Raw genomic sequence first — 56,554 nt, forward strand, 5'->3', positions numbered from 1 at the left:
TGAAATAAATCAGTAGGGTCGATTAAATAAAGTGAAACATTTTCGGAAAAAGTTTATTTTCATTGCTCAGCTGGGACATTTGGGATTTAGGTTTTCGAATAAATTAGAATCAGAAAAATAAAAGAGGAAACATTTTAAAATGTATGTTGTGAACTTTGATCATTAAACAAAAACGTGACAATAATATATTAAAATTGTTAAGTGTTTGGTCATGAACTACGCTATGAGGTAAAATATATTATATTATATTTATCTTCTGAACTCATTATAAGGTAATATAATATGTACAAAATAATATATATACAATGTGACTTTTAGTAGGTATATCATTATAATTTTTATTGGAATTTCATTAGAAGTTTTCATACACTAGTAAATTTAATGATAATTAATAACACTATAGCCAAAGCGTAATATTTTAATACTATTGAAGTGTGTAAAATATAATATATTATAACAATAATATTGTTTATTAATTATTTAATAACATACGAATGCAGCACAAGAAAAATTGAAGTAGATTAGGTCGATTCAAACAACGCATCAGTTAATAAAACATTCGTACGAGCTGGTTGTAGGTACAATTGATTTAAACTCTGTCGAATATTCGACGATACAGGAGTGAAAATGATTAACGGTGTACATAATATAAGGTTTTATAAAATTGGATTCATTACGATAGGAATGGAGGACATCGTTATAACGACTGCATAGGTACACGTCTTTGACTGCGACTTGCGAGTAGAAATATAACGAATTTATTATACTGCACAATATAATGTTATAATGTTATACTTTTTTATCTTAATATTAAATTCGTCATTTTTTGGTCGTCTAAACCACAACGAAGCGATATCAAACTGTTAATAAACAGACATGTTATTATTTACTTCACACCAAAGGATTTCAAATTATTCGTATAACGCGCGCGCCAAAAATTCGTTTGCCGACACGGCGCGTATAGATATAGGTATATACCAGAACCGTGGTCCGTTTGCCGCCGACACTTCAACGGGGTCAACGGGGTGTCCTGAGCGTATTAGTCCTGCACAGTGTGATCCCTTTGTTCGTCCGACTTATCCCGGTAAAAATATTTAGGACGCACAAATGATATCTGCCGCTCGTAATTTCCACAGACATTTCGTACCTACACACTTTTGTTAGTATATAAATGGCGTTCCAAACGCGCGCGACGTACAACACATAATGAGATCCCCAGACTCTTTTGATTTTCGGTTTCTCGACAGCCTTAATTATTGTTACCGCGGGGCGAGGGAAAAAATCAAAATAAATACCATGACCGTAACCCACATAATATAATATAATATAATATATATATAAATATAATATCTAGTGCAATGTTTTTCGAGTACACGCATAATAATATAAAACACACGCGTATAATATGTAAGTGTATCGTGTGTCGGTATAGGTAGGTATAAATAATATATATATATATATATGTATACTTACTATGTGGGCCTAAAGGAATAATATAATAAACCGTTCTGCCAGTTAACGTGGCTACCGTGGCGTATTATGTTTGCGCCGCGTTCGACTGTATAATATATAATAATATTATGTGTACGAAAGTGTTAACAAGGAGCACCTGTCCTTGCTGTAGCACGGACCATGAAAATCCCTCGGGATATTTGATCGTTGAAACGGTCGAGGGTATTGACTATATGCGTTTAATAATATTATTATTATGCCTATGTGTGTGTGCAGTGCGCTCCATTAAAAATCATTTATTATATTGTTCATGTAACGAGTACGCAAATTACATTAAGAACGTTTTTGTTTCAGCCCCAGAGCCGTTATGACTGCTCGTAATCTCCAGACGCGCCTTATTATACCTTATGGCGTTCACATAATATTATAATATTATATAGTATCGGCTCTATATATACAGTCTACATATACCTACTTTAATATTATCCTTATATATGCATAAATAAATAGGAGTCACGAAACTGCTGGAATTTCCTATAATGTTATGCTTTTTATCCGTCATCCCTTATACATAATGATTTAGATTCATAACGGAGCGAGGCAGCTATTGGTGTTTTTTTTTCTCCCAGAATTCTTGGTCAAGGTTCATCATATTATTTTCTTCGTTCTTTGATCAACGCGTTCATTGTGTGCCGATGAATATAAATATATATTATCTACGTAGGTAGGTACATATATATATGTGTGTACGCAATCACTATCATTGATTACAGTCATAATATATCAACCCTGTCGGAAGGGGTTTACTTTGCCTTCAACCCCTATTTGTGTGCATGTGTGACTTGCATTTTCACGTTCTATAGTGTAGTTTGTTATTACATGACCCACATATTATTATATTGTGTACGGATTGCCGGGACGCAATAATATAATGAAGAAGCGCGCCCGTGATTCGGTTTCTTTTTTTACTGATGAAGACGTCAACAATGACAAAAATATATCGAGAAATAAGAATTACTACTGGCGATCATTAGTTCCAAACACAATATTATATTAGTAACGTGTTATCGATACGAGATTAACATCAAAACAAAATCCGTCACGACCTACGCTGGTGTCTATATTATATAAGGGTGGAATACTTCACAGTGTGAAATCGAAAAACACCGATGCGATGCCCGCGATAGCGACTCGACGAGTATCTCGGTAATCTTAATTTGTCAGACATAATATGAATTTATTTTGTACAGGTGTTATTACTTAGATACAGATAGACGCCATTGCGTCAATAAGCACAGTATATATTATATAATTATACGTCTTATATTATTATGGTTTTCTTTAGTCATCCGATATAACCGATAACTGTGTCTGAGTATACATTTTTAATATAATCATATTATTATGGAGATGAACCAATGAAATAGATAATGAACCGTTCTCCGTCATGACGATATGTGACTCTTAGTAAAAAATGTGAACCAACTGCTCTGATTACCGAATTATTCGATGAAAATTAAAGCTAATTTATTTATTAATTCTTTACATATTATGTACCTGCAGTAGATAATAGTTTATGCATTAAGACCTATATACCTCCATGAATATAAGTACTACAGAATCTCAGTAAATTTAATTGATTTACTAATGATCGTAAGTCGTTAAACCACGGTGTAAATATTAAAATAATTTATTAACTCGCATAGAATCGCGATACCATACAAATTATACTTTATAATACCATACTAAAATATATATGATATAATGAAAATACAATATAATAAAATCCAAAGGCATCATAATAATTGTGTTAAACATTTGTTATTGTAGGTAGCTTAAGTTTCATATATGTTACAAAAAGTCTTTATCCTTCTTTCTTGTGATTAATTTTATATAATATATAAAAAAAAATTGTATCCAAGTATCTAACTAATCTGATGAAATTATGTTCATTAGCTACCTGTAATAGTTCTTATAGATGGCGATAAAAAAAAATGTAATTATTATTATTGTGATAATCTCGGTTAGACATCCGGATACATTAGTCATATGACCTACCGCAATGCCAAAGCTATTACATATCACACCCCCAACATTTAGACCGTAATAACATAAGAGTGTTTTAGACAATATGATATTTAACGCCTTTTTCGTCCTCTCCAAAATACAATAGTAGTATAATATCAGAAGCAATGATTTTTCTCTCACTGTTTCTGTTATTCATTTCCGAAACCGAATTCAAAAACAATTATACCGAAGGATATAATATAATGTCATATACGCCAGTTTGACGGTAGGTAGTAATAATAATAAAAAAAATAAATACAATTTAAACAAACAGTTATTGTAAATTACAATAAAAACGTCAAAAACCTACCCTTTTGTGTCATCTGTATTTCGACGACAAAACCACCCGCGGCCAGGTAAATCGGTTTATTGCGTCAATGGGGGTTTTATTAAATAATAAAATATGTATAAATGTTTAATAATATTTACCGTTAATCAAAATTGTTTCCATTTGATAATGCTAGTTTATGTTAACAATACTATGCAATTTTGAAAGTAATCAGTGGTGACAGCCATAAATATAAAATACGCCTACTTCCTGCTGGCGTATATTTTTTTCTTCCGAATTTTCATAAGAAATATAAAAGTCTGTACAATATTCTGTGTATTAACAATCATATTTTGTGTGAAGACGATTTTTTTTAGTAATTTTTTTTTTCAAGTAAACATTTTTACAGTGTTTGTCAACAACTAAAACACCGATTAATAGTTTTACTATTGTATAGCGACTATAATAGGTATACTCGTACAGTTATAGACAGGTTCCGATAACAAAACAAATAGACGAATAAGAATTGTATATAGGATAATTTGTTTTGGTAATGTCACATTGGAAATACATTTGAATAAGCAAAAGTCGAAAATGTGTAAAATCATTTCTTTGTAAGGACAAAATCAATTACCTACTACCTATAGTTATACATATTATAAAATAAATTATAAATTACTATTAGGTATGCAGTCAGTTTTTCTACAGACGACGAACGAAGTACGCGTTTTTATTGAACCAAGTGAATTTATTGCTACATAGGATATTTTATATATTCTAAAATAGAGCCCATTTCTAAAAATATTGAAAACATTTTAGCAATTTTCCTATATCCAAGTCTTATTTTGCAGTTTCTGCAGGGTAATCTAACTAAGATCAGTCATTAAGTGGGGTGTGGATTCTTGAGGATGAGATGCCTATTGTGACATAAACATAAATACAATAATTTTAACAGAATAGTCTATATAGGTAGGTAGGTTATATACAGTGTGTCCCGTTTTAAATGTACCACTAAATATCTCAGCCCAATAATCTTAGATTGAAATACGGTTTGCTGTAATAGCTAAGGGGTACTGAAGTACACATTTAAGGGCAAATTTCAAATGTTTAACTCTTGTAGTATGCGCATGCGCAATACAAATTTTTTTTTTTAACTGCAACACCTATTATTTTCACCGGATATGGATAGACTATTTTATTCTAAGTAATTTTGATCCATTGACCATAGTTCTAAACCTAAAATTGAATGAGTTACAGCTTTTAGAAATTTTAAAATAATTACATTTTTTCGATTTTACCTAAAACATTACACGCTTGAATTTCATACAAAAGTAAATCATTTTTGAACTAAAATGAAATGCATTTAAATAATTTAATACCAAATAACCTAAAAAAAAATGTATAGCTAATTTAAATTGTAATTAATTTAAAAATAAATTTACCAACTAAATTGAGAATGACGTTGTAATTTGCGTTATTATTGTGCGATAAAAGTTATTGAATTATTTCCAGTTTTATTATTAGTACTTTGATAATAGTACATTATTTCTAATTTTATTCTTAGTACTATTATCAAAGATAACATCGCACAATAATAACGCAAATTACAACGTCATTCTCAATTTAGTTGGTAAATTTATTTTTAAATTAATTACAATTTAAATTAGCTATACATTTTTTTTAGGTTATTTGGTATTAAATTATTTAAATGCATTTCATTTTAGTTCAAAAATGATTTACTTTTGTATGAAATTCAAGCGTGTAATGTTTTAGGTAACATCGAAAAAATTTAATTATTTTAAAATTTCCAAAAGCTGTAACTCATTCAATTTTAGGTTTAGAACTAGGGTCAATGGATCAAAATTACTTAGAATAAAATAATCTATCCATATCCGGTGAAAAAAATAGGTGTTGCAATTTTAAAAAAAAAATTGTATTGCGCATGCGCATACTACAAGAGTTAAAAATTTGAAATTTGCCCTTGAATGTGTACTTCAGTACACCTTAGCTATTGCAGCAAACCGTATTTCATTCAAAGATTATCGGGCTGAGATATTTAGTGGTACATTTAAATCGGGACACACTGTATACTATCGAGTCAAACCATCGATATTCCCCGGAAAAATACGAAGGAAAGTAAAAAAAAGATACGTAGGTATATAGGGGAAAAACATTATTTTTTATACTTTGACCTTCCGGGTAAACAACAAACACCGGTGTTTAGACGTAAATTAAGAATGGGTATAGGTAGAAAAATAACGGACACGGCTGACCGATCGCTTTTTTTCTCCCGCGATGAATAGATCGCAAAGTGCGACGCATTCAATACATCATCCGCGTCGTGGTCCGTAAGTCCCATACATAGGTACGTCTTACACATAATATATAATAATATAATATAGTATAATAATACAACGTATATATAACACGGAGACGCGGTAAGAGAATGGAAGAGAAAAAACAAACGGCGGCGCATGCAAGGGGTGTCTTTGATAATTATTGTCCTTTTTCATCAAACCACCGGCCGAATAACAATTTATATTATTTACTCCGCCGCGGTCACCGCTCTCACCATCCCCTAAAGACGCGCGTACGCTGCAGGTACATATTATTATTGTATACAACACGTCTTATACCTATGTATATAATATGAAATGCGTATATGCACGGGGGCGTCATATGGCGCGTTAAACCCTTTTGGGAGCACACATGTGCCCTTATTCTTACACCGCGCCGCCGTCTCGCGAGTAGATTATACGTACATAATATATAATATGTGTCTACCCCGCACTAATACTACTACATGAAGACAGGAAGACTATTACTATATGTGTAAAGGTACATACATCTCTTACTACTACTACTAATACTTATATATAATAATTTTTTCACAATTCTCTCTTTCCACACTCACACACACACACACACGTATATATGTGTTTATGCGTTTTTTTGTTTTACCCCCTCGAGTTCGCTCCAAATTGTTCCGGTCCAAAGGATGCGCGCGCTAGCCAACTGTCCCGCCGCTGCAACGCTACAGGTACACACGTCGTCGTGGTCGTCGTAAATATAAATAATATACACACACACAAGCGTGAGCGGTAAGTATATTATATGTGGTGAAAAAAAAATAAAACGAAAAATTTAAGGACCGCGTCGTAGAAATTCGGCAGGACGCGCGCGTTGGTAGCGCCGCGCGGCGCACGTGTGCCCGTCACTGCACGCGCGCACCCGCCAATCACGCATCGACGACTCTAGCACACACACACATACGCGCGTCATTGCGCGGCGTCGGGCGCGTGTGCCCCCGTTGTGCGCCCGGCAGACCGCGTCCCGTAATGATATTATACACACACCCACACTAATTTATACTAACCTGTATACGTATATTGTTTTCACGATCATTATTACAATAATAATAATAATAATAATAATATAAAATTTAATATTATTATTGTGTAACAACGGTTGTGCGCACGCGCGGGTACTCACCGCGCACTCGTATATCATTATAATAATATGTTGTGTTGGTATAGAAATGGTAATCGTCTGATTATTAATTGACGGCGGCCGGGCAATTACACGCTCTGTATAATATCATATCGTATTGTATAATTGTGCGTATTGGCGCGATCGATTTGTTTTGTTTCGTTTTGGTTTTTCGAAAATCCATTTGTCTCCCCGCGACGGGTCTCGTTGTTCGATTTACGAACCAGGTCGGTCGAGCGCCCCTATTTGCCCTCCGCCGCCGCTCGCAGCGAGCCCTGCGATCGGTCTCCACGCGGTGGGTTCGTCTCGTCTGGACTATAGGGATGATGACCCGCGGCCGAGTTGAAGCGCACTGCGAACGATATTAAAATAGGGGTAGGTACCTATATATTAATGTAGGTACAACAAAGGTGACGTCGCGGCTCCGAGCTCAATCAGTTTTCGACAATAATAATGATTTGTAGTATAATAATAATATAAAAATATTTAATATAATTACAACATTATAATATACAAAGATAATCGCTCGCGTAATCGTACCTACATAATATTATACTACCCATATAAAATTATGTAATTTGTAATTTTGAACACAATACTGCAGCTGACTGTATTATAATATTATATATTTAATCAATGATAATACTTGAATATTTATATAATAATGGTAAATTTTATATTATATTTGACTATTTAAAATTTATTTCTTTGAATATTTTAGTGACAACGTATATTTTGCATTTAAATATGTGCCTACTTTTCCAATATTCTAGTTAGGTTATCTATGTCACTACTGTAAAATATTATGTTATCATATCTTTCATATTCATAATTTGTTATTTTACTTCAGTACCTCCTTCACTCTTTGTTGTAGACACTATATGTATAATTGTCACGATCACCGGACTCATGCGCACATCGCACATGGCTGCGACAGTGATATGTTCAAGCCGTTTATTGAAAACTTCTGAAAACTCGCAAAACACACATGCCTATTAATAATATAGTATCCTATCGCCTAATCGTCTGTGTCGACCACTCTCCGTTGATCGTTGGATCGATATATTATATAACCGACGATTAGAGAGGTTTCGTGAATGTTTCGGAGCAATCACGTAAGTATAATGCAACAAAAAAGGGTTTTTCGGAAGAAAAAAAACCTGTATAGTTTGCTGCTGCAAGTTCCTTTTTTTTTCGCGAATCGGTAGCGCAGATCTTTGACGATCGACCAATGAGACACGTTCCGAACAACCATAAATCGTCTCGTCGCACACAGACCCTGCTAGTGCTAGACATGTTTAGTATAATAAATAGGTATAATAGCTGTGCCTCTCGGGTAAGGTACCTGGAGTTAACCATACCTATATTATATTATATGGATGAGATTTTTTTTGTTGCGATTTTAGTGTCTTATTTTGCCCTGGCATGCAATGATTTACGGGTACGGGTTTTTAATTAAAACTAGGAATGAACCGATATAGTGTGATATGGCACATGGGCATGTCCGCTGTACGGAATTATAGACGTCATTATACAGGGTGTTCCACAAATAATTAACTGACTTTGGTCGTTTACATTTCCAAATCGGAAAAAAAGCTTGAAAATTATTTTCCGAATCTTGTCTTGAACGTTCATAAAAATGGCAACATAATTTGAGGCTAGAGATGGCTCTTGTAGTGTCTGATGATTTAAAATTGCCTTATTTAACTATAACTTTGTTCCAATTCCATACCATGGTGACTAGCCTGTAATAATGTCACGACAGATAATGATGTACTATAGTGAGTTTGGCAGGAATTCGAATACCGTATTGATATCGTTTGTCTTTGGTTGTGTGGTAGTGGGATTTAGGGGAATTAGCGCCCCCCCCCCTCACTAAATAATAATAATTTTTTTTTTGTTATTGATTGCGGCTTATTTTATGTAAGAACATTTTAGCCCCTGCCCTTAAAATTCAATAAAATCCGCGCTTGTGGGTGTATGGCACAAGAAACTTTGTGAGAGAGTATTCTGATATATATTCGATTTTATAATATCTCTTACCAATACAAATTTATAAATATTCAAAATCAGTTGGTTCTTTGTGGAACACCCTGTATTATTACACGCACTTCAGTCGTATCTTAGCATAATAATATAGTGGTCACCTATAATACCCTACGCGTTGTGCGTTATGGATATACTATCTGCAGTATATAATATATAGGTATAAATTATTTAATAGTATACACCGAAGATTCAAAAGGTCGGATAGGTTGCAAGAACGTACTATATTATAGTCCGTCGTCGTTTTTATGCGTTGACGATAAATGCCTCTAAAAACGTCATTACGATGATATTGGTCTTATATTATATTATACCATAGTATAATATCATAATATAACGACCTCGAGCTTCTTTTGGCATATAGGTGCCGCGCCTGACACATTGGGGAGGTGTACTCTCAAATTATGTATTTTGTTTTCCACAAAGACCACGCGACGTCTTAAATAGGGAAACGTTCTGAGAAAAACGAATTATCATTCATAATATCCGAAACATAATATATACGTATAATATTCATAACACGTGCACGAGGTTAGGTTCTGTCAAATCTTCCGCGATGAAATGGAAATGGCCCGGTGTTAATAATATTATACCATTATTGCCGTGCTGTTAACCACGATTTAATTATGCTTCGCATTTGTATATTACTTTTTTTACGTCTTTCCGATACGCGGAACTCGGGTGGATAGAGAATTAGTCAAACTTTAACGGCCTTATATAACCGTATAGTGAGGTGGTAAATATAATATTATAGGTCATAGATTTATGTACTATAATGTATTATAATATTATTATGTATACTGCAAAGGTGGTCAAAAAAATTTAATTTAGTCACGCCAGGTCAATTAACCTATAGTCAACACTCAACAAATAATATAATATATTTTTCCTCTATATTATTTTATTATTTAAAATGTAGTATTGACAAAAATGTCAATTTTACTTTGATTAAGAGTTTTGGACCTTAGGATAATTGATTGAGTTTTTATTGGTATTTATATTGTATTGGTTAATATTTTAAAAATATATCATTAAACATGGTAGACCTAACAATATTTATCTGGATAAGTTTTAAATATATTCTGATAATGTGTTTAAAAAATATAAATGTTTTCGAATTACTGTGTGGGTATACTGGTACATGCTTTTATATTATAACCTAATCTTACGATTAACGTCTGTGCGTCGTATTGAAAACGGTAGGTAGGTACCTATAAAAAAATTCGTTTGGCGACGATGACTTTATTATAATATAATTTATTTTATTATCTATACTATACAGATATAGGTAGTGGCGCGTCTACCCGTCTTCATAAAATTGTTTATATAGTAATAACATAATATTATATTATGTTATATAGGCACACATGCGTGTATCATGGTGGTTTCGGGCGAATTTACGACCACGGTAACCGTAACGCACGTCGGACGACCGAGTGCCGCCCACGGGGTCGAAAAATAGAAATCATCGGTAAATTATTATATACGACCGACCGACCGACCGGCCAGGTATCGGGTTTTCTTGTGTATATAATTTGTATGATTATTATTGTTATATTGCCGTTCCCGCGGTCCTATAATAACACCTCCCCCCCGTCATAGCCCCTCGACGATTGCATTTATAATGTGCACTATGCACTATCACATCGATCGTTTGCAACCGCGTTTTCGATCTAACGCGCCGCCGCGTAAATTATTACATTTCGGTATTTTGCGTAAGGTATAATACGTATATTATGTACATCATAATATTATTATTATGCTGCCGTGGGTACAGATCGCGCGCCGCCTAAATTTACGACGTTTTAATGAGTTAAAATATTAGCGAGTTATTATATTATATATAATAATATATTATCGGGATTTTTTTTTTCGATCGTACTCGTATACAACATATCACTATATATATAAATAAATAAATAATCTGAGTAATTAATAAATAAAAGGTATTTATAATAGCTCGGCAATTAAATAACAATCATCCGCACGTAGGTAGGTATACCCTTTGCAGGAGATAATATCATCATTTTCACCGGTCCACGACCCGTTAATTGATTTATTTTTTAATTTTCTTTAATTACCACCCCGGCAATGTGATATATTGTATAATACATCGAAATGATAATGTACGAATAATATAAGGTTGTTCCTGAGCCACAGAAGGACGACGTCGTGGTGTAGACTGTAGAGTATTATACTTTTCATTTAATAGACATTGCGTGGTTAGTGGGTTTCAAAGAATTCTGTTGAGATCATCGCCGTTACGTGTTTATACACAGCCACAGAGGGAATACGTGTAAGTACCTACCCAGTATACCTAAAATGTACATTTTATATTGTTTATATCAGGGCCGTCCTTAGGATTTGCGAGGCCCAGGGCAAAAACCAATTTTACAAACGTGAGGCCCCGAAATTTAAGCAAAAAGCGCGAGGCCCAGGACGCTACTCGCCTTCCCCCCCCTCCCCCTAAGGAGGACTCTGGTTTATATTGTAGGAAAAACATTACAGTTTGTACTTTTTCATATAAACTCGGACTTGCTCATATCTCCAAGGAGTGCACGAAATCATCAGAAGTTGTATATTATTGTATGCCACGTGGCTCTTAATTTTTAACCAAAAAATATATGAGCACCTTATATCTCTTTTTAAATATAGGTATATAATATAGCCTTCGTATTTCATTGGTATCTTTTGCAGGATTTATACCTGTTTTAGGTAATAGTATATATTAAATAGGTTTTTTTTTTTTACTTAAAAACTTACCTAAGCAAATACTTAACAAGTACTTACATAAAATTATTAAAAATGTTTGACTTGTTTTTTTTATCAGAAATATGTATTTAAGTATTATTATATAGGTAGAATTTATGTATAGTAATTACTCGGACTAAATAAATAAAATTATTTTTGTAAACACATGATCTTATATAGTGTTGACATAACATTAAAATTAGAATACTTACTATGCAAACATTAAACAGTGAATGTTCCATTATTTATTTGTTAAGAATTAGGTATATGGTTGATTTTGACATTTTAATTTATTTGTACGTGTAGTTAACATAATATTATACTCTTTCCCCCTTAATTTTATAAACCATGATGTTACCTAAATTATTTCATATTATCCTCAAATTCGGTCTTACATTAATTTAGGTATAGGTACCTTTTTTAATTGAACTATTATCAACTATTAAACATAATAAAATATTGTGTTGGAATGATGTATTTGAATGCCATAGTAAAAATTTAATAGCATTATAAACATTATAATCTGATATACAGTTTTTATTTTATTTTTTTTTAATGTGGCTCACAATTTCTATAATGCATACCTACAACTTATCTGTTAGTATAGTTTTGGATTTATTTATACTTACAACAACATGAATCAGACCTAGGTACCTATACTATTAATATTTATTTAATAATAATAAAGGTACCTACTAGTTAGTACCTATAATATTATATAATCTTCCTCTAACTATCTATCCAATTCTTTCCATTTCTTCTTGAAGAATAAGTAAAAATAAATAAATTCTCCATTATCCGTATTAAATATTATGACTCGTCTTTGAGGCCCCATATTTTTCTGTTTACTCAAAACATCAAACATTCATCTGCCCATTATTTAAACCTTTTTTTTTGTTGCTATTTTATGATATGAAAACATATTACTGTTCAATATTGCAATATTGTAAATAGTATTGTTATCTTCATATTATGAAAAAATGTTATCATTCCTTTGGCTGAGTAATTGGCCGTAAGCCGTAATATTAATAAATATAAATAAAATATAATATGCAATAATTGCTCCTAAGACCCTGTGTCCACTTGTGTTCAAGTGGACACATTTTTGGCTGAGCAATAAAATATATATAATATTATGCACTTTTAAACATTTAAATTACGTAATTAATATGGGCTATAGGTTTTTTAAAGTACCTATTATATTTGTTACGGTCTACAGAAAAAGAAAACTATAGTCTTAAAATAAATCGATACATCGTATTTCAACAGTGAGTAATGTATACATAAAACGTTGTTGATAATAATATTATAATAAACAGTAAAAACACATTTTTTTTATCCCGTTAAATTAATACAAATCATATTTGTTTACATTTCGTTAACATTTACCTGCAGCACAACCGACAAAAATTATACGGCTGATTAAGCATTATTGTCTATTCGGTCTTGACGTCTAGCCGTTAATATACACGACGCGTTACGACCCCGAGGGGATTTTATTCGAGGTAAATTCGCTTTCGGTAACGTAATACAGTCTGTTAGTTGCACATTATTTATACTTAATGGTACTCATACACGGATAACGTTGGGTGGCTTCTTTTTCCTCTGACCATCACGCACGCGGCACACCCCAAAACGAAACAAAAAAACCGTAAAAAAAAAAATGTAACCCGCGTGTGTTATATTATATTATAATAATACGCGTACACAATATCATAGGGGTTTTTTACTTTTAAATATTAATTTATTTTAAGACAAAAGGGTCCGATAAAATATGAGTGTATGTTTACACACCGATATACGGAAAACAGTTATATTGTTCGCGCGGATGATCGACGTGAAAATTGGTACACCGCGCCCGACGATTAGCCGTGTCCACGCGTGACGGCCACTAGAGATTCGGAAAAGAATCGTAAAAAATATATATAAAAGGTACTTAAATGGGGAGGTAAAAAGGGATCTCGATAACGCTTCGGTTATTATTTTTAACGACCCTCTTGTTATGCGCGCGTATTATTATTATTATTATAATATTATACTGAAGTGCGCGCGCCGCGAAAATGCTGCGGTGTTTACATTATAATATTATGGTCCGTCGCATAGGTACCTATATAGTATGTTATTATAATAACGTATAACGGTCACATCAATATTTAAAAACCGCGCGTGTGTACCGTGTACGTGAACACTCGAAACTATCAAAAACAAAAACCCGTAGCGAAAATAAAAAAATGAAAATAAAAATTGAAAATAATAATAATAATATATATAATAACTTAATCGAATCCGTTTATCGACCGGCAGCATTATTCCCCGCCCTATGGGGGTAAGGCACCAAAAAAAAAACCCATTTAAGTACAATAATTCATCTGCAAGATCTCAACATTATCATCATTATTGTTATTATTATTATTACCTATAAAATTGGGTTATATTGGTTTTCCATCTTCACGTAAAACAAACAGTGGTTATAATAATATGATGGTGCTCGGCTGCAGGTAAGAAAATTATCCTCTTGCCGGCGACATTACAGGCCTAAGGCCCGGCGGACGGTGCCGCATAATAATGGTGTGTGCACAAGCCGAATCCAATCGAAAACAAATTGGGAGCCTGCAAACGTCGTAATAACGTCTTTGCCAAAAATATCATTGTAGGCCGGTGCATATTATAAAGTATAAACAATAAAATATAATATAAAATAACAACTGTTAGACATGCGATTCTAAGTACACGTCATGATTTGTTGATTGCTGTATATTTTTCGTACATTATACTATGTGAATTATTTAAGGGTAGGTTTATTTATTATTTCGAATATAGAATTTGACAGTAGCGTTGCCAGTAAGGAGGGGACACATGAGGAGTGACGGTGTTGAAATCCTCCATGAAATTTCAAGAAAATGTAACCACGCGAACGTATTTTATAACTATGTGATGAAATTGTAATTCGTACGATACGAAGATTGTTGCAAAAGTCTAAAATAATATATAGGTATCCTGCAGCCGCCCAAGGCATACCAAGCTTATGGGTATGTTAGTTAAGCTTACCTTTTATATCAGATTATTAGCCTCCCTCCAAGAAAATCCTTGCTACGCAACTGCGATATGATACAAATAGGTAACTATCTATAACAATTTATTAAGATATAATAGTATAGTATATACGATATTTTGATGCATAATTTTTCAAACTCCACGAATTCGGCTCTGTTTTAAACGTCAAATCCTGAAAGCATATTAGGTATATGACTGTTGTAAGCCATCGCGAGGGATGTCGACCTAATGCGTCCTGCAAGCTCATGCTGCAGCAGTACCTATTTCCGGACAAAAACCCGAACACCATTAACCGGGATACCAATAATGAAGTGATTAAATCGTTAAAAATCGGAACACACTATATATATAATGTAATATAGTTCAGCCTATATCATATATTTTATCGGTAAGGTAACCTAGGTACACGCATACGGGGGGTGTGCAACCGCGGTAGGCGTGACGAAAACGGGTGGAAGCGCATCATATCCTGTTTGTTCATACGTATCGCAGCTTTGGATTTTTTTACTATTATTATCATCATCGCCGTCGCCACCGTACGACTATATAATATTATTATCGGGGGTACCTACCTTTTCTTCCGCCGGTGACGCCTACGACGCGTTCGCCGTTGCGGTGTCGAGAAAATTAGATCGAAAATGTGTGTAATTATAACCTACACTATGTAGGCTGTCCCGGCCGTTCGTCGTTTATCTCGATCGTCACCGCGCGTTATGCTGTTATTATTATTACACACCCGAATGATGATCTCGGCGGCTATAATATTATGATAGAAGTGTGTACCGTATATAATAATATCGTTACACGTTCGCTGTGCCATATTATACGCCTATATATATACACGATGATGTTTGTCTAGACGTCGTTTTGCCGGAAGATCGAAATGTTGCAATTATTATTACAGTTGTATATAGAATACGGTACGCGTATTCCGTCGCGCGTAAATATTATTTAGGTATTATGATGCGAAAAAAAAATTACGTTAACCGCAAAACAACGGCGGCGGCTGTGCGTTCGATTCGATTTCGAATTGGATTTTTTTCCACCCTGAGTGCAAACATCAAATTATATTGACAAATATAATGGGTATATCGATTGTATGGGTACTCGATTAGTATAATAATACGCACATGTTATTGTTATTATGCTTACCTGCTGACGACGGCGAATGAAAAAAAAAAATTGTTTCCGTAAATAATTCTCATCATGATATTTTGGTTTCAACCATCAAACCAATATATTATGTTAATGAACAGTGATAATATTTTATTATATATTTAGTATATTACTGTTTATAAAGTTATTATACCCACCTACATTATTACGTTAGTTATTGGTGAAAAATTAAATTAAAAATTGTATATTTTTTTTAATTAAACAATACATTAATTTTCTGATAATGTTTCATACATGTTATTACACTTATTAGGTATTTCTCTATTGTTAAACTCAGCTTTTCTTACACAGGCACACAGCTATTTTATATTTTACTTTTACTCGTTAATTTATTACTTATTATATTTATTAAAAATAATGTGTATATTGTGTAATCACTAGCTGGTTTAGAATTGTATTATGATGTATACTCTCAGAGTAGGTTTATGTATTATTAAAATTATTTTTATATTTTTATGATAATTTTGTGTAAGTATTGTGTATATAAATTATAAAGTACAGATTACTAAAAAGTAAGTCAAAATTATTTAGATTCAATAAACACTACAGAATTTCCACAGATATTTTCGATTTTATTTCAATAAGTAACAATGTTTATACCTATAAACTTATTATTATTATACCCAAATAATAAACAACTTGTGTGTATAGGTTTTATACATTGGGTATAGCGAAGACGCGACATTTTTATTATGTTAAATCATTTAAGATTGTAAGACTTATTACTTTCTAACTGAATACAGACGACCTATATACCAAATTATTTAATGTACAATAACATATTATATTATGTACCTATATAATATGTACGACATTGTATGTATAGGTACATTTTTTTTGTTTTTTTTTTGCAGACTTCGAAACGCAGACAGACAACGGCACGGACTATGTGTGCAATGGGTGGTAAGTCTTTTTTGTAAAATAATACTTGGCTACCGTCTAATAAAGAAGAACTTTATACGAGAATATTAACCTTGAAAAAAAAAACTTAAGATATAGGTTAGTAATGATGTGTGGCCGGCTAGCGTTCGCATTAGACGAAAAGGTATTAGATTACAAATTACCCTTTATTATTTTTAATTTTTTTTTATATCGTGGATTTTTCACCGTCTATATAAAACTATCGTTTTATATATTATTATATTGTTTTGTACGTTCTAGACGCGTGTAGACCAATCGCACAAATAACAATTTATTATTAAGCAGCTTAAACGGCACGATTCACGTCCATTAGCGAAAAACGTCTTAATAGAGTTTTAAACGTAATACGATCCTAAGTCTTAATAATATGATTAATCGATTAAAAATAGCGAAGGTTCGAATCATGATTTAAAAGACGAACATGTTAACATAATGACGATAATCCTGGTCATGTTTAAGTCTATATTTCAACGTCTGGAACTGTATTTATCTTATACAATATCATGCAATATCAAATGATCATATTATGATGGTCAAATATTATGTCAGGTATTTTACATTATGTCGATCCTATCATAGACAAACTCAAGTTATCTAACTTTTTGATTAATTTCTGTATATTATAAGACATTTAAAACGTCTTATTTTATAAATGAATTTAATATTTAACTATTGATTACATAATATACGATTGTTCGGTTGAATATGAGAAGGCGATAAAAAAAAAATAAGAAATAATTGAATAAAAAACGCTTGCCAAGTCAGGGATCTGCATGTAAAATCTCTTGATTTTTAATTTTTAGAAATGTATTAACTGATATCACACCCAAGCGGTATAACAATTTGAATCCAGAAAAATGTCTGTTTGAACAGCCCCACAAAAAATCAATTTTATTTTCATTTAGTGAGATAGATCTCCGAAACCGTACAGCGGATTTTATTGTTTGGGGTTTTGTTAGATTCACATTGGTTAGGAGAACTGCAGTGAAGATTTTCAGAACTTTATCTTTAATAGTTAATTCACTACAGAACATAAAAAAAAAGTTAAAACAAATGTTATTGGGCGTTTTTTGATGTTTTTCAGCTTTATAGATTTGTAGTGAATTAACGATTGGAGATTAAGTTCTGAAAATCTTCATTGCACTTTTCCTAGACAATGTGAATCTAACAAGACCAAACAACAAAATCCGTTCTCCAGTTTCGGAAATCTATCTCGCTAAATGAAAATCTAGCGAAAAATAACTTTTTTTAAAAATCAAGAAAGTAATAATAATTGTTAGAAGTACAATATTAATCAGTTGGCATTAGGAGTAATACCTACCCAAAAGACATCTCCAGCGCAAGTGCTTCTTTAAGTTTTTAAGATTTTATCATTTTTATACACTGCATTTTATTTTCATAATATTTCATGAAAATGCGTACAGTATAAATATTATTAAGTAGGTACCCACCTACTATCAGTTCAAATATTTATCTTTATTTTTTATTGTAACAAATATAGCATTTCTATAATATCACACAATATAATATTATACATTTGTAGACTAGTAGACTATAGGGAGTTGTATATACGCGGTACGGCGTAGCCACGTAGGAGGTACGCTTAATTTTTTTAATTTTAAATGAAGATATTTTTGAATCCAAGCTGAGCATCAAAGCTTTTACCAAAATGTACTTGAAATACGTACCTATTAAACATCACGTAAGTAAATAAAAAATAGTATATGTACATTTATATAATATAATAATGTGTATGAATAACTAATAGTAATAATAATATTATAATATAATCATAATAAATATTCGATGGACAGGGAAGACATGCGATCGTATTATATTCACATATGTTTCGGGGGTAAAAGTAAACGCTATATACATATTATATTATTATAGGTGAATATAATAATATGTATTATTATTAACGTCGACATAATACAATAACTATATAATATGTACATAATACTTATATATTATATATATAAAATAATACCTACTGCAGGTAATGCATACCTATATAATACGCGTTCGCCGCTCGAAAAATATTCGTTTATACATTTTTATTTTTCTTCGTTTTTTTTTTCATCCCCGTGAATGGAGTAATAAAATAACATTTATACTGGAGGGTTGTGTGCTTCGGGCGGCGTGAGAATGCGCATATACATATAATATACACGCGAGGCTGTATATATGCATATTATATATGTATATATATTATATTATTATATTATACGTATATACCTCTTCGCGCGCCAGGTACACGGTATAATCGCGAGTTATTATTGTGACGAGGGATCTTTGAGAGTAATATTTTAATATTCGTTTATAATAATACGTATATATACATATTATATACGCATATCATATATTGTTCTGTTGGCTCTTTAACGCGCGCGGCGTCCAATACAATAACAATGACATCGATGATTTATTTGAAGAAATACGGTTGATTTTGATCCCTCGTCGTCGTGACGGGTGTTACATCCGTCGTATAAAAATATTGTAAATTAAATTTCAGAAAAAAAAAAAACAAAACACCGTATTTAATTATTTTGTTGTTTCGCCTGATGTGACGGTATTTGAAGATACGGTCCATGGTCCATAAAGTGTAGGTACCACTATAATACCTTGTGTGTATAATGTATATATTATATTAGTTATTTACATTTTACAATGGCCATTAGAATCTCCCGAGGAATATTAATATTTTAGTCATCACAAATCAAGCATAATAATATAATATAATAAATATTAATAATATATTGTAACCATTTACTGTAAACCATATTTAAACATTTTTCGTTACCGATTTTAATCTATCTCTATAAAGTTATATTTTTACAATGTAAAAATAATTATAATATTTCATCATCTACCTGTCCTATCAAATATATGTATTATACAATGCAATTTTGAACTCCTAGGCCACCACATGATTTTCCTCAGTGTTCATATAATCATACTATGTTTAAGAAACTAAATAAAAATAAACACAGGAACGCGTATGTGTAATTTTATATCCAATGATTGCGCCCATTAATTTAGAGGCACACGCTAAAACCTATACGTTCTGCACGGTTCCTACTTATCTAAAACACATGTAAAAAAACAACAGCGTGACTGTAGGTAAAAAATAATAGGTATATACTATATACTATATATATGTACCTGCCTACGCCGCGACGACGTACGCACGCTTTGGCCAAATATATAATGTGCAATAAGCAGTCGATAATTATCTAGCAACAGTTGCGGTTTTATTTCGAGAATTGAATTTTTTTTACATAAAACTTAATAATCTAATATGGTATAATAGCGGAAACGCAAGCGGACCAATCATTTATACATAATAATAACCGCAGCGCATTGTTTTCGGTGTCTCTTTTTTATTTTTTTACCGTAGGTCACGTGAACGCGGAGACCTCACAGGGAGCAAAACGCATCCGTATCGATGCACCGACGTGTACCTGCATCAATGCATCAGTGCATATACACATTATACATACATATATACACACGACCGTATCGCCAAATCGTTTGTCGTTTGTCTTTCTACCGCGTGTTACCTGCTACACGGCTACACTTTGGAAAATATTATTCAGTTTCGATTCAGATAACTGTATTACAATATTGGAACACGATACTAGAACGATCGGGATTCAGGTGTTCGATCGATTAAAAATAAAAGTATACCGCTATAGCTTGGTTTATTAACCACGAATATGCATAATATATTATAAACGGTAAACCCTGCAGTGCGATTATAAATTCGACCATAATTATTGAAAGTAGAGTTCACATTTTTATTCTTTCTGTTTTTAAATGTTATAGTAATCTAATAATAAAAAATAATCATTATCAAAACTTTTCTTTTCTACATATAGGTGTATTAATTAAATTTAAATTATATCACTATTTTTGTGTTTTTGATTGTTTTCTTTGCAATTTTTGACATTTTACACCACACGATATTACATATTTTGTCACTTGTAGCATATTAATTAGGTAGGTATAAATTATTATTATATACATCATGTAATTTTAAAATTATGGGTGATAAACACGTTGCCACCAAAAGTGTATCTTTTTTCCTCTATCCACCAATAACTGTTTCTACCAAACAACCGACCGACCTATTCCTATTTTCAGCAAAATTGCAATTTTCTAAGAACTAATATTTTATTATATAACAAAGTTAATAATGTAATATGAATTTAAAATTATTTTTTTACTTGTTACATTGATAATTTCATATTATTTGTAAACATGTTATTCTTTCATTTTGGATGGTAAGAACAAAGGATATCACAATTTAAAACATAATTTATTGTTTATTCTACCAAACCTTTTGGTAAACTTGGTAAACATTTTTGATGTTAAAATACATTTGATCTGTATATTATTATATATTATAATGTGTTGTACTTTCCTAAATGATTTGCCGATAAAGTTTTTGGTTTTTTTCCATTGACCTTTTTGGAGTCGAAATTATTATAAATATGTGGTTTTTGGATGCAACCGATAGAGCCGACCCGATAGATATATTAGTCTCACTGCTCACTGCTCAAAAGAGGCAATCGCGATGTTTACACGTATCACAAAGACTGCTGCCATAATATATACCTTATCGGAATGTGTTGATTCATTTTTTGTTTCAAACACCTCAAGTGCCCACTGCATTATTAAGTCTAACTTATATACTTAATACTGCACTTTGTTAGTGTAAGTGGCATCTGCGGGAATTCTGATTCATAATATCTAGTTAATATATTATATTGTACGTAGCCAATAGCCATGTATACAGTTAGAAGTCCTATAGGTATTAGGAGAACATGATTCAAACATCTGTCAAGTAAGTTCGCATGCTCTGATATATTAATCTTTCATTTAGGTATTATTGCTGCATTAAAATCATCGGTGACTATTCTAACGATTTTCAAGTTCACAACCTCGAAGCGCACAGAACATCTGGAGTCAGCTTAACTAAAATAGGTTCTCAATTATTGTTGTATATTAATATTATAATAATGTGTAGAATTACGTCTTATGAGTTATAATAGCTAGATATTTCCTTAGAATTGCTCTATTACAATAATTATTTGTACCTACCTATCATAAATGATTCGAAAATCGAAAAAGGTTTGTTTTTCAAATTTTTGATAATATACAATATCCAATATATTATATTGTGTTTATAATATTTTTATCTTATATTTAGCGTCATCGCTACGTTTCTATCACTATAGTTGTCAAATATACCGAGACAAATTAAATTTATTCTTAGATGATGTAGACAGATGGTAATGATGGTATTAGAAATTTAGAAAATATATATAGTAGTAAGTGAGAAATTTCTTTATTTACCTAGAAATATTATGAATGTTTTGATATTATTTTTTATTACTTAATAGTTATCGTGTTGCTGAATATCTGCCTATTTTGGCTGTTGGTTGATGCGGTTGTATACTTATATCTATTTTAATGATCTACAGTGGCGTTCTCAAAAATTTTCTTTTTTTTGGGGGGGGGGATAATTTCTAGAAACATGTGTAGGGCACCAAAAAACAGGTGCGTAAAAAACGGTCAACCCCATGATTAACCCCCAATATTTATTATGGATTAAATTAATTCTATACACATGGCAAATTGGCACTGGCAATAAAACTTTTATCGATGTAATACAATTTTTGGTCATTCCAATAATTTGATTGGTAGGTACTTAATCGTAAAACGATGGCAATCGTAACCACAAATAAAAATAATAACCTCTAACAAACATAAAAAAATATTTTTCTTAAGAACTCTTGAATACAATAAATACATAATATTTTTTGGTATGTCCATAAATAATATCATATTCTTTACATTTTAATTTATATAATTTACAATTCAATTTTATATTTATATATTATCTATTTATTACAAAGAAAATACAATAATTTTTGAAAGTGTCGAAAGTTCCGGCTACTTATTTTGTTTCTATTTGGATCCAGAAAAAAATATAAATTATTATGATGTAGCCTTTTTTAATAACATTGCTAAAAACGTAATTTTTGTTTAGTTTTTCTGGATACAAATGGGAACAAAATAAGTACGCAGAACTTCCGACATTTTCAAAAATTATATTTTCTTTGTTATAAATTATTATACATTGTTATAGTAATTAAAATTATAGTATAACTACCTAGGTATAGTATAGTACCTAGTACCTATATACCCTACTTATATACATTTATTTGAGAATTGTTATACAACCAAGTATTTTCTGATTTTCAGAAATGGTTCAAGTGCATCTGAACCAATTATTACTGAACCTGAGTGAGTACCCCGAGGAATATAAATATATAATACACATACTTATTGAGTCCTTAAAATAGACGACACTGCTGGGACTATTTTTCATATTTTGATAGTATATTTAATATTTTAATCATTCAATCAACAATTTCATGTGATCAACAAATTGTTTTGTTAAATTATGTATCACAATAGAGTCAGAATTGTATATCTACAAGACACCTGTTTATTTACTGCGTCGTAGAACGGCTTGCCCCTTAAAACTTGACCACTACGCAACTTATTGTACTGATTATTTTTTTGTTAATACCTATAATATATACTGTATACATGGTTAAAATAATATACAGGTTATTGCATAATTATTATACACTCGGATTGTTATCGTCAGAAACAAAGGGATATCGCAAGTATCATGCCATAAACGCAAAATATTGTGCATACAATCTAGCCGACAAAGATCGCCTTATGTTATCTATTATTATGATCAATACTAAATAAAAAATAATAATATGCTAATAGTAATGATTTTTATTAAAACTATTATATATTAAACATAAACGAATTTCATAATAATATTATGTTACCCATGAAACACAACAATAGTAGTTGGTACGTAATAAGAATTATTGAAAAATTTAAAATAAATAGTAGGTAGTTATACTTTTTCCACTCATATCTCATTGTTTCAATAGTATCTAGGTAACTTTTGCATTGACTTTTCTGTGTACTAATTTCAAAGTCCTGTCTTAATATTATTATTATTTTATTATGTATATAATTATATAACACTAATTAGGTTCAACACACCAAATCTAAAACCATTTTAAAATTATAAACTATTTTCAATTTATTCAAATTATTACTTTAATAGTTTTTATTACCTACCTACTAAAGACATTTATTACTCTAGAAATTAAAAAAAATCAGAAACATACCTGTTTGGGCTGTATGGCAATCAGTACAAACTGTTAAAATTGTAGAAAATAACTAAGGCCGTCGACGAATTTCAAATTAATGAAATAAAATATGTATAATACTAGGTTAATAATATTATCATTGATAATTAATAATCCATGTAATTTATAAATAACTTTATTATAAACAGAAGCCTAAACTAACCGTGTACCCGCATACGGCTTTGTCATGTCTAGTAATCACTAGATTCTAAATAAAAATTATTTGTTTTTCAACGAATATACGTAATAGTATAATAATATTATGATCAAACCTAGTACACCAAAAGTTGCATTACCAGAAACTAAAACTAACCAGCGACATTAATTGTTGTTTGTCGTTTATGTAATTTTCTCTTTTCGATTATTCAATTAAAATAATTTAAAAACAATTATTATTTATTGTTTAAATACGGAATTTAACTAAAACTACAGGTAGGGGCCTCTGGTCTTTTAATTTTTAAGAGGGTCTACCGGGATTTTCCCGATGTCCCGGTGGGCAAGTACGCGCCTGGCCCACGATTGGTTCATTACATTTTTAGTGAACCATTAAATTTAATAAATTATTTATGCAATCCCAATAAACAAGTATTAGTTAATAGTTTCTATAAATATACTATCGATAACACATTGTTGTTATTACCTATACTATGGTTATTACACAGATATCTATACTAACTATCTATACTAGTAGACCTAAAACTCTGTACTATATGGATTTAACCAAAAACTGCAACTCGAAAAGAAAAATAATAATTTAAAATTGAAAAAGGTTATAGATCAATACCAAAAGTTCTATCAAATATTAATTATTACCTACCACTTATTAAAAATAATTTTTTTGTTTATCAAATAGGTAGCTATTTAATAAAATGAGAGATGCTGTTAGGAAATCGTACTCTTATGATAAATGTAAATACATATTATTATTATATTATCAATTGATTCTTAAAATTGATTAAAAAAAAATAAGGTAACGAGTAATTTAACTAAATAAAAATTACTTAAATTATGAAATATGAATAAATTACTTACGATAAAATGTAAATATGTAATTACGATCATCATTAAATCATTACCATCAAATTAGGCACGTAAAAAGTAATTCCTTTAAAGTATTCACTAAAATTTAAGTTAAGTTACTTAAAACACTAAGTATACGTTTAATAAATTTAGACATAGATAATCGTATAATTATGTAATATATATTTTCAATTTCTTAAGTAAGTATCTAAGTATCTTCATGACTTCATTGAATAAACAACATACAACAATACTATTCGAGATCAACGCCATCTAACGATTATTGCATGGTTTTAGTATTTTTTATTATTATTATTAAAATAATTGTCACAGATATTATTATCTTTAGTACCTTATACCGTTGTAATGTTGTAAACCGTGCTTTGACCATTCGCAACACTGATAAATGATAGTGCCATTATCATTATGAAATTATCAATCAATGCCAGTTTAAGGTTACGTATTAAAATCAAAATTTCAAATATCAATTCAAATTTCAAAAGCAGGAAGGTTTGGTTGGAACTTGGAATGTTATTATTGAAATAGTTAACAATATAGTTTTTAATAAAATTCAAATCTACTATTGTAGTAGTGTACTGGTGTGCCAAAAAAGAACAGTATGAATTTTCTATTCTGTGAAATAAATCAAGTATTATATATTTCACTTAATTGTTTTTGTTTCTGTTGTATGTTGTAGTCCACAATTATTTGAACTACCTATTATGGGAGTAGCTGGATCTCATTTTACGAAGCGTATCCGAAGGTTTAACGTAGTCGAACGGACAGAACGAGTAATAAACAAAGATAAACCTATACCAGCGCCATTGCACAAAGCAGACGCTGAGCGGCTGAAACAACTTCTTAAAGGTAATTAATGTAATCTAATATTATGTGTAAACATGGTTGATATTATTTTTGAGTTGATTTTAGATGATCCACAACTGAAAGAAGAGCTTGTGAATAAAAATTCAACTCTTGGAAAGAATTTACACAGTGTTTACGTTACATCCAAAGGTGATGTAAGTATATACAAATTGTATATTATTGATCCTATTAATTTTTCATACTAATTACCCTGGTAAAATGTATAATATGGTACATTTTATTTTATAGTTACCTAATATATACCCCCAATCAAAAACCAAGTTACCTCAAAATCGAGCTCAAGAATTTAATACTGCGTTCACGTTTCAAGAACCAGAAAATGTTCCTCCAGGACGGTATACGCTTACACAAATTACTGAATGTATAGCTGATCATTATAAAGATAAACAAATGTACACATCACAAGTTTTAGCTGATCGAGTTAAAATTGATAAGAAATTAATGGGTGTGTATATTATATAATATATTATTATTAATATTATTTGTAAAGGCCATGTAGGAAGATAGGATATAGTAAACAATGATGCCCTTAAAAAATTAAGTAAATTATTCATTCATGTTGGCTAATTATTTTTGTTAAATACTGATTGTTTATTCGGCAATACATTATTAAAATGTCAACAAGGTTTTAAAATCATATGATTGTTGATCAAAGCTTTAAAAATTCTACAGTTTCATTAATTTTACATTAATTTAGAACCATTAATGATGAACCAGCTTAAAGTATTATCCAAAATAACCAGTCTTAGTAAATATATCTGAAATATTTCAGGACATTTTTCACAGTACCGATTTTAACATTAGTATTATATTATTATATTGGTGTTAATTATAATATTGTAGGTGTATAATTAAAATAATAATTATTTAAACAATAATTAAAATGGGTGGAATTACTACTACAGACCAATTCGTTTAGCTGATGTAATCTCACACAATAACTAGTTGTTGTTATTATTAACAACATATTTATTATATAATTTGATATAACTTAATTTCGAACATGAACCCCAATATCTACTACTAGAATTAAAATCTAAATTAAATAAATATTTTTAAATCACATTTATTTTATTTTTTAGAATTATTTTTAATATTAAATAATATAAAATTTACCAATATAATATGAATTTCTGTGATTTACCAGTTACCACACAAATATTGTTCCAAATGTTATTTTAGTAAGTTTATTTCTTAAGAGTGGTTTAAATTTTGAAATATATAATTGTTGATTCGAGCTCAAATAGTTAGGTTTTCTTCAATAGTTTTTCCTTATAAATTTGGATTAAATGATTTACCCAATTTTAATTAAAAATACCTCAAATTAAATTTAAACAAATATTGTTTTTACTCTGTATGGAAAATATATTAGATAATAATAAAATTATCAACAATTTTACTTTTATGGTTAATTTTTGATGTATTTAGATTTATAAACATCAAATACTTTAAAAATACATTATAGAACTAATTTTTCAGTTAAGAACTGAAAACACTTGATTTAAGTTCCTATAATCCTACATATTTTATATTATATTGTTTATTACTTTTAAATAACAATTTGTATTATTATTTTTCATAGAGATCTGCTAAATCTAACTGCTCAACAATTACAAATAAAATGTAGAGACTTTTTAAATTAAATGTATGAAATACTATCAACTTTCAATAAGTAAAACTATCGCTATTTTAAAAAGTATCTTATATATAATGATATTATATTTTATAATAAACATTATTTATTATTTAACGCATAATGTATAACATATTATTATGTATGTATAAATTTAATTATAAAAATTTTTAACTAATGTCATTTATGCAGAAGGTCCAATCAAACCTTCCCTAACTTAAATATATGACTTTCAAGAATTTTATATAGTTTAGTTACATAAAGTTGTATAATATATGACCCACCTATTTTTCTTACACAATTCTGTGTATAATTATCAAATAATGATATCGATCACATTAGATCAATCTAAAATATTTTGTATTTAAAGATCTAATAAACTATACACTTGCTATTAGATTTAGCATATATTTATAATATAGTTAATCGTTCAATAAAACCTGGGACTGGGTTGTGTCAGATTATTAAGTAATTAAGTATTTGGTCAATAATAAATATTAAATATGAAAACGTTGGTATGATGGTACAACCTCAAAAATGTCTTGTCAATTTATTTAAGGTATAGATCAATTATAAAAACATGATTTTCTATAATTTTCAGCTGATATAAAAAAAGTTCCATTATTATCATAGAACAATATAAAATGACACTTGTCTTGTTAATCTGTGATATGAACTTCTAAAAAACACAGAAATGTGCCCGTGCACTAACCTGAAGTTATATACTTATACGTTTATTTACTCGAGTTACGGAAACATTTACTGCTGCATTGTTTAAGGCCACAATAATCCTATTCGGTCAAACCATAGTGATATAGGCCTGATTGTTATTAGGAGGACGTTGTACCCGCAAGTGTTGTCTCGGTCTAACACAAGTGTAACATCGAACGAATCCGATTCTTCCTACAGTTAATTTATAGTGAATATTATAGAATTTAAATTGTGGAAAAGATTATAAACCGTGCTCGAGTAAAGAGTATTTTTTCATATTTTTATTTTAAAACGAGTTATATGAATTTAAAAAAAAAAGGAATTATATAAGTATTTATAGTTCATTTTATTTTAAAATGTGATAAAAATTCTTTGAAAACTTTCAATCACAGTTAATATTCTCCTCTAAAAATTTGATAATCAGTAAATTATATTAAAAATAAAAAACTGTAGTAATAATTCAAAAAGTAGTTTTTCCATGTATACTTGTATCAGAGAGGAGTATGAGGGTAAAATGTCCTCTGAAGGGATTCATTGTAACAATTATTTTTAAATTAATAATATTTTAGGCTTATACACACCGGGCATTTATCTTGATTTATTCAACATGGTGTAAGATAATTCATTGCATTAAAAAATAATGGTATGCTCAACTTTATAAAAACCATTCTTCCTGATATTCAAAATATTTTTAAGTTAACCTGTAGATTTTCCTAATTAATAAGAATCTATTGAGAAAATTCCTACATTATTGTACCATCCAGACCTCATTTTTAAATCTTTAAATGTTGCTACAAACAACTTTTATTACCTCATATTCTCTTTAATTGAAAAAAAAAACATTGTAAACCTCGCTATCTATATTATATACAGTAAACTCGCGATTATTTGCAGAATAAGATGGCATGGGAACTCTGCGTTAGTAACTCACGGTAAGCAAATTCTGCGGTTAATCCTAAAAAATTGAAACAAAAATACTTTTATTATATTATTATTAAAAAATTATACTATGTAATATTAAATAGTAATTAAAGAAAATTAGATAGGTACACATTGTTGTATTTTTATTTATACATTTATATATTGTACATAACATTTACATTTATTTTTCACAAAAACATGTATTGACATATTGTACATGAACACTATTTTTAATAGATACTGCATTTAATTCTACAGAAGTCCACAGATAATCTAGAGTCTACTGTACATATTGGATAAAGAGTGAACATTTTAAGTTTTAAGTAATTTATCATAATCAAAAGTTAATAATGCCCATACAGTAATTCCATAGTCAATGACCAAATAAAAATCTTTGTTCATGATTTGTTAACAGTATTCATTTTTTTTATAAAGCATACAAATACATAACTTGCTTAATATTTTAAGGTATATTTTAAACAGTGGATTCTGCCTAATGTGGACACCGGTTAAAATGGGCATCCGCGTAATATGGGCAAATGAGTTTGGTCCCAACGTGTCTACATTAAGCGGAATTCACTGTCATACGTACTGTACTACTGTATGACTGTATTCATGCGTTTTTCTTTTTTTTACAGAAAATATACTAAAATACTACAGGGTATTTGATATGTATGTACCAGAAAAGATGGTAGAAAAGAAGACTTCTCCTAAATTGTTCTTAAGTAATGCCATTGACAAGATTAGACATAGCTTAGAAATAGATAAATATAAAGAAGAACGAAAACAGATCGGTAAAGATTAAAATGCACCAAAGAATAAAGTTAGTAAGGTGCTAATTATTGCATAACATAATTTCTTTATTGTAAAAACTGTTAAAACGTGTTACAGTTTAATGATAAAAGTTTTATTCTTTTATGCTGTTTATTACGTTATGTAATGATTTTATTTTTAATAAAATAAATAGTTCTATGCATTATAGAAGAGAGTTATTCAGTATGACATAATATTTATATTAATTGTGGTATTTACTAATTTATGTAATGACTAATTACAAATAGATGATCATTATATTATCTACAATGTGTTATTAAATTTAAAGTTTAGATGACCGGAGAAGTGGATCAACATTTTGTTGGATACCATTGTGCCACTTCAATCTACTCGTCTAAACTATAATTACTTACTTTAAAACTAATTAACAATGAATTGGTTCAAAATTAAATTGTTATTGACTGACATTTTCAGAAAAATATTTCTATTTAAATTAGAAAATTTGAAATTATTATGTATATTATAATTTATTAAAATTTAAAATATATAACTTAGCATTTGATATTATACAACATATTATATTATTGATTATATTATTATTTATTATAATATGCATGGGACTTTATTATAAGCTAGCTCTCATGGATAACTTCCCATGAACCAATAACTCACTAGATACATACAGCACCATTTTTTCCCATGCTCCCTTTAAGTTCTTAGGTTTTAGATTCTGAGCGAAGTGATGAATGTCTTGATTTTACAATGATGTGTGTTTTTTTATTTTTTATTTTTGTGTGTCATCACGTTTTAAGACAGTAAAAATGCTTGGATTTTCTTCAACAGTAACTTTTCTGATAGGGAAGTGAATCTAGTTGGTACTTTGGGGGGTCAAAACTAAACAATTCCTAGTAGTTTTCAAAAGCGACGTGAAAAACAAGAAAAATTAAGGAAAAACGTGAATATTTACGCAAAATCTGTTTTCGAGAAAATTTATTTTGGTTTTTGGTGCAACTCTAAAACAAATGACCATAAGTACATGAAGTTTTGACTGAATGTTTATATTAGCATTTTCTATACACCATAACATTTTCCAAATATTTTGACTTATTTTGAGCTGTTTACGGACATGTTCAGTTTCCATTTTTTTTAGTTTTTTTTCCTATAAATATCAATACAATTTTATTTGTTGGGTTAAAAAAGCGTGAAAATTGAATAGAAGGCTCCTAGATTATTGTTTCAAAGGCAGATGAAAAAAATTAAAAATCCTTAGTCACAGTTTTTATTTATAAGCATTTAAAGTTCAAATCTTGACAAAATACGGAAAAATCACGAATATTAGCAAATTATTTTAAGTTGAGGATTCATAAAAATTTTTCTTTTTAAATCTAAGATTTGAAAATGTAATACAAGATTATCCATAAATTAGTCTACCTGTATCAAAAAAAAAAAATATCTACAAGAAAGTCAAATTAAATTTTTATGAGTGTTTGAAATTCATATTTTTACATTTGATATTCACTCGATTTCTCATGTAACGATTTTCTTATTTTGTTGTAATTAAAAAACGTATGACTGTAGATACTTGAAAATTTTACTGAATGTTATATTAGGATTTTCTATACACGATAAAATTTTGAAAATAATTTGACTCTTTTTGAGCTGTTTACGGACATTGTCCGTCTTAAATTTTTTTAGTTTTTTTTTCTATAAATATCAATAAAATTTTATTTGTTGGGTTAAAAAAGCGTGAAAATTTAATATAATGCTTCTGATATATTGTTCTAATAGCAGTTGAAAAATATTAAAAATACATAGGCACAATTTTTTTTTATAACCATTTAAATTTCAAATGTTGACAAAATGTATCAAATCTATAATTTAATAATTATTTTGTAATTAAAAATTTATAAAATGTTCAACTTTTATAGCTAAGGATTAAAAATTTAAAACAAGGCCTACGTAAATAGGTTATATATAAATTACTTTATTCACAGTAATATAATCAAATATACTTGGTAATATCATAGGCTGACTCACCGTTTTATATCTTATACAATGATATTATATCATTAAATTCAAATTTGACACCATCTATTACAGTGAACCACTTGTAACCTACTGTACAGCAGAGCGACATCCACTTGCCCACCTTTTTGGAAGTTGTAATTATACTAAAAGACCATAGTATTTTTAAATATTTAAATAATTCAAGGACTGTTATAGCCTGTGGCCTGTGGGGGTACAAATTTGTTTTTTAAATGTGAACTTTAATATTTTTCCGAAAATAACCAAATAATTTTTTTTAATGTTGATGTATTAAAATAAAAATTTGAACAAGTTATTTATGAGTAACAATTTTCTGAAAACGCGATTGTTCTAATACTTTAAAAACAATTTTTTATTGCCTCATTAATTGTAGACATTTTTAGTTATTTAAATCAAGAATAACGATTAAGGATGATAGTTACCTGCCTACCTATTTTCTTATGATTTAAAATCATTATTCGTGGGGATTTAAAACTTTTCCATGTATTACAATATTTATATTTTACTATAGGCAGTAAAATTTTCAAAATATTCAGATTAATTTTAAGCTACCTATTGCCTATTTATACCATGAATCTATAATTCACACCGCAATGTTATATGGTGTTCTACGTAATTTTTTAGTCATGCTAAAATAACGATTTTCTTAATTAGTTGTATAAAAAACGTATTTCAAAAACGAATAGCTGTAGGTAAATGAAATATCTATACTATTTTCTAATTTCTATAAATGGTAGAATTTTACTACAAAAAAAAAATAGTATTTAGTAATATTATTATAATATAATTATAGTCTATAATGTCGGACCGTGGGCTAAAATAAAAAACTAGGTATACATTTAATGAGATTTCTACTTGAAAATAATTGTTTTTGTCATGTTATTAAATTGGTTTTATTTGATATTTTATTGTTAATAATCGCCAATACTCGTACATTGTATGATTAATTTATGTGGTTTGTAGAAATTATGACTATAATACTATATAGTATATAATATATATACTTTAATAATATAGTATAATCATAGAACATATTCTAAGGTATTATGTACTTTCCTGTTTTTTTTTTGTAACCGGTGTAAACATCTTACGAGAAGCCTTGTATTAAATTTTCAAGTATTTTGACTAATGAAAAAAAAAATATATCAAAGTTATCGAAAAGTAAAAATATCAATGTACCTATTATTGGTGTGTCGTCACTGAAAATGTAACATGAGAGCTGTTTTAAATTTTCCAATTTTTATAGAAATAAGGACTGTTCAATGGAGGCGTACGCTTAGTGGCCTATCTGCAACGCCGCTGAATCGTCATTTTGTCTTTGAAGTGCATTGAAAATAAATTACTTTCGTATTTAATATTAAGACGCATCTGCGTAGATATTTATTATTTATTATAAATTCGTGTGTTTGCATATATAATCAACCAACGCAGCGTTTAACACCAATTTTCGGTTTTTAATTTTGTTTTAACGCGTTTTAAAAGCTATATTTTTAATTTCATAACTATTGGAGTGGAAGACTTTTACAGTGAATTTAATGCAATATGTTTTGACAAAAACATATCAGCATGTTGTTCATCGTATTAGTAAAACGAGAAGTGCAAATAGTGTGGTAAATACAAATCTGCTAAGAAAATATTTTATATTCGTTTTGAAGTTATTAGGTACTTGTATGGATCATTCCACTTTTAAAATTTTGACTCGCACCCTTAAATTTGATTATAAATCGTATAATAAATTAAACAGTGATTATTTGAAATAAAAATAAAGCGACTGCAGGATGATTGATCATAACAGTTGTTTATAGTAATATTTTTACATAATGTACGAACACATTCAGTGGGGCCGATTGTGTTGTTGAAGAATAAATAAAAACAGAAATTACTGATATTATCAATATTATAGTATACTATTTTATAGTTACTAAAATATCATAGTCCATAAGTATTACATAGGTACTCACAGTGGCGTGTATCATAAAAAAAAAAATTGGTGTTGCTCAAATAATTTTAGGTGCCTACCCCTGATAATACTGTTATACCGACCTATAAAATTTTCTATTTTTCTTCTATCATTCTTTCTATCACTTATACCCACCCACCCATATTTATGGTGTTGCCTGAGCAACACTTGGACCCTATGTTACACGCCACTACGTACTCATTACTCGGTATCAAATAAAATGTTGGCCTGGCGAATAGGGAGGATCGCTGATTGTCATCGCCCCCCTCCATCCACACCATCGGTGTGTTATTTTCATATAGAAGTTAGTTGAAATAACCCGATCGATTATACCTATGTGGAGTATATTAACCAAAAAAACTGTTCGTAAATAGATTTACCATAGTATAAATTATAAACCTTATATATTAACTTAAGTACACCGCATACCTATTATATAATGTTGTCAAATTATTATAATGTCGACGAAAACGTGAAATAGTTATTGACCTGATAGACCTTGATATATTTATAAATTCCACTTGTACATGGCCAGCATCAGGCCACCGCTATAATCGCATATCAATCTGTTCTAGTATGTTCCTATATTACGTAGCTATATGTATAATAATGGAGTGTAACGATTGTTATATTTAGTATAGTATGGATAGTGTTATTAAAACTACCGATCATCAAGGTATCTAATAATAATATAATACGACCGTAGGTTACCAGTTACCGCACTTATCAGTGTACCTATCCGCATATTTTGTCAACCATAAACTATCTGTTGAGCCGGGTTCATACTACATCATGACGTGTAAAATAATCACAGATACCTTAGTTACCAAACGATACCGCATAGTTGAATATAATCAACTTTTGACCGTGTGGTTACAATATTATGTGCGGAAAAGTGATAATTAAAATAAAATAATATTATGGTATCATATTATCACTGAATATTGAATATTTTGTTCGTATAAAAATACAAAATCATACGACACAACGAGGTGTGAAACTATAAACCCACCTTCATCGACAACTAGAGGTATATAATAATACAATAGATATTATATAATGGTGATATTATATTGTAATATCGTGCGCTATTTGTCTGGTAATTTTGCAATAATTTTAATTCGTTAAGTCTTGTTTTTATAGACTCGATTACGAATTAAAATAATGTTGTCGATCGACAGACAAATTTTTAGGTACCATCTGGCTTTATAGCTATACTTAAAAAACTATGCAATTCGCACCAGATATTGGCGTTGCGATCGTACGTAAATATTGTATTTAGCACATGTATACACATAGTACCTACTTAGGTACTCAATTTAGGTGTCTCGAGTCACAACAACCACGCGCTCAATGTTCGATGATTCAGCTGCTTCAGTAAACGTTTTTTTTTATGAAGCGATCGATCGACACAGGTTAACGGACTGTACAATGATAATATATGATTTTTAAATATTATTATATTGTTAAAATACAGAAAAAAAAGTGGCCCCCATCCTGCAGTGTACAACATTTAATACGGTCTTGTCGGGTCTTGCAAAAGGTGGCATAAATATGTGTCGTCACATTCCGCAAAAAGAAAATATATAAGTACATAAATGCATGCGATGATAAATATTTTTGGTATATTATACTTATATTATAATATCTTGACCAAAAGACACAAAGCATCTGCACAAGGCAGTCATATTTAATTTCACGTCCGTGCGCTGTCGTACAGACCACAGACGCGTCTGCAGTGTAGATAATATCTATATTATAGTGAGATATGATGGAATTAATTTCACGTGTCGGTTGCTGTGTTCGTACCGAAACGTCATTTTAAAATATAATTTTGTTATAGCTAGGTAAATAGGTTAATGGTATAATTTCGAACTTGCAAAGCAAACGAGATTCATATTATGCACCATCCTGCACGTAAAAGAAATCTCGTGGGAATACTATCAAACTATATAGAGCTTTAATATACCATCGCATCCTCGAATAGTAGCTAAAGTACGCATATACCTAATATAATATACATGCATAGGCGCAACTGGAATTTCATAGAAGTAACATAAGTAATTACAAGTAACTTCGTTATTTATTCTGATATAAATATATCTACATAAAATAATATAATTTATTAACATGCGTTTCTTCGTTGAAAATCATCGAATCGTGAAGCTTTTGACCGATGTCTATCAACAGGTGTCGCCAGCACTTAAGTTCAAGATTAAATGAACGTTTTAAAAATTTTTTTTTGCCACACACTATGTATGGCATATGTTATGGTAAATATAATAATATTATTCATTGCGTATATATTACATAGATACCTTGTTTTTATTTATGTATAGTATAATTTACCTATCATACCTAAGTATAAGTTCAAATATATTAGGTACATTCCTTTCTATTTTATATATATCTTTAGCACAATAGCACATTGTTTTAATCACTGAAGTTTGTATATATTTTAACCTCTTTCTGAAATATTTTTTTAGATACATAAAAGGTACCTAATATAATATGTATAATTCAGTTGTGTTATCTGGTGCATTTTTTATATTATTATACTTTCACCAAGTGCGGATTCAATGAGTATATTTTACGTATGCACTGTTTTCAATTATGAAGTAAATATTTTTTATCAATAAAATTAATGTGTTTAAAGTAAAATATTTTACTGTTTTTAATATTATATTTGTATTGTTACTGATACTAATTATAATATAGAATTTATAATAATGTTGTTCTGAAGAGATAACGTTCGGGAACACTGTCTGTTTAAATCAAGCAGAACTTATCAGACACAGACCCCGTTGACCCAACCTCTGTTACAGTAATGATACACTTTCTATTTTCTGATATCTATATATCTGAATAAGAACCTTATTCAAAAACCATTAATTAATAGTATGTTTTTGTTTATTGTTGATTAGTTAGTTTATCTAATACATAAAAAAGATTAATTAAAAATAATAAAAATAATTTATACCTATATATAATGGCAAATAATTTGTTATATTTTTAGAATTTTTTTAAATTATACCGAAGTACCTTATTATAATAGGTATATAACTATGATAATAATTGTGTGTAATTTTATATTAAGAAAGTGTGGACAATGCATAGGTGAAAAATGGAGAGGGGAATAGGGGGGAGGGGACATGCCTTTTGGTGATTTCTAAAGCTCCTAAATTTTTTTAACGTGTCAATTAGTCAATGCATAATACAATAACGTTAAAAATAATTTTTCCTTCTGTTTTTTTTTTGTTTTACTATTAAGTATTGATGATTAACGATGATAAAAAACTAAAACTAACCGGGTACGATAATTTTGTAATAATGATTAGCGCCCGTCGCGTTCTGCTGCAGAGGTGGTTTTTCTCCGGACCACTCGGCACGACCTACAGGCGACACGCGCGTAAGCTTACAAGGACTTAAGAGACCCCGAGCAGGAAGGGGGGGGGGCTCACGCGCTGTACCACGCGCAGATCGTAATTTTATTATAATTTGAATTTTGAAATCAATCAATTATACGACGTTGTGCGCACGCACACACGCACATATACACGCATTATTATTATTATAAACAGGTGTAGGTATACGCATATAATATACGATATACATATATAGATATCGGCAGATCGCGGGTAAAAGCGTCCTTGATTGGTTTTTTTTTTTGTTGTCGTTATTTTCGGATCACGGCATTCGGCCGTCGCCGCCCTCGGGGCCAATACATGATCATTTTACTGCACGTTGGTACATAATACGCAAACACGCTATATACCTGCCTCCATACGAAAAACGACGGACCACGACTCATTCGTTATTCGTACTTGCACAATATTATTTTGTCTTAATATCGATACCTATAGTAAAGTTGTTGTCTATTTTGTATAATATACACAATATTATACATCGATACACACTACGGGCGACGATGCTGCCGTGATGGCGGAAACGTTACAACAGTATGCGCCGTCTAGAACACGCCTAAATAAATTGCCCATACACATAATCACAATACTTAATTGTTATATTAATATATTATATTTTGTTGTAGGTATCATTAGTGATGTTTGAAAACGAAAACGCACCGTGACTATAATAATAATCTATTATTGATTTTAGGTAGGTATATTAAACAATTATATTGTGAACCAGGCGCAATGTCATCTGGAGATACTAGGAATTTAAACATTTTAATTTTAATTTTTTTAAATATTATAATCATAAAAAGATATATAAAATAAAATAAAATAAATACTTAAATTTAAATAGCTCTGAATGCGCACGCTAATAGAGAATTACCATGTATATTATAATAATATCATGCAGTATCATATTATAATTATGAACCACAGTGGCACAGTCTGCAACAGACCGTGATGAGGACCATGTCACACGATATATTATATGACAATATACGAATATCATATATTATAATATTATGTGATATATTTTATTGTCATCTCAAGCGAAATCGCCGTTTCCGCACCCTATTTACTTCCAAAACGCTGTGTTATCCGACCCGTGTCAATATTATATATTATTTTAGCGGCAATGATGTAAACTCAGATATTGTCAATGACAAAATTACTACCTAGGTAATATCATAAGAGGCTATAGACGTTTTAGGAAACAATGATAGGTAACCGGTGATAGGTAATTTATATCAATGAATGAATATATTTTGCAGTGTTTTAAATGTATAACATATTTACTGTAGGCATTGTCGGTATTTTCTGATTTTTTATTACAAACATAGGCATTACGATAAACAAAAATGATCGCCAAGTCTATCGTCATTATTTAAGGTATAATTTGTTTTTGAATCTAGGTATGGGGTTGGCTTTAGATTGTATAAAATTACCACTCTTTGGATTTCCCTTTGGCAGTGCTATTTTGAGGCGACTGTGTGCGTAAACAAGTTATAATATTACCTGGTAGACAGTACTACGGTAGTATGGTTTAGATTCAAGTATAATGGATTTAAGGAGAAAAACGCATCGTAACATTTCATAATATTAATATTTTATAATAGTTCCTTTGTAGTTTGTATGATAATATTATTATTGCTAGGTTGATAATATTATAAAAATAAATTATATATTTTTTTATATGTCTAAATATGTCTATTTTTATTTTATTGATCTTAACTACAACGGCTACTATAGGCCATTAATTTACATTATATTTAGGTACTAGTGTTTTTGCCATTTAAGGTATAGAACTTTCTGAATAGTGAATCCTTATGTCAGCGTATGTGCATGCCTATTTTTCGTAATAACTATTATAGCCATATTACAGGTAATAATTATTGTTTTTATTTACATTAACGTAAACTTTCATGATAATTACTTGGTATGCAATACAATATGATAATATTAATAATAATCATTGTCTGAGACAGTTGGAAATTATTTAAAATTGCTAGTAAATGTTGTTATTAACTTATAAAAATAGTCATTGTTATTATAACTAACTAATAATTCACTAAAATTACTAAATATCAAAATTTCTGCTAACATATTATTATGTTCTCTTTGTATTATAGGTAATATATGCACATTGCACATCATATCGAATTATCAAATGCGTTTTACTAGGATCTAAAACGCACCTATGTGTAATAGGTATATTATTATTTATTACAATTAATATATTTAAAATTTTTAGATCATGTTTTTAAGCACCTATATGTTTCATTATATCTCAGAGTGTAATCGTTAACCCTTTTTGACTCTTGACCCATTTCGGTGATCATAATTTTTTTGCTGCCCACGTTGGACTCACAATAACAGTAGGTATGGGGTAGGAAAAAAGTAAAAAAGTGGTACCTAGGTATTGAAAACAAAATCAGAAAATGAACAAAATAATGCGTGTTTTATACTTATCCGTATCTGATTTTGAAGTGATTGTCTAGTGTTATATGTATACGGAAATGTATTATTTCGAGAACACAATAACAATAAGTGTTGGTTAGCGTGTGGTTAATATTTTTGTCCAGGCACGCGAAATGCATGTAAATCGGTACACACCATTACACCAACACTTATTATAATGTTTTAAACATGGTTTTGTATATTTTACCTTATTTATCATACCACAGTGAACAACTACAGAGCTTGAGCATTAAAATTAAAATCGTATAATGACAATTTCCTTACGCCTTATCGTGGTTAAAGATAATGTCGAATTTGTTTGCTAAGACAAAATTATGCACTGTATATAGTAGGTGCCTATTGTTAAGTATTATTTATTATAACCGAACAATAATATTATGTGCAATATAGTCTAAGAATTTCTGTATACAGATAGTATCTGAATATTATAATTTTATAAACGTAGGTACTTTGCTGCGTGTCATACTATCTTCATGATATTTGAACAATAAAATTCTTGAAAATATAGTACCACTTTAGTACAATATGTTCATTTGGTAAACTAAAAATGTATAATATTATATATTATTCGTTTAAGGAATTTCAAAGGTTATATTTTTTACGTTGTAGGTAGGTAGGTAAAATTAAATGACTGGTTATGTTTTTCTATAGTCGTACGAAATACACTCAGAGCCTAAAGGTGTTATTTTAAAAAAAAGTCCTACAAAATAAATATTAAATTTCCACAAAGTTCAAAGTATACATAATACAATATATTATTACTAATGTATTATATATAAATGTTTTGTTGTTTAGCGGAAATTCGTTAAAAAATATGTTGGTTTGAAAGTAGAAAATATTGGTACTCTATGTCTCAATGTTTTGGATTGTCAAATCCTAATGGGTAATTTTAATCCTGTTTCTATAAATAACTGTGTAGACAATTACATAAAATAGGTAACCAACTTTAGGTATGTGTGTGTGTGTGTGTGTGTGTGTGTGTTTGTGTGTAAGGTCTGTACTTGGCTATTTAAAAATGGACGTAGTTCTTTCGTAACTACTTTAAAACTCATTTAGAAGTTAACGCAACTACTTAAGTATTATTATATTTATGAGTTATATTATTTATTAAAATATGTTACTACAGCATGAGCTATAGTGAATATATAGTTTCTGTATGAGAATGTTCCCACATTAGTAGTTGAATTAAATAGTAATTATTAACTTTAATAATATAATAGTTTATATATAATATATAATGCGTATATAAATATGCAAATCGTCCATAGGGTAATAATTAATATAATAACTTGTTGGCGTACGACGAATACATTAGTTTTATGAGTTTTATACTTCTGTGTTGAAAGATGTATGATAATATCGTAGGTACTCATGTATAAATTGTGGTCGAATGTGTTTCACGGAATTTTGATTTTATACAAAAGTGTAAGTTGTTAGTTGTTACTCATTACTTTATTAGGTGCTATAATATTTAGGTAGGTATATACCATATAAATTATGATTCATTAAAGTGGTAGTACAATATTTTATTTGTTAATATTATATCTCTAATATGGTTTTAATCGAACTAGTGGTTGTTAAAAGACTTTGATGTTGGAAAATAAAGATGTGTTTATATCATTACACCAACTAATACAAATATAATAATATAATACTGTGGTTTAATGGTCGGATAATATAATATTTTATTTTTAATTAAACAGTGCATTGCAGGGACAGTTTCTGCTGTAATGAGTGTAATTATTGATAAATAATATTATAGAAATTAAAGTACGGTATTCTATCAAGTATGGCTTCTCGAAAATAATTGGCTATAATGATAATATTATAAACATTACGTTATTGTCAGAGATAAGTAATTACATATACACACGGATGTATATTATAATAATTATATTAATTATCAGCGCTGTCAGAACATTTTATTTACATTTATTTTCCTTTTATTTTATCTTAATGGTAAAAACTCATTTTCTCGAAGAGAAAATATTGTTTTTGTCCTTTTGGAAATATGTTTTTACGTGATTTGAAGCCATTACTAAATAACATTTTTCTATTACTTGTCGTTATTATGTTTTTAAGTTTTTTTTTAATATTTGAATGACAGGTTACATTTTTAATTTCATATTCTGAAGCAGTCTACGAATACATAAAAATCACATTTCGAACAAGAAGTTAATTTGTTTTAAAGCAATTATTTAATGTTGAGATGAGCAGAGTGGAGTGTCAAAGGGCTCATAGTTACTGTACAAAATGATTGGTCCACCACTCCTCTCATCGTAACTTCAAACACCTATATAAAATTAATTAATTAGGTACCTACTTACTTGTTTTAAATTTAAATTTTTATAAATTAAATTTCTTATTAAAATATTCTGCTTCGGTATACGAAATTAAAAATGTACCTATATTATGTTATCATTCAAACAATTAAAAAACTTAAAAATAATAACGACAAAAAATAGAAAATTTATATTTAATAAATATAAATAATAATATATTTATTTAGTTGTTTTTTGACTTTGAATCATGCGAAAATATAATATTTCCAAAAACATATTTTATACTCTTAGGTTTTTTTTTAAAAAATCTGTTTTTTAATGACAAATTTATACTAAGAAAATAATATTGCTGAAAACGAATAGACTCTTTGATAAAATAACTATTTGCATTTAAACGAATCACCTTGTGTATATTTGAACGTAAATACAATTTAGTGCGTCAAAATAATAAGGCACACATGGTATTATGTAGGTAGTGTGCGGGGTGATCCAAAATTAAATTACGATCATTAATCCTACTTTGATGTACATATTATAATGTATATGTAGCACTGCGTACTACTAATGTTCTGCATAGTATTAATAACCGTCAAAATGTATGCGTGGATTATAACATACGATTTGTATAATATTCTGGATTTTGGGAATGCAAACAAGCTTTTATGCATATATTCAATAATATTGTATAGGTAGGCACTATGGTATTATAAAATGTATAAAATATAACGCGTACCGAAACGCCTCGTCGGGGTCACTAGTAAATTTCTCTAAGCCGAGGCCAATTATTATAATATATAGGCATCTACTACAGCTAGTAACTATAATAGCTGTGAAACATATTACAAGTTTATTTTTGATATTATTTTCGACGTTTCATATTTTTTTGCGATAGCTCGTCAAGTGGTTATACTAATATCATTATAATAGGTTAATGGTTATTATATACGACTGGATCACACAGCATTACCTATATGCAATATGCGGCGTTAATAACGTTATAAGGTACTATTTTTTAGGTCTAATCGGTATTACGTCCGAGTTACTTACGTTTGCTTATACATATTACATTCGTTCTAGTTAAGTACTTAAATTACATTTTTTGGGTTTTTAAATACATTTCAAATACTTCTGTACGTAAATACTTCTGTATCTAAAAAAAAAAACCTAGAAAAGGCTGATGATAATTTTATAATAATTATGTATATAAATCAGTTATAACTATAAGCACAAATGTTTTTATAAATTATAATTTTTACCTAAATTGAAAACTAAGAATAAAAAACCTAATTTATAAAACAATCTAACTAAAAAATATTCCTTAACAAGTGAGAATAGATTATAGTTAGTGAAAAAATATAAATATAATATTTCGACGATAATGATGCCTATTAGTAATTAATAATTATGTATATAATTATATTATATATATATTTTTTTTTTTTTACATTGTATAGCTATGCGGAATTCGGTAGATATTTAAAGATCCAAGGAGGTATACATATTTTATGACAGTTCAAAAATCCACGATTTTTTTTTTCAATGTAAACAAGTAACTGGCGATTTAAAACGTTATTTTAATATCATTAAAAATCATTATAGTTTTAAAAAAATTGATATTAATTTATCGTTTTCAGGTAGTCGCAATAATGCCTTTAGCAACATACAGACAAGGTTGTATATACAATAATATTATGTGTATTGCACATTTGCATGGTATACGCGAAACGTGTGTGTCGTGTGAGTGTGATGGAATCATTAGATGCTCACGAGAGCTTTTAGAGGAAAATGATTGATGAACGTTACACAGTCGCGTATTACCATATACCTATTAAATGGTTTATCGTCAACGACGATCGTCGTCCGACGAATTCGCAACCGAAAAAACGTCTGAAAAACTGTCATCGGGCTGGAGCTATACATATTATGTTTATAATATAACAGCCAGCAAATGACTTTGCGTCGTTCCGAACAACTCTCGCGTTCATACCCATTACCTGCATATATACACACACACACACACACACACACACACATACATATTATACGCTATACATAGGTATGTGTTTATATATTGTTATAAGCGTAGTAGGTAACGCGTATATATATATACAAGTTTATTTTATATTTTTTCTACTCATTTAACGCCCCCCCCGGGATACGCGCCGCCGATGCCAGCTGGCACGTATTTCGTTAAATATCTAAAATATACGTGTTTGTACATAAAATATATTATCTATATTGCCTACATACAGGTATATATCAGTATAATATGTCACGGTGTCTTTCCCTCCCCCAAAAAATGCCTAGTGCATTATTATTATTATATAATTAATAATATTATGTTCCACTACAGGCGCATCTTGCCTTTGAATAAGACTAGCATCAAAACATTAATATTATTCTTAAAACTTTTTACTCTTTAGACACGTCGTGCAGACACAGTTATAACGAATAGCGATGATGTGATCATCGACGGTTAAACACCCTGTAAACATAATGATAGGTAAGTAGGTACCTGAAGCGTGTCTCACCTATAATTCCGATGGGTAAAAAAAATCAACAAACCGGCCACAAACGCACCGATGATATAATAATTAATAATTATTAATATTGGATATAGCTGGATATACCATATAGGTATCGTGCCGCTTACAGCATGTGAAATATTATTATCGGTAGTTTATTTAACTATAAAACTAAGAACTTTAATAATGCAAACATTTATTAAATATGCATGCAGTTGTGGGTTAAAAAAACAAAAATTATACACTATTTATTTATTTTTTGATTTTAGGATTTCCATGTTTTACAACTAAAATAATATTATAGGTAACTAATAAGTTAGTTTTAAATTTTAAATCATACAAAATATAGTATAATTCACTATTTATCGCATTATGCAATCAATTAGAAATCACAATCAATTGATGTGATGTAAAAATATAAATAATAATATAATAATATTGATATTTGGTCGAAAACTCATGATACAGCTACAAAAGATAAAACATTTTAAATCAATGTCTTATTATAATGAATTTGCAGTATTACCTATAAATTATAATACAATCAAATTGTATATTATGCACGCAAGGTGACTCTGTACGTAGGTATAATATTGTCTGTGTATCGTCAGATAGGTATATACTTGTGTTAATTATCGTCGTTTCGACACAGAGAAAACGTGTAACGCCACTAACGTCTAGAAATACGCGTATTTGTTGTAATAAAATATTAAAATGGTCGATGTATATTTAGGTGCTCAAAAATGATTGTGCCGTTTTCCGGACAGGTCTGGTTTGCAAGTTATTATAATATAAATATACGGTTTGCAATAAGGTAAAAAAAAAATGCTTACATCCACGAGGTGCAGCAGTACAAGCCTTTTATATAATGAGTAATGACATCTGACGCGCGAAATAACCGGTACTTACGATGTCGCCTCAAACCACCATCGATTATTATTGACGATAGCATTATTACAACATTAAACTTATAGACAGGGTGGTTATTTTATCGCAAACCATGCACAATATCTTAAGTAGTATACCAGAAAATTTAAAATATTGTTGTTTTTGGCGTTTAAGACCGACCACCGTTATCTAATATCTATAGGAAAATAATATGCTTAGGTGTTTATTATTGTTATAATATTATGTATATTGTATAATATAATAATATTATATTGTTTGCTGTCTTAAGTTTTTTAACCATTTTCGGTATTTGTTCTCAACATTTAAAGACTCCTTTTATTCCCAAAAATAAAAGAATCACCCTGTATAGAAAATAGAAATCGACGATATACACCAGAAATTATGGTAACTATAGACACAGTACACAACAAGCACACGCGATTTCAACCGCCGCCGTGTCACATTCACTGCACATTTTATCGGTTTTCTATCGACTATCGAGCACATACAATGATTGTGGTCTGTGTTATTATTATTATTGTTTGAACGAAGCACGCGATCGTTTAAATCAGAAACATAATAGAAATATTCAATAATCGGTACTTGTATTATTATATTAGTTCGTTCCTTTGAACTCCACCGAATATTTAAAAATTTGTGTCCAGCCTTGTATAATTTGAATTTTTGATTGCGATCTATTTTATTTTGTATTGGTACTATATTTTTATTTTGGCTACCAAATTATGCACTAATTAAGCGTGATTATTATGATTGGTTTAAACGTATTCAATTTATATGGTTTGTTAGAATATCTAAAAGTATAGTAGGTACCTATATGGTAAACCTAAGGAATATAGTTATGTTATCAAATATTTATTTTAAAATGATAGTTCATAATTTACCATTCCTGTAACATAATAATAAGCTATTTTATAGGCAAAGAATATTTAAAAACTATTATTGCGTGATCAGTAGGTAAGTTAAAACGCAAGTATACATATTTTGTGTTATACAAATAATAGCTAATCATTGTGTGATAATTTTATTTGGTAAAAGTTATATCAGCCTCCTACGATAAAATTAGGTAATATCTGTAAGCTTTGTATTGAATTGGGTAAAATAAAAAAAGATTTTAATTTTGAAATGTTTGTACTTATAAACACATCATTTATACTTTGAAGGCTCAATCATTTTGCAATATTGTTTTCCGTTTATATTAAATAATACATTTTTTTATTGAATTACATTGTACCTAATTAAACTTAAATTGGTAATAACTAATAATTGATAAATATTATTTAGTTATTCGACCTGTTCAACAACTGAACATATGTAGGTACGTGGCATATAGTTATTCGTCTTATCGACAGTTGTTTAAATTAAACCTTTAGATAGAATTCCTATCTACGAATATTATAGAAATATAGTTAATTATTTTCATACGGAAATAATGGTTTTGAATAGTTTTCTCTACTTTTTTCATTTTAATTCCAATACCGATGTATTTTCAATTTTTTTTTTCAATTTTATGATGGGTATTATGGAATATTATAATTTATATCAAATTAACTTTCAACTGAGTCCCTTTTATTATTATATGATTTTTCATCTACACAAACATAGATATTTATACTTTTTTAACGTAGATTATTTTTTCTGCCAGTTGCCACAAATATCGAATTTGGAAAAATACATTAATTTTAGATTCTGAGCGAAGCAATGAATGTATTGATTTTAAAATGATGTGTGTTTTTTTTATTTTTTTTATTTTTGTGTCTGTCATCACCTTTTAGGACAGTAAAAGTGCTTAGATTTTCTTCAACAGTAACTTTTCTGATAGGGAAGTGAATCAATCTAGTTGGTACTTTGGGGGGTCAAAAGTAAAAATTTCTCAGTAGTTCTCAAACGCGACGTTCACATTTTTTTTTATAAGCATTTAAAGTTCAAATTTTGACAAAATTTATCAAATTTATAATTTAATAATTATTTTGTAGTTAAAAATTTATAAAATGTTCAACTTTTATAGCTAAAGATTGAAAATTGAAAAGAAGGCTCCACGTAAATAGGTTATATATAAATTACTTTATTTACAATAATATCATCAAATATACTTGGTAATATCATAGGCTGGCTGACCGTTTTCGCTCAGAAACGTTTTTCTTATACAATGATATTATATTATTAAATTCAAATTTAACACCATCCATTACAGTGACCCACTTGTAACCTACTGTACAGCAGAGCGACATCCACTTACCCACATTTTTATTATTATTGTGTAAAACCGAGTCGATTAGGTTAAAACCACGGTTTGAGGTATACTTAAAACTGTGTAAAATATATTACGGCTATAATAATAATGTATAATAAAACACAACATCTCATATTACCGCAACATTTATTGGATTAATATAACGATATACTTACTTACCTTATTAGTTAGTAATTTTAGTGGACCTATAGTAGTTGTTACTATATAGAGAATAATATCATTGGTGGCTCTTTGAGGGATCGGATGTGTGTAAAAAACTTAATATGATTCACGAACCTTGCCAATTCCTGTTAACGTAATGGGGTTATTTAATAAATAATTTATTCGGTGAAAATTAAAGTGCCTACGGTTTTCCAAATTTAATTAACATCCGTATAAAATTATTATTTAGTTGAATAAATGAATTTGTAAATTTAAAAATATATAGGTAGTAGGTATGAAGTGAAAAGTCAGCGATATGAATTTAAGTTTCTAAATTAATAGTATATTGTTTTTTTTTTTATTAAAACTGATTAACTACAACGTATAAACTATAAACTATAATTACATTCCTGTAATAAATAGCTAGTACAATGGTGGTTATATAATATTATATAAGTGTATTCTATCGTATTTACGGTTTTTACATATCTGATAGATTGTTGATGATAGATGTGTGGGTGATGTATAGAAAAAAAACTGTGTTAAAATAATATCTAATAAAAATATAACTTATCAAACATCAAAAATTAAAAAATTTAAAAAAAACTTAAATACATTTATAATTTAAAAACGATTTTTGTACTATAATTACTGACGTGTCTCAAAATAATTATAAAATAAAATAATATACACCATGGCCAATATAACATAATATTATCACACATGTTTATCTTGTTTTTATTATATGATTTTAAATTTTCAAAAGTTGTCAAAAATATGTGAATAACTGGATTATTGATTAATAAAAGGGAATCAGCATGTTTGGTGAATCACCCTGTATACCAGCTAAACGATTTTAATGTTGGTTTTTGTTGACCTACAAATCACAACTTACTATATTATATGATACTGCTAACAAACAGCTAATGGTTTTTGAATTAATAATAGATATCGATTAAAAAAAATATTGAATAATACGAACTGTAGTACCGTAAAATATATATTAATGATGAACATTTTGTATTAACAATGCATCAGCTAGAAGTATTATATTTTTTAAGTGTTTTTCGAGTTTATAAACGACATAGGTCTGTTGTATAGTTGTTATAAAATATAGACGAATAATTTACGAATGCAATGGTGATAAGCATATATCGAGTAAAGTATGTCAAATAATATATTATTATTTAAAGTTATAAATTGATCTAAAACATAAAATATTAACGATACAAGAACGTGTTCTAATTTTTTTATAGATCAGTGATTGATTTTGTATAATACATGTCAAGGATTTTCGGAGAATATTATACAAATGTGTTAATAATACTTTATGTGTACAATTTGTTTCCGTTTTTTTTCTAATGTAAATTTAAATTTTCCGTAGAAATTGATATAGGTTTATGTATAATAATTTACGGTGAAGCGTCTTCGACGAAATAGGGACAACTTCATATTGGTAAACTAATAGTAATAATAATAATAATAATAAAATAGCTGCTAATAAACTGAATGAGGTTATTATAATAATATGAGAAGCGTACCTAATTATCGTCGACGCGAGAAGTGAAATATTATTATTTTCATTTTGGAAACCTGATCAATCGGACGCGTTTCTTGCTGTTTATGTTACAATTATTAATAAGTATTATATTTGCATAATTATAGTAGTAGGTAACACATATTATCACATTATTACGTGGGTATTGATACCGTGGCCGACCTATTCGTATTATTATTATAAAATTAAATCGGATGGATAAATGCGTCGAATCTTCGTGGAAATTCGTCTAAACCCTAAAGACTTGACGATAATAATGTTATCATCGCAATATTTATAGGTGCACACCGACACCGCACACAATTATTATTTGTGGGTCTTTATAATACCATCGTATAGATACACCACATCATTATAAATTATAATAATATTGTCGTTCGACGTCTTTAGAACAGCCAGCAGCTCATTAATTATGTACAGATGTTATAATTAATAAGGCGGCGCGCGCATCAGTCTCGGTACCTAACCGCGATGTCGGCGATTATAATAACCTATATGTCTTATAGTAGGTATAGTGGTATGTACCAAAGCAGACCATTAATAATAATATATTGTCACGATGAGGAGCGATTTGTGAAAAAACTAATCGCCATAATCGGGTGATAGCTGTTCGGCCGATAATAATAATTATTCACGAGACGGTTTCGGCTTTCTTAAAATGCCATGTCATCCAAAAATCATCGGTTAAAAAAATTTAGGCCTAGCAAAAAACCATATGATTACGACGTATACAATAGGTAGTACGAGTGAAATTGAGTTGCAAAGCAAAAAACAATAATAATAATACCATTTTGTTTTGTTCGCGTCCGTCGTTGCACGTTGCACACTGGTGACCTGCAATACTCAATTCGGCGAATTATCAGTGTCGTCTGATCGGGGCCGGGTTAGTGCCCCTTATTAGTTATTACTATAATTATTGTAAGCCACCGCCAAAGCGAGTTTTGATTTTTGGGTCAGGTATTATGCGTATAACACGTCTTTAACATATAGAATAATACTGTAGGTAAGTGTCGACCAGTTCAAGTTGAATATTCAAGCAATCAAGAATCGATATTGCATAATATATTGTAGTGATGAGTGTTATTATTTATCATAATTATTTAAAACAACAGATTGTTTTTCTGTTTTTTGTCGTTATTTTATTTCGAATCGCCGAGTTAGGTATTATAATAGTCACTGGGACTGGGTATACATCAGCTGGCCCCGGGGAACTGGCACAATCGACCTTGCAATGATCTAGTTATAAGTCCTACAGATATTTTCATGAAATATAAGATATATGCATTAACAAACAAAGCTCTAATTTGTGGAATGGCTTTAATTAATTTGTAAATGAAGATTACAAGACGCGCTGCCTTATTTATTCGCGCAGAGAGAATCGGAGACGACGATCGTGATAATAATAAAATATTATTTTAGGGTAGGTAGGTATATTTTTCGCGCGAAAACGGTTTTAACATAATAATAATACGACAATGTGTGTGTGCATGTTTTTAGTTGAAATTGTAATATTCGGTACTCGACGAATAAGCAATTTCAATTACGTCTCGTGTTGGTGTGTGACTGAACTAGTTACTGCAGCTGCTGTCTTCTTTGAATATTATTTCGGAGGATATCTCGTATTACGATCTCGGGAACGAGAGGTGGTGGCGGTGGTTTATTATCGCGTTACGTCGTCGCCCACCACGCACCGTTCTACCTTCCCACTAAACGAGCTCTCTTCAACGTATTCGGTTTCCATTTAAAATAAGAAATTGCTCATAACAATTTTCACGCAATATACATTATTATCAAATAATACTATAACGATATAAAGGTACACCGGTACACGTATTATAATAATGTATATTATAGTATATGTATAATACTATATTTATTCAGTACCTTCGGCGACGTTGTTGCGGTTCACGCTTGTTAAACCGAATAAGAGGCATTCGTCTAAAAGTCATGACAATATTATAATATAATAATTAATAATATTATACATTTATACCTCCTCAAAGTTGTCTAACCTAACGTAGAGTCTGATGCCTACTTGACAATGTCATATTATATGTATATATTTGTATGCTGTTTTGTATTCGTATGATCTATAATAATATGGCTATCAGGGTTACCACCTTTTAGTGTCAAAAATACGGGACACATATTTTTTTTTGACAATATTAAGTTTGATTTATTAACATGCCAATGAAATAAAATATTGTTAATTTGTATAGCTCCTTAAAATTCAAAATAATAATATATTTATGGCTCTTTATTTTATTTTGCATTCAAATTATTATGGAATACAAAATTAAGTTGGCCTAAAAAAAAATTCTAACAGATGTATTTTTAAATATTAACAATAACATAAATATTAAGCTCTCACTTGTATAATAATATATTATAATACCTATACAAACTAAATACTATTGTTAGATTAACAGACAATATAAAATAGATAAAATACGATAAAATTTTAAATTTTGGAACAAATTATAATAATTGTGTTTAAAATTAGTTATTGTAATTAAAGTTTTTTATTTAGTTTTAAAAGAATATTTTTGGTTATTTGATACTGCTTTAAGTAAGTCTTCATCTAGCTTTATTTTTTCAATAAAATCTGAACAGTTTTCTTCAAAGTTCAGGCTTATTTGAAGTTCTGACTTGATAAGTTCTACTTTACACCGGTTCCTTTCTTTTGACCACTTTTGATTCATAATAGAAAAAACTCTTTTGATGGTGGAATACTTAACACATATGAAACTTAAAGAAATATATTTTTGAAATTTTTTTTTGTACCACTTGAAAATATTTTTGTCCACTTAGAGTACACATTTTGCTCTATACTATAAACATTATTTAAAATAGGTTTTATTATGCAATATTCATAAAAAAGGCCATCTAAAGAAATATTTTCTAATTGTAATGTCTTAACAACTTTCACCACTTAGATAAATATGTATTAATATTTATATAAAATTGCCCAAAGATTTTCTTATACTTTTCATATTTGTTTGCTTTTATATGTTGATTGCATGAAATAAAATGTGCATCAAAAAATTGTTGCTCCAATCTTTCTGTGAAATTAGTTTTTAAATAATCCATAATTTCATACAATTCTGTAGCAGATGTGTCCATATTCTGTAACCGTTTACTAGTTTTCTGAAAAATTTGAACCACATTTGCACAAAAAGTTAAATATGTATAGGTTTTAGTATAAAGATAATTGTCTTGCTCTGTATCAGTATCTGCATTTATCGACAGTAATTTTTGAAGAACTTTGGGACATTCATCTCCTATTGATATAAAATATGATATTAAGGCTGGATAAAATTTTAAAATTTTGTCAATTGCTGGAGCAAGAGATAACCACCTAGTTGGTACACGTTTTACCAGTTCTTCCCAATCAACTTGAGCAAAATCAAAAAAACTTTTTAAATTTTCTCTTCTTGAAGCAGATGAAGAGAAATGACTATATATTTTTAATACTACTGTCTCTACATCTAAGTCTAATTTTTGTAAACCATGTTTAAATGCATTGATTTTAAATATCACGATATTTGTGTATAATTTTAAGAAATACTCAAATACGGGACATATTGCGTCCCGACACTCATTAAGCCAGGACGCGGAACAAATCAAACAAAAACCGGACTGTCCCGTGGAATACGGGACGGGTGGCAACCCTGATGGCTATACATATATTATGTATCCATAACGCACGGTTTTTAAATTTGCGACCGGTTATAATGGCATATATTTTATAAAGTAAATCATAATATTATGTTAGTGTCATCAATATCATACGCATGTCGCTAAATCACCTAACCGAACACTATAGTCATTATTAGGTTTTTACGATTATTTATGCACTGCACTGTAGTAAGTTGTAGTTGTTCGTTTTAGATGTGTAATTTAATTGTAATGTGCCGATTTTTAACGACGTCACAATTACCTATATGGCTATATATAATACCTACCATGATCGATCTAATATATATTTTGTTATGTACATGAATACCTATTATCAATACAACCTATGTATAACCTACCGGGTGATCTATGACACATAACCTAACCTTGCCATTTAAGATAGTAGATACTCATTATTTCAAAAAAACACTGACGTTTTTAAAAATATTTTTCTTCATATAATTAAGTAATGTCGAGTTGTTTGAAAACATTTTTCTAAAAAAAAAAATATTTTATGCTATTTTTTAATTTTTTTCTGACTACATGCATTTTTAATTCATTATTCTACAGCAGAATAGTTTTTGGAGTACTTCGATGTATCATAATCGAATTTTGGACGAGTAGGTTATGAGTTATAACTTTTTCAAGTTTTTATTGGCGGTGTGTAGTGGTAAAGAGCGGGGTACTTCACAAAATGTTGGTTCACCGCTCCACTCTTCTAAACTTTAAATACTATTATATATATAATTAAAAAACTACCTACTCAATTGAAATTTGATTTTTATAGATCGAAATACTCCGAAGAACATTCTGTTACGGAATATGTAATTAAAAATGCATTTTGTCATTCAAAAAAATTAATAACCTGAAAATGATTACGATAAATAAATAGGTAGTATACAGTGGTCGTTGCAAGATAGACTGATACAGCGGCGGCGGCGGCGGCATACTAACGAACATCAAGAGGTTCTCCTTCTCCGTGCTTGAATGTTATTACCAAAAATAAAATGAGTGAATGAGTATATCCATCTGTATTAGTATATTCTATAATTTCCATATCACATTAATTTATTAATATTGTCATTGTCAGCTGAGTCATTTATTAGTATGCTAAACATTGTATGTGTACATTTAATATTTATAATAAACAAAAGTTGGTGAGTCGACTGGGGCGCGCCGCGTGGTCGAAACATACCGCGAATAGTTTGGGTTACACAGACTGTAAAAAATATAATTTTTTTTCAAAAATGGTCTTTTGTAACAAATGAAAAGTATATAAAAAAATATTTCCAAAAACGTTAGTGTTTTCTGAAATGATGAGTGTTAAATGGATCACTCCGTGTATCAGGTATATAAAAAATTTAGATCAGAGATGAAAAACTTTTTTTCGTAGGTATACTATTGCGCATGGCCATGACGATATTTATATTATAAATGTATAGTAGGTACTGTATTCACGCACGTCATGCCATGTGTGGTGATCTGGTTGTGAAATGTGCTGACAAAGTTAACGAAAAATCAAGTTTTTGTTATTATTTTGAAGTTATTATTTGTTAGGTTCAAACTAAAGAATCTTCGTTAACCCATAACACAGGAATATAGGATAGATAATGTAATATTTATACTCGAACAGTTACATTGTTTAAATTATAATTGTTTTAAATTTTAGTGTCGGACGTCGGTACCTTGATCGGGTCCGAGGGCGTCATTTAATTGTCGATAACCGTTCGTTCAAGGATGACGTGCGGGCTGAGCTAAAGTTTGGTCATTCTTTAAATATGCGTTAGATCGATGGTGTGTCACATATTATGGACTGCACTATATTCTCCACACTAATTTTTACTCAATTACATAGAATAAAGTAGACTTGTTATCCATTATTTATAGCTTATTTAGAAATAATAGTTCAGGAGTAACATTGAGGAATTATTAATATACATGGGAAGTCCACATTTTATTTCATAAGTTATTCAGATTGTTAAAATAGCAAAATAATAATATATTCAAATATCATTAAATTATACATATTATATATATATTTATTATTAATCATAATTATTATCACACTTCTTTACCACTAATTATAATAAATGTAGTGGGTTTGTATTCCTATGTTTAAATATTGCTTTATCTCACTATCCACAGAATTTCGACTATATATTTTAGTTTTATAAGTTCATAACCATAAAATAGTTAAAATTAATTATAATATAATTTTCCATAACTTGATTAATAATAATATTGTCAACAGGTTAGGTTAGGTTGACGACAAAGTCGAATGTATACGTCATCATTAATAATTGTTATTATTTATACCTATATGTATGATCATGAATTATTAAAACTGAAGTCAACATAAGAATAAATTGTTATCAGGTAGGTAATGGTTTTAATTATTGAATGTTTGATATTGGTATTTTAAAAGCGTTTATAAGATTATATTATGTATACTTTGCCGCCTTTTAATAAATATGTAATACTGTAATGTAATATAGTCGAACAACAATAATTATATCAAATAAGGAAATTATTATTCCAGAAGTCATATATTAATAATATATTATACAAGTAGCGTATATGGAATTTTTTCCCACTTATAGTAGGTACCTACGGCGGAGTGTTAAGGAAACTTGAGATTTATCACGGTTTGTTTAATGAATTTAGGTAATACTATAGGTATATAGATTTATGAATATCTACAACAGTACGTGCGTTAATTTATTTCCAATATATTATATATAACAACGTGCAATAATGTAGTGATAATATGTGTAATAGTGTATCAAAACCCTTTGGCTATTTGACGGCAGTTGTAGGTATGCACTATTCCATTCGTCCCACGGCTTGTCTCGGAAACAAAGTTCAACAACAAAAGAAAGGCGTGACACC

At 29.5% G+C, this 56,554-nt stretch overlaps 1 protein-coding gene across 1 annotated transcript; it reads left to right on the forward strand.

Annotated features, from left to right (window-relative positions):
• Positions 1-25,920: 25,920 nt before the first annotated feature.
• LOC132952055 (protein NDUFAF4 homolog) lies at positions 25,921-30,631 on the forward strand. The gene is made up of 5 exons (XM_061024184.1): positions 25,921-26,114; positions 26,195-26,364; positions 26,428-26,516; positions 26,611-26,827; positions 30,286-30,631. The coding sequence occupies exons 2-5, from the start codon at positions 26,220-26,222 to the stop codon at positions 30,450-30,452; spliced, it is 618 nt and encodes a 205-aa protein (XP_060880167.1). The 5' UTR covers positions 25,921-26,114; positions 26,195-26,219; the 3' UTR covers positions 30,453-30,631.
• The last annotated feature ends 25,923 nt before the right edge of the window (positions 30,632-56,554 follow it).

Source organism: Metopolophium dirhodum, chromosome 9, assembly GCF_019925205.1.
Source record: "Metopolophium dirhodum isolate CAU chromosome 9, ASM1992520v1, whole genome shotgun sequence".
Classification (NCBI taxonomy): domain Eukaryota; kingdom Metazoa; phylum Arthropoda; class Insecta; order Hemiptera; family Aphididae; genus Metopolophium; species Metopolophium dirhodum.

Excerpts from the sequence above, each read along its gene's own strand:
- LOC132952055 (XM_061024184.1), top strand. The coding sequence starts at position 26,220 with ATGGGAGTAGCTGGATCTCATTTTACGAAGCGTATCCGAAGGTTTAAC. Across the intron at positions 26,365-26,427 it reads GCTGAAACAACTTCTTAAAG|ATGATCCACAACTGAAAGAA; the intron begins GTAATTAATGTA and ends AGTTGATTTTAG. Across the intron at positions 26,517-26,610 it reads ACGTTACATCCAAAGGTGAT|TTACCTAATATATACCCCCA; the intron begins GTAAGTATATAC and ends TTTATTTTATAG.